The sequence below is a fragment of the Hypanus sabinus genome, chromosome 16, assembly GCF_030144855.1.
Source record: "Hypanus sabinus isolate sHypSab1 chromosome 16, sHypSab1.hap1, whole genome shotgun sequence".
Lineage (NCBI taxonomy): Eukaryota > Metazoa > Chordata > Chondrichthyes > Myliobatiformes > Dasyatidae > Hypanus > Hypanus sabinus.
In genome coordinates, this window is record NC_082721.1 from 73,573,655 (window position 1) to 73,644,702 (window position 71,048).

The window sequence follows — 71,048 nt, forward strand, 5'->3', positions numbered from 1 at the left end:
CTACCTGCCAGTTTTTTTTATCACATCAGCATTAAACCAGCGGATACATATCCTAGAGTCCACACAGCTAAGCACCGAACCTGGTCCAGGTGTTCTTATCGTATCCAAATCCCTGCGCCAAAATATAGCAGACAATTACCGTAGCGGCACTGAACCGTTAAAAGCTGTCCTTACCGCAAAGATTCGGAGGGTCTAGACTCTAGACCATAGAAGCCGTGCGGTGGCGTGCGTACGGTACCAGGATACCCTTATCGACCGCCTAATCCTGATGGTCCTAACTTCTTTGGTTGGCGTGGATGAGAGCCAGGTCCAGGATATCACTTTCTGGAACCCAGAACCGTTCCACGAGTCCAAACACTTCACAGTCAACGAGGAACTGCCGAACACGCCGAACAGTTGGAGAATCAGAAGTTTACTTACGGTGAAAAACAAATCTAGTTTGCGGCGGGGCTGATGGTGAAGGTGCTAAAGAACTGATGCTCGCAGGTTTCAACTTGGAGAAGTAGAGAGTGATCATAAGGATCTTGGGGAGGTGTGATCTGTCGGCTTCAGTTTCTTAAAAACCTTGAAAGATACAATGGAATTGGGCGCCAGTTTCATTGACTCCGCCCAGTGAGGCAAATTTTGCATAGACAACCAGAATTATTGCTCAAGCTGCAAATCCCGTCCCATTCTTCAGTTACCTTTCGGCTTTCTCTTACCGACTTCAGTTCGACTTTACCGGTAGCAGCCAACAAAATCTCCTTCGCCCTCGTCCATGTGTCCTGGCAGAATGTGACGACATCTTCGGCAGCTGAAACCTCATATTCGGTGCCCTGTTCAGGGAAGTGTAGTGGATAATACCGAAACTGATATTCAATATGAGAATGCGAGCCATCCCCTTCGCGGAATGCTGTAGTATGTTGTGGGCGACCACTGTCAGAACACTGGCCCGTTCTTTCTGAGGACTTCTTCTCCCAGACAGTTGTGGGGGTTTGGAATGCACTGCCTCGGAAGGCAGTGGAGGCCAATTCTCTGGATGCTTTCAAGAAGGAGCTAAATAGGTATCTTATGGATAGGGGAATCAAGGGATATGGGGACAAGGCAGGAACCAGGTATTAATAGTAGATGATCAGCCATGATCTCAAAATGGCGGTGCAGGCTCGAAGGGCCGAATGATCTACTTCTGCACCTATTGTCTATTGTCTATTGACAGGCCTTTCAGGGCTCGTTCCATATCCTGGCTCACTCGCTCTCTCTGATCATTGGATTTCGGGGGAAACCCAGAGGAATGGTTCGCAGTTGCCCCAGTCAGATTACATAACGCTTTCCAAAAACGCGAAGCGAATTGTAGACGACGATGCGACACAATGTCCACCGGTAATCCATGGATCCTGAATACCTAATAAAGGGCAAACTGAACCGACTCGGCCGCTGAATGTAGTTTCTCCAACGCTATGAATTTACAGGGTTTCGAGAAGTGATCCACCATCACCATGATGGCGGTGATTCCGTTGGCAGGCGGAAGACCTTCCAAGGATGGCGTTACAAAGTCCATAGAGACGAGGATCTTTATTTTTTCAGATCCTTGTATACGGAGGGCATTCTGAATGGCTTGAGTGTTGGAACTACTCACGAACATCCTACCGAGGACGACTACTGATGCGCCCTAGCTATCGGCGGTAATTCACCAGGCCTCTCAGTCTCCTCTATAAGTTCACGAGAGTCCAACTCGGAGTCCTTATGCGATTTCAGATACTTGGCCACATCAGAGTATAAATCTTCATCGTTTCACCGGGTGGCGGCAACGAGGCGATACGAATAGTCTTTGTCCTCCACGGATTAGGCTCCGAATATCTACGTTTTGGGTCCTTACTCAGACAGTAAGCTGTGGCTGTTTACCTTAGACTTGGCTACTAGGGCTCCAGAAACGTTAGACAACTCCTTGGCGGGCTTCCTAGCTTGTTTCTGAACTGGAGACCCCTTTTCACCCGTTCCAGCTCACCACCGGCTAGATAGAAACGACACTCACTCGGTCTTGTCCACCTTTGAAGGCAGGTCTGGGTTTCTAAAAGGCATCGGCTAACACCAAACAAAAAGCTACCTTTTCGTAGATCGTTGGTCTCGGCAGAGTCTGGGAACCGGTAGACCAAACGGAAAATATTCCTTCTTGTAAAGGTTTGACCATTTGATAATTCTCCCTTCCTCCCATTTCACGGAAGGCATAGGCTTGGACAGTTTAGGGTACACGAGGATCACCGTAAGTGAGCAGAATCTATGATATTTAAACAAATGTCATCCGCATGTTGCCCTATCCTAATTTGCAATACCGATGTCTGCTGCAGGGCCTGACCGGACCCAAGAGGTCGTCTTTCCAGGCCGGTTGTTGGTCAGTGCTTGTTCCCCTCTTTCAGAGGCATGTTGTGCCGACGAGCTGTACCCAAGTCCAGGAAATCACCAGCTGCCCCAGTGCACAAAGACATTCATCTTTCGCCGGTTGTTTTCACTGGAGATCTCCGTCTTCAACATGACACCGTAATCTGTCAAACTGGGAGTAACAGCAGCTACCGTCGCAGTCCTACAGACACTGGACGGTCTGATCAGTTTCCCAACGGCTGCAGTTTTGCGCATTCGACCCGCAGATGACTTGCTTCCTTGCAGTAGTAGAAGAAACATTGATTCCGACGCCGTGATCTCTCATCGGCGGAAAATCTTCTGAAGCCGAATTGTCTTGGCTCGACAGAATCTTGTGCAGGAGATGGACTGGTCATTGTCTGCGACGGGAAAGTTGAACTACGATACGATAATACCGGACATTGGCTAGCCTTCTTCGACTTCTTGGGATATTGCTACTTGTCCTCCGCCAGGTGGTTAACGAGGCAGATGAACTGATATATCCAAGTCTTCTACCGACTCTTCCACAGCAAGGGCATCCTTTCATTCGCTTTGGAGCCAGTGGCAGTACGAGTGGCCAAGGCCTCCCCGTTCCAACCACACGCTTAGGCCAAAGTCCGAAAATCAATTCCGTATTCGGTGTCCTGCCGACTACCTTGATGCTTCCTGATCAAAGGGTCCGAGGATCTGTTAGCTCCGGCGGTATGATGGAAAACACTCTTCATGGAGTTCATGAATTTTTCTGACACTGAGCAGATATCCGACCTCCGCTCCCAATGCATGGTCGCCCAAGCCAACGCTCTCCCGGTGAGAGGAGAGGTCATGTAGGCAACTTTTCCTCGCTCCGTAGGAAGCCGGGACAACTGGAGTTCAAGCACCAACGAGTAATGTGTGAAGCAGCAGCGGTCAGAACTCGGTCCATGGTCATATCGCTCCACGGTCGGAAGATGGAGTTACTCAGTAGTGCGACGACAGCCTGGACGAACGATTGTGGGATCCTCCTTGCGACAGCTGGCGCAAGGCAACCTGGAGGTATAGACGATGTTAGCCCGGCTGAGTTCCTCCAGGCCTTTGTGTGTGTTGCTTATAAATTAGTGACGCTGGGCTTAAATTGTTCTGGTACATTATTAGAGTACTTAATTGCAATACACACTGTGGTATATGTTAAATTAGGTATGAAGTCCGACCCCTCGATCTGTACCCCTTTACAATATGATATCAGTGCATTCTATCACCTGCAGAATGTCAATTTAGTATATCTTTTTGTAAAGAAAGAAGTTTCACTTTGCTTTTCAATCATTGTAACGTTGGTCCTCGTCCGTGAATAATTCTCATAAATCCTCCCTGAACTTCTCTAATGCTTTCATTCTTTTGCCATAAGGTGAGGACCAAGCTGTTCCAGCTGAAGCAAAATCAAATTTACACGGATTTTGGATTTAACTTCATTGCTTTTATATGCTGTGTCTTCACAATATTTTCAATCTGTCCTGCCATTTCAAATCACCCTCGTCCAGGAACAACCAAATCCCTTTGTTCTAATATATATTTGAAATGTATCCACTATTCAATACTGTCCCTACTTATCCTACCCACAAAATTGCATTGCGTCGCATTTCTCAGTATGAGACTTTATGAATATGATCTGCCATATAAGCTACAGATTTCACGAGCTTGTTTTAATCATACCACAGTCTGCGAACTTCATCAAGAAAACAGCCGTTTTTCGTCATCTGTATATTTAGAAAACCTGGCTTCGCACACAAGATCAATGGCAGAGATAGACAGCAGCCCGAAGAGCAATCCATCTTGAACACAGTTATGGGCCTATCTCTAGTTTAAAAAAATAACGATGACCCTGTAGTATCTGTTATTCGGCCATAATTCATTTTTGCAGGGTCCTTTTCATGCCTTATGTTTCAACATTTCTAGTAGGCCTGAAGTGCACAGCTTCATCTTAATCTCCGAAAATGACTGCTGGCCGCACTTCCCTCATTCACTCTCACTATTACATTACCAAATTACTTCCCTCATATCGGTTAAACGGAATTAAGTTCCCCAATTCCGCACTGAAGTTCCCTAATTAATTTATTTTGCGCGTTTCATCCTGCCACAGGTCATTGTGTCCAAAATTGTTTCTCACCATCGAGCAAAGCTGACTGAGCTGAAGTCGTTGGATGCAAAATTTCCCTGTTCCTTGAGGAAGTAAGAAATAGTTGCGCTTCAGACCGATGGCAGCACCAACCCTGCAAAATTCTGTTCTGACACAACAGCCACGTCATTTTTATTTCACATCTCATGAATGAAGAAATACTGATTCTCTGATGACGCAGAATGGACAAGGACTCTGAGAGGAGATCATCCACTTGTATTACTTGCTGTACGTGTTTACAAATACTTCAGCCAACTGATTCAGACACGTATGCATTGCCCTTTAGGGTGAGGATGGAGATGTGTTTATCGAGTGTTCCTTTCGCTATCTATCCAATTGTCCATTATAAATGATATATAGCAAGTTATGCATATGAACGCAGTGCGTTGAATTCGTATGTTATTTATAGGATACTTTGTGCTCCCTATTGCTTACTAATTTTTTATATGACTAATCTTCCCCCGGTTTACAAACGAATTTTTCATGCAACAGTTATTTGCTCTATACTCGTCATTAACCCAGGGGTCTCCCACTTATTTGATCAACAGTTCAGTAAGAGAATATGCTGCACACTGTGGTCACAGACTACGATGGCGCACATGTGTTCTGCTCTCGATGTCTACAGCATGAGTGCAGTGTCTAGGGTTAAAAATAGAATCGTCCATAACATATTCAACTAAACTGGGCAGGGGACGGGTGTTGCAGTTATGGACAGTTTATTAATTCCTAAGGCATGTTCAAGTAATAAAGAATAAACGGCATTCTCCATTTACACTAATTTATGTTAACAATTTCAATAACCTTTAGCCCTCGTCACACCTAGTCATTCCTTGAAACTGTTCTCGCCGTTTTTATGCTGAGACTTTAATGCGCTTAGTTTTGAGATTTCAGGAAGCACCGCGTTATTTCGTTAGAGATGATCAGGTGGTATGCTTTATTTTCGGTATTTAATTTCGCATTCAGCTTAGTCGTTAATTATTTCATTTCCGCCGTCAGAAATTTTTGATATTCATTCTTCCTTCCAACAAGTAATAAACCTTCCATTGACATTAATTCGGCTTTACTCAGCTGATTAAATGAAACATCAGAAACTACATAATAAACATTGGATGGTTATGAGTCGCAATTCTTTTCTCTTTACCACTGTGTTTTCCTGTATAACCATGATGGAAACATAGATATTTTGCAATGCAGCTTCAGAGTCTAACATGAATAGGTGGGACTATTTTTGACTTTGAGCCATGCATATATGAGAGATTTAGATATATTCAGGCATTGATCTCTGGATGTTGAGTTGGAAGCAATGATCGTTATGATGAAGGTATATTTCTTTTGCACTCTTTATGAACTTTTCGAAAATTTGTTAGCCAATAGTCAGAAATTTATTGGGTAATATGCCAGATAGTGTGCAAAATTTAAAAATCGTTCTTTTGATTGTGTGTTCCCTTCTTTTCTAAATTAACAGCAATTATATGTATATTCACGATACATTGGGACTGCTCTCTCGTTTTAGCAAGAGTCACTTTAAATAGCTCAGAAAGACAGATTTGTTGGTTTCATTTTAAGACTGACTAATCTGAAATTCTGCATTCAAAAATATTAAGATTGTAAATATTGTAGGAAGCAGGTGTAAGCCTCAATATCACAGACAGGAACTTTAACACAAGTAGGCACCTAATAGAGATCTGGTTAAGAAAGTGTTCCAATAGAATAAAGAAATGTTTAGTCGTGATTTATGAAGCTGATGCTTTATAGATTGCAGCATCCGTGTTTCCAATGCATCTTATCGGCTGCAACGGATAGCACCTCTCATCACCCTCCCATACCCATCTCTTCCCGAGCAACATGCTCCAGTTAGTAAAATTTTGATATACTTATGCTTCTTCATTTCCGATTGGCAGAAGATTGGCTGATACTGTATATGTGCAGCTCGTTGCTAAAAGTCTGGAATTACTTCCAGATCACTGCTCATATATTTGTCATTTGTACTCATATCTCCTTCTGTAGAACCGTCAAGGTTTGTCTGATAACAATGCACGGTGTCTTGCGTATTTCTCTACGTCCATGCATAAGTAGATGAACAACATATATTTACAATATGCACTTAGTGGCCACCTTATTAGGAACCCCTATATACAGGCTTGTTAGTGCGAGTATCTAATCAGCTTATTATATGGCGGCAACGCGATGCATAAAACCGTCCAGACATTGTCAACAGATATGATTGTTGTTCAGATCTAACATTGGACGGGGAGGTTTCAGTATTTCAGAAACGGCTGATCTCCTGGGATTTTCTCTCGCGTCTCTCGCGTTTGTAGAGAATGGTAAACATCCAGTAAGCAGGGGCTTTGTGGATGGGAACTTCTTCTTAAAGGGGAGGGCAGAGGAGAATGACTAGACTATTTCAAGCTGGCGGGATGGCGACAGTAACTCTAATACAGAGGAATTACAACAGCGGCGTATAGAGCAGTATTTCTGAACAACAACACGTGGAACCTTGAAGAGAATCAGGTACAGCAGCAAAAGGCCACGAAACCCTCAGTGGTAACTGTACTAAGAGCACCTAACAAAGTGGTCACTACGTGTATTAAAAACAGTCAGAGTCAATCCGCCTAACTTTGCTTAGAGTGCAATAGATTCTCACTGAAGGCTATAAATGGCGCTGGCGTTTTGGTGAAAGGGACCAGCACGAATGTGGGTCACTGAGTTTCCTACTTATCAGTAAGCTCCAAATGAATTACAGTGTCTCTGCATTTCTATTATTTGGTCGTGACCGCAGTCATATCAATAACAAACGCGATAATCTCGCATCGATTAATTAGGAAGATTATGTCTCATCTGGAAACGGCCTGAGAATGTTACCGCCGAGTGGAAGCAGAAGTCTAAACCGCTTTTTGAGGGCTCCCCACCTGATTCCGGTCTGTCATTCCCTGGCAAAAAAATTAATCGAGTCAATTATTTGAGATTTGGGTCCACTCCCGACGCTGCAGAGATCAGGCGGTGAAATTATGCATTTCAGCACATGGAATGGGAGGGATGTTACTAGACAAGGCCTGATCCCTAACGGCAAGGTCTGACAAGTCAAATGATTCGCCTTATTAATAGAAAATTATTTCTTCTATAAAACGTGCAAACTGTTTCATCGTCTTTGAGACCTGGAAGCGAGCCAGATTTCACTTCCTAGCCCACATTGTAAAGTCGTTAAATTTGCCAAACTGTCTGAGGTTTGATACTATTTCGGGGGTTACGAGAACATTGCTGTTCTTAAATACCAGGATCGAATACCTAAATAAAACAAAATGAATAACTAAAACTGTTCGTCTCCGACGAGGGACGCTGCAGGAGCGCTTGCAGCCCATGTCGCAGGAGAAGGACCGGTGAAGGGCCGCTCGCTGGTGGTGGATGGTCTTGTGCTCGAGCAGGTAGGACTCGGTGAAGCCGAGGCGAACAGTTCTGAAAGAATAATTTATTTCTGGTACAATACATTTGCGATCTGTGATTGGTACGTAATGGCGGCTCGCGCACATTGGTAACTTTTCTCTTTTCATTTTGAAAAACGAATGTATTTATAGGTGGCAAAGCCCTCGGCAACACCTAGTTGGGAGATTTTATGTGGAAAATAGTGTTTAAAGTGCACTTAGTCTTCAGTTCTGCCGGACTTCAGGATAGAAATCTTGAGCTGTTAAGAGCAAGCATTTACCACATGTACAGCTGTTGGGTCATTTGTGGCCCGTGGGCTGCTGAGTGTCTGATTTCTCAGGGGAAATTGTTTTCAAAGGCTGTATTATTTCCATTTGCACACCTGCACTCCTCTACTGAACATTCCGACCAACCATTCTCAACCATGACCACATTCTGTTACTGAATATCGGCAGCCTATTGAGGCATTAACGCAGTGTTAAAGTTCACCACTGCCGTCTTCATTAGCGTTACCATTAGTTTCAATCTTCGTCGAATATATAAATTAAAGTAATCATGGAAAGTGATTCGCATTTCACGTCAACAGTCCAGAGTTCCAATTTAGTGCACGATGTTAAATTTAACTGGAAGACACCCATATAGATTGCATCCATGCAACGTATCAGGCCAACTGAACACCGGGGCAATTTTCCAAATGTACAGCTTTAGCTAAACACTTGTGGTCGTTATGCCATTCAACAGATACCAGTTCTGCGTGATCTATCCATCAGACAGTTCAGAGATATCAATAACGTCATAGCAGCGTGTATTCTTAATAATTGTGTTGTCTTGTCTTGTGGAAATTACTGTGTGCATGAAGGTAGGATATAAAGAGAACCGAGGTAGGCAGAATCCTTGCCTTCCACAAAGTAAATTCTACTATTTTTTTCGGGAATGGGATAGGCTGTGACAATTTAGGTTAGATTAAATTGGGCTTTATCGTATTAAGCGTGCATTCCATGTGACATACCACAGAATCGGCAGCCATGAAACTTTCAGTCTGTCGGTGAGGCTGTGAATGCTCCAGATCTGATAAGTTCAGGAGAATGCTGAGCACTTCTGAGAGCGGATGTAAGCATATTGGGATAGATACATGAAATAACTTAAATGATTCGAATAAAAGAATATGAAAGACAGAACCAAGGCACTTGGGTGGACAGGGCTAGAACAGATGATGATGCGAGAAGATGGAAAGAAAGACGACAACGAGGAAAACAAATGGAGCCCAATAAGGACATCAGACCAAATGAGAATTGGGGGAAACTTCTGTAAAGTGTCAATCTTATCCTAATAGGTGATTATACAATCACTGATTACAAGATAAATGGATACTTTCTTGTTCCCAAAGGAAATTACAGTGTCACAGTAGCATTACAAGTACAGATATACAAAAATTGGAAAAAAATAAAAAAGAATGAAAATAAGTTAGCTTAAAAATAAGATATACAAAATTTACAAGTCAAAGGTTACCAAATCACTTCCCCGGATTTAGGTTGATTTATTATAGAGCCTGATGACCCAGGGTAAGAATGACCTGTTATAGCGTTCTTTGGAAGAGCTCAGTTCTCTTTGGCTGCTATCGAAAGTGCTCCTCTCTTCAGCTAAGGTGACATGCAGAGGGTGAGAAATATTGTCTAGAATTGCCAGGATTTTACAAAGGGTCCTTCATTTTACCACAATCTCCAGTGCTGGACTCCTGTAACAAAGCCAGCCTTTTTAATCAGTTTATTACGCCTGTTGATATCAGCCCTGTTAATGCCATTGCCATAGCACACCACTGGCATAGAAGATAATAACTGGATAAAGGTTGAAATTGTGCTCAGTTGTAATTATATAAAGCATTAGATCAGACACTGTAGCCTTCTTCTGTCAAAATGGAAGCACAAGTAATTTCATATGAATTATTACCTCTGTGTGTCTCGCCACGGAAGATGCCTGAGCTGAAACATTTGAATTTGAAACATTCCCTGCATTTGATTTGCATTTCTAGCTTCTGTATTTTTTAGTTCCGTACTGAGACATCAGTGCACCCAAACTCAACCTAATATCAAGCACGGGATCGTCTGATACAGTAAGTCACCTTCACATCATAAAACCCTTCACCAAGAGGACACTGTCTCTATTGGAGCCTGGTTCATAACATAGAGGACTCAGAAACTGGATTACTGCAACAGCACCCTCCGCAACCCCGTCTTGGCCACAATATTCATCAAGGTTATATTCTACCTCAGCAAAGCTCTATAGAGGTTAATGACATTGGAACCTTTCAATAAACAATGTTTAAAATGTATCCGTGTCAGTTGCACTCTGCCTTTAGTTGAGGGTTTGTTTTTGCAAGATGTATTGAAAGTTCGGTGAGAGGAAGTGTGTGGTATAAAATTAGACTTCCCTTATTGTGCCTCACAGGTTCAGGACAAAAAATTGTTCCACTTGAAAACATGGAGGCTGAAGACACTTACGAGAATATCGAAGATCTTAGTAGTCAACGTACAAGAGAAGCATTGAAACCAGGTAAATATCAGTGATGTTTCGCCACATCGAAATTGATTCCAATTAAGTTCTTGCGCTGGAAATCAGTAACACCTTCAGCTCCATTAATCACAGTAAAAGTGACATTTCCTATTGGCAGCGAGCATGAGCTGTCATAAAATTCTAATTCTAAAATTGATGCCAGAATTAAGCAAATAGAGTCAAAACTGCTTCATAATTGTGCTAGTAATACTGCATTCTTTATTCCTTGTACCTCGGGTTACCGGGAGGAATGGTAGATTGCCCAGGAAATGCAATACCTCCGTTACCCGCCGAGAAGAGATCTTCGATCTGCTGTAGGTATTCGTGTTATTTTTTTAACGAAAGATCTGTGAACCTTTCAAGAGCCATGGATCATGGCACCAGCAGAATTGTGTCCTAACTGTCGATTACATATGTCGACACTTGTTTCACTGCACCGTTAGAAATAACATCGGTCAGTGAATGCAGGAGAATGCTGACAGCAGAACCCTGCACGTCGTAAATTAAGACGCCAACCTGGAGAAAATGACTACCGGGTGTCACATAATTTGATGCATTCAACGTGGTTTCAAGAAATACTTGAGAGTACTGATTAGAGTGAAGGTTGACTGAGCTGAAAATATCTCAACTCTAGCTGCAGGGATGCCTAGTTTTACAATCAATGGGAGCGAAGAAGTCAATAGAGAGGTATATGGAATTAATAAAGAAAAGGAAAATTGACGGATGTTGTTCGACGTTTGACTTAATTGAGCAAATGAAAAATTGTGTTTGCTTGGTGTAATTTGCGTAATACTTTCAGGACTTTTTCTTAACAGAGTACATAAATATCGTGATATAATCCTGAGATTCATTATCACGCGAACATATCTAATAAGTCCATAATAGAATAATAAACATAATAGATTCAATGAATGATCGCACCAACCTGGGCTTTCAAACCGTGTGGAAAAGACAAAGAACTATTCAAATATAAAAAAGAAAGAAATAATACTAAATAAACAATAAATATCGCAAAAATGAAGTGAAGAGTCGTTGAATGTGAGTCCATAGGTTGTTGGAACATTTCATTGATGGCACAAGTAAAGTTGAGTGCAGTTATTCTCTTTGGTTCTGGAGCCTGATGGCTGATGGATAATAACTATCCCTGAACCTGGTGGTTTGAATCCTGAGGCGACTGTACGTTCTTGCTGATGGCAGTAGCGAGACGAGAGAATGCCCTGTTGGGTCATGACGATCATTAATGATAGAGCGCAATGTTTTGACGAACATAGCGGGCATTAAGGTCATCTAGAAATGCTGTCGCCTGCACAGTTCGGTTGAGATAGGACTTTCTTTTCGGACTTAAAGACTGAAGCGATATTTATTGGAAAATCAGTCCTTCATGTTTAAAGTTTGCAGTCTACTTCAAGAATGGGTTTCCTATTGTACTTTAGGCGATGATTTTAACTTGTATTTTTGCAGAGCGCCGTGATCAGCAATGGACGAATATGCGAAGAAAGCAATCTCCCCGAATCATCTACACTCTCGTGGCCATCTCGATCGTACTTTCCGTTCTGGCGCTTGGCACTGCAGTAATACGGAGTAAGATTTCTTTAATATGGGATGTTGTCAGTAAAAAAAATGTGAATTACACCGGACAACAATTTTTTTTTTCAAATTGCTGCTTCCTCACAACTTTTTTTTTGTTTATGAAAGACTGTTTGAAGATGAATACGAATATAATTGCAGATTACTTGTATGGCGTAGGAATTTGGAGAAACAACAAATTAACTTTTTGTTGAATATAATGTGTTTAATTGCATAATGGTGTTGATGCTTTGCAATAGTTCAACTAAGTTAAAAATATTTTGTTAATGATTTTCATTTGTACTAAGTGTCTGAGGCTACTCGCTTAAGTGTCCAACAATTCGCCAGCATTGATGGATTCCAGTTGCCCTGGTATCTTTTCTCCATGGCTGCAATGTCCTGGTGCAACCTTTCGCCATGCACGTCACTAACAGCACCAAGATTCGCAGCAAAGAAGTCTAAATGGAAATGCAGAAAATGAATCTTTAGTGATATGTTGTATTTCATGGTTTTATATGTTTGAAGCATGCTTTCAACCAGCTGCATGTAGTTTGGTGCTCTGTAGACGCCAAGAAAATTTTCAACAAATCCCTTGAATGCCTTCCATATGATTTTCTCCGGTCCGACTCGAAATTCCTCAGATTGCTTGTCATTGATGAACTGTTTTTAGTTGTGGACCCAAAAAAATGTTTTCCTTTATCTTGGCATCAGTTATTCTGGGAAGCATCTGTCTCAAATATTAAAATCCTTCATGGAACTTTTTGTGCCTGGTGATAGCAAATTCCATCCTTACAGTTCTGAACCCAATAATTATTACTAAAAGCTGCCCTGCCATGCAGCAGACGCGTCGCCTAAGCTTGCCCAAGCATGCCTGGACAAGATAGGAAACTTTCCAGCTTAGGTTGTAGGCAACATTTTGAATGTCTTGAACTATGAATTGAAATAATAAACAGGTAATTTCAAAAAATGGTGCGTGATAGGGAAATGTCACGGTGATTTTCATGATCAGTAGCTCAAAATTCATAAGATACACCTAAAGGTATTCAGGAAGCAAAATCTTTGTAGTCCAGTGTTATCGGAACTGATTTAGTGTGCACAATCTATTAGATACTAGAAATGTGGTTGGATAAATTCAAAGTTGGCTGAGTGACAGTGGCTTTTACATTAATTTGGGGTTTCTGTGTAGAAGGTGACAGAACATGCCGAAAAAATTAGAATTCAGCATTAACCACGGACAGTAAATTGTCAGCTCAATTACCATTTTTTTCCCATTTCTTTAGTGTGGCATATAACCTATGCGATGAAACCATAACTCACGTATTTAAATTAACAGTGTATTGATGTCATTTAGAATAATTGGCATTGTAGAAGTGACAAATCCGAAGAACTTTCAATACTCCTTCCCATTGTCTGTCTTGTCTTGTGACGTACTGTTGTGGGGTGTGAAAAGCCGGAGGGAAATCGAATTTGCAGTAATGGAAAAAAAAACAAAATAAGTGATGTTAGCGGATCTAGGATGACCTTTTACTGGGGCCTGGATACGTGCTGTACAGCATGACCGCTTTTCCTGACGCAAATTGTTGCGTCACCCTGCTCCAGTAAGACTCTGAACTTGGAGTTTAAAGCACTTTTATTACCTAAAAATACAAAGTAAATGCTGAAAAATTCTCGAAAGGTCACTGAGTCAGTCGTCTGCGTTCGGGGAAGCAGAACGTATATGATAATCCTTGTTGAAGACCCTTCATCGGCACCGGGAAATGAGGAAAACACATTTATTTAAGTTGCGAAAAATGTGAAATATCTGTGATAGGATAGGTCCAAGTTTCACCCGAATATTCCATGGACTCCGATGATTCATTGTGGCCGCAGGATATCAGTGAAACGCCCGAAAGAGTATAAGTCATTGTGAAATGCATATCTAATCGAGTATTTCAATAGTGACTCTGCAAATGATGGGAATGACAGATTCAAAATCAGAAATGTGTGATTGTAGACTTTCCGGATTATGGCGCAGAAAAGTTTTATGGGACATTGTAGAAATCAGTATCGAGTCGGGAGGCTGCAGTATCCACAGACAGGAGACGAGGGATTGTTCCTTTTATTTGCTCTGGGCAATGTTATAACAATCCAGGAGGCCAATGACAAATGGGTCTGGGAAGGAGTGCCTCTGCGGAATGAGTTATTCTGCCCTGCAAAGCACTCACTTAAAATACATCTGAATTCTCCAGTACAGTGAAGCTCAAATTATGAACTCCAAATTCAGTAACTGTAGTTCAAGTGCTAGGAAGTACATTTCAATCGCTCCTCCTCTTACTAGACCTGTTCAGTTTGCTGGATGTTGGGAAGGGAAAAGATAAAATTTTGCCGTTGCATATTCAATGGTTGCATCAGAACGCGTTGAAAGAAGGGTTGTGTTTTAAGGAGACATAACGGCAGGCCAGTCAAACATCGCAATTCGGAAAAGAGACTACAGAATATGTTCCTGATAGCGAATGGTTCTCGAAAGTGGCTGAAACTGTGCAGCACGATTGCTAAATGCTTCTGCGATAAAAGTTGAGAATTTTATACTTGTTCCCTCCGGAGCGTAAAAACAGATTTATTGCTCTCAAACGCTCTATCTACTCTGGTAGATGAGGGCTATATTTAATATCCTGAACGCTGCTTCAAATGTTCTGGAGAACGGAGTCTTAAATGTTGTAGTTCACCCCGCTTTCATGATTCCATCTTCCGACCCCAACGTATGACATCACGGCTTCCTTTTGTGGTATCGGCCACATAAAATTTGGACCTCAGTCACGCTATGCCGATAATGTTACGTTTACCCTACTGACATTGTTTATTCATGGGGTTTTGGCTGAAATTGTCCATGACTATACATCACTTGTTGCTGCTGGCGTCCGTCCTGCTTACTGCTTAATTTCATTGTTCTCCCCTCCCTGTCATGGTCCAGTCCGTGAAGTCTGCGTTCTGGTTCACAGTCTGGTCCATTGTTCCTTATTCTAGGGTTTCCGGTTTTCCCTTGTTCTGTTGGGTGCTCTAATTGAGGCACCTGATTCTCATTTTGGGCTGGCTACATAAATAGTTCCTGGGTTCAGCTTCATTTGCTAGACTGTTCCCTTCCCTTCACCTTCCTCCTGAAACCTTGCCTGTGTCCTCGCCTGTATTGCTGTCAAGTTCTACTCCTGGAGCAAGAACGGAGGCTTGCTGTGTCTAGATAAGGAACTGTCTATCGTTGTTTGGAACTGTTTCTGTCTCCACGCCTGCACTAGGTAGGCCCGGCCGTTTGCTGCTATCATGTGTTGGGAACCGTCTCTGTGTCTAGGCTTTCGCTAGGTAGGTCCAGCTGTTTGCCACCACCTTGTGTTCAGAACCGTCTCTTTGTGTACAGCCCCGGCCCCATGTCCTGATCCTAAGGAGGGGTCCCGGCTCTGTGTTCCATGTCCCTGTGTTCCTGTTCTCTGAAGACCAAGGTTCCATGTTCCTATTCTCTCAAGACCAAGGCTCCGTGTCCCTGTTCTCTTAAGACCAAGGCCCCATGTCCAGGTGTCCCAAGATCGAGTCACGGCTTCGGGTTCTTGTCCTGTCCATGTGCCTCGTCCTGTGCAGGAGTTCCATGTCTAGTTCTACAGCCAAGCCTCGAAGAACCCAAGCCCCGCCTAGTCCTGAAGCCAAGCCTCGAAGAACCCAAGCCATGTCCAGTCCTTTAGCCACGTCATGTCCTTGCCTAGTTCGGGAGTTTCGAGCCCGGATCAAGACCCAGGTTCTGGGTCCTTGTCCAGTCTCTGGCTCGGAGTCCAAGCCCAGGCTCCTAATTCCCAGTTCCTTTACCTGGTCCCGCTCTTATAGCCGAAGTCCTAGCCCAAGTCTGTGTCCTGTCCCGTCCCTAACTCTAGTCCAGTCCAGTTCCTAGTACTTCAGTGTCTATGTCTTGCATTTGGGTCCGTTGCTAGCGTACACCTTATGACACTCCCAACGATAAAATACAGCTACTATAAGATGTAAAACAACGCAATGACATATGATGTCACTCACCTCCAATATGTGAAGTCGTTCCCCTCTTTCAGTGACATTATCATCGTTGGTGACTTCCAGTCAATCTATGACCTTCCTACCCCTCACCAGCCTTGTGAAGTCTCAGTTCGCTGATGTCCATCCTAGTCAATTATGTACCCACCCATTCATGTGCTATGAGACATGTTTTCTTTTATGTCACAAGTTTCATCGTCGGGTTTACTTGTGACACTGTGATTCCGGCTCAGAGAATGGAGTGGTGTATCCAGAGAAAGAGGTGTGGGGCGGGTCCCCGAGTTTTGGGCTGGAAGCATTTAGCCTGCTTAAGGCCACGTATGTTTCGAAGACTCACACATCTATGATATGTAAGTTTGGGCACTATTCAGCAAGGCGATTCTGTAATTCGTGACGTAGGAACTTGGGTGTTTATGCAGTTTCTAGGCTGTTCGGATTAATGTTTTGTGTGGAGTACAGTTGGAAATCAAGGTGATCCGGTGTCTAGGACTGTGATGTGTAATTTTGCTGTAAATCTCCATTTCTACTTTCTAGAGGTGGGTTAGGAATGGTGACTCAACATTGCCAACATCGGCTGTAAGAGCGTGTGACATAGATGAGAATAGCTTGCAGTAACAGCAGCGAGCTATGTTTGCAACAGTGAAGTCATGAAGCAGTAGCTGGAAATTCAATTAATCGTGTCTATATTTGTAAACAAACATGAAAACAGAGACCAGATAACTTTCAATTTGAAGCATTATATCCCGGATTGTGAAAAAAAATAACTCATCCAAGCTCGTTGTAATTTTCTTCTCTTCAGGCGGAGAATTTAAAATCACAGTAGCACTCTGCAATATATCTCGAATAAAACCCCCTTACACATTCTACTCATTGCAAAGATAAAAATCACAATCTATCCTGTCTTTTCCCTAGGAACTTGACTCCTACTTTGTGAATCCTCTTTGCTTCCAATGCTTCCCAAACCTATTGTAATGTGGTTACAAATGTTGTGGTATTCCATTTACACTGATAATTTATGCTCTGACTTACGTGGCGGGATGTTCGACTTGCAGTCTAAGCAAACATGTAAAATTCAAGGCCCCATTCTATTTCAGTAACCAAGATGGCGAGTGAATTCAACTCTGCACTCAATGGTTTCCAGATTGAACTTTCCTGGTGGAAATATAACGGTGAGTGCGAACTCTAATCTGTTGGACTCTGTTTCTTTTGTTCAGCAAGATCTGTCTTTGATCTGGTCCTCTGACTATTCCCTAGATCATTGTCCTGAGGCCACCCGAACAGAACTTCAGGGCTTTGAATTACTTCCCAGCGGCATTGCAGCAATCCATCCCGTAGATATCTCTCCCCAGATCAGGGGCGTTATGCTGCAGTTTTGTGGTGTTATATGGTTCACATCGGTGGAATTCGAAGGCAAAAATATATAGTGAGATAAGTGAAATTTGGAGGTTGTTTCGGAGTTTGTTTCAATTTAACGTCGGGGACAAGAGACTGGAGATACAGGAGAGTAGAATAACATGGGAGGAAGGGAGAACTGGTAATTATGGCAGAGGAGCATGAAGTGCGAGACAATAGGAAGGTGTAAAAGAAGAAATGTGGGTGAGGAAAAGGGGACTAATTAGTTAATGGAACTCAACAACTGGAGTTCCTAAAGAAGTACGGTGGCATTTGTGGAGCTGGCATTTGTGAGAGATGAATTGCTCTCAGAGTTGGGAGATAGGGTGGGAGTTTGCTATCAGTGGTCGTGGAGCGAAGGAGGAGTGTGGGTTTTGGATGGTGAAGAGATGGTGCTGTTTACCTAAGTAAGATGTATATCCATGACTTAACCACGCCACGCTTAATGTCCCCATTTAGATACTTAGATACTTAGCAACAAATTTTTTTACTGGCCTCTGTGCGGTCCAGTGCCTCCAGTGTACATCTTACATCCCTATCCACACTTTAGCGTCTCCCCCACATTTGTTGAGCTACCCATTTTAGTTTAACTCGATACTTTTACTTCAAAAATATGTTTTCGTCCCCACAGCATATAGAGGAAACATGGCCGTTATAAGTATTTCTCTATTTTCATTGTACAAGCAAAACCGGGCATTGGCACCACGACCAATGCCATTCCTACCTCCTTCTTATACGACGCACAGATGTAATGTTTCAAGATGCACGTGCTTGAAAATTGGGCCGGCACTGAACCGGACCTTGGTGTATTCTACCAGTCAAAATCTGGACTCCGAAATTTCGAGTTGACTACGCCGTATTTCGGCGTCTTGTTCCCTTTTTATTTTATTCTTACTGTAGCCGGTTGACTGCACAAGGGTTTGGGTTTGGGGAAGTCCACATTCCAATGCGAAGTTATTGCATTTTGAGATTCTACATTGCTCTGCATACAGATTTCAGTCATTTCCCGATAATGCGCAAACATCTCACTGAATTCTCAAGTGTACACCCGTCAACGAGAGTGGGGTGCAAACTAATCGGACCAAAATAGTTTATTATATTCTGCACTCACATTTGGCCGAATATTAAAGACATGAAACTCTGACATTGTATGAGGGAGCATGAAAAGCATGGCTTAACAATGCAGGCAGATTAGACGGTTCCAGTAACTTATGCTAGTTATATTGTTCTCAGGATATTTCCTGGTTAACATACTAAGTCCCAACGCAAAAGCAAAATGTGGGAATATACATTCGTCATGGATATTTAAAGTATGTGGACGATACAGATTGATTAAATCGTGGGAATCTGAAAAATAGAATTTTAAATGAAAAAAATGTGAGTTTATGCACCACTGAGGGCAGAGGGTTAAATTCTGGTGAAAGATTGCGAGTAAGGGAAAAGACGATTTTTTTAAACTGTGAACATTTAACAGAGGACAGCAGTTAGTGGTTTATTGGTCTTTATTGCAGGTGGTTTGGTGGGTTGAAGTGAGGAAGATGTTCTAATTTTATAAGGCCATGGTAAGACCACGCCGAATGCACTGTGACCTTTGGCTCCTTTGTTTAAGAAAATGTACAGTGATACCGAAAGTAGTCAGACGAGATGCATTAGGGTAGCCCCTCTAATTATGAAGTTGTAGTTGATCCATCAAAGATTGCTAAATCGGATGTATCAGAATCATTTAGTTAGAATACTGAGGGCTGCTCCTGAGACGACATGTCATGTAGATGGCAAACTGATTCACCAGAGTGAGCATCACGAAAGAGGGAACATTCAGCTTAATGGTTTACACGTTGAAATCACCATCTCCTGGCATATGACAAACAGCAAGATTGTAAAAAAAAATAACACTTAAAGGATTCTAGATTAGAGAGGTGTAGAAACATTTCTGAGAGCAGGGTAAACCTCTCTTTATAATATCTTCTGTATACTGCCGAAATTAGATCATTGGATTCTTTTAGAGAGAAAATAGATGGATTAGCGTCAAGGGATTATACAGCACCGAAGCGGTCTGTAACTTCCGGTTCCGTCCTGTTACTTCTTCAAAATACAAGCTGGCTGAGTTCTAATGTCACGATCTCCCACGAACACTTGAAAAATCGGGGAATTGAATGCAATGGTGAATAGTCAAAGTAGAGGAGACGAGGCATTGAACAGAGTAGCCAGAATGTGTCCAGCTTGAGGACAAAAATACTTAGTGCTTTTCCTACGTACCCATACTTTTTATTCTCACGTTCACGAATCCAGCTTGTCACCCACTCCTGATCTTCTCCACCTGTATAAGTGTAGGCTATGGTAAATCTAGGCTTCTTAACTCCCAGTATTACTCCAGAGATCGCCAACTTTTCAATAATCAATTGGTATCTCAACGCTGAATTCTATATATCATGAAGGCCCTTTTCTCATGAAGGTATCCTGAGTCTCATTTAACTTCCTCAGATGTCACCGGCAGAGGGTAAATTTGAATTGGGATCCCGGGACCGTTATGTGAGACAAAAAACGCTGACAGCTAATAATAATTATTTATTTAAGAATAATAAAAAATTGACCAAACATTCATGTTATTCATGTTCCAGAAACTACAATGCTAAATATTCGGCAATCATACATTCACCAAACAGATTTAATTAAAAATGCGACCAGAGCAGACCTTCCCAATTGCCTTAGACAACGGAAGAGAGAAATAACCACCCACATACGCTGTATACCCAGGATATTTGAAACTAGACACCAGGCCACTAACCAATGGAAAACAGCTGCCGTTTCTAAACGGAAGCAACTTTCGACAACTGGAATATGTCAGGCGTCCCCCCCAGGACACACACGCCCCTCAAAATTTGCGAACGTGATGATCCACTCCGCAGTCTAGTATTACAATTGCGACATCTTAGGTTACAGATGAAACACAAGAGTACACCATGCAACACTGTCAATCCAATTGTCACCTCGGGTAGTGTTAGGAACTGCAAATGCCGCACGTGCAAGTCACTGTCCGGAAAGTGCTCACCTTCATAACGCCGTTTGGCATTGAGACAACCATCCGAAGATACTGTTTCTGCTCATATATAACATTCAAATTGCACCTTGTATCTGTACCCAACAGCAAACTATACTAACACTCTTTCAGGTAGGAAGATCACTTTAAAGAATCAGGACCTTCCAATTCAATAAATGGTAGGTAGGACAACGCCAGCTCCAAAAGCACTTACTCAGCCAGAGTTATTAAGGGTCAAATCCCTAAAGGCTGTTACAATACTCTGCGTTGAGACCGGCTGGACCAGTATGCAACTTCATACACCATCCAGAGGAATGTATCGCAAGATCTCCCACTCCAAGTCAACTTCCACTGTTTTGCCATTCTGTAATACAGAGAGAGGTACAGTGGTACTTGTCTCTGATTATTCACTGGATATTTGACAACACAAAATGTGGAACTGGATGAATTTCAGCTCAAATGCTTATTCCCTCTGCAATGTGGGTATCTCAATATCAGGAATAAAATGACCCAAATTTCAATCCCATCAACTCATATTTCATGTGGACAGTACGAAATAAGTTGCCTGGAAAAGCAACTGCATGTGGAAACAAGTAACACGGTAATGGAGTAAGACACAATAAGCATAGGACAGATTAAAAAAAGAGAACAAGAAACAAAGGAACTAAACAGACACAAGAAACAAGAAGCAAGTGGAATACAGCTGGAAATTTCATTCTTCCAACAATCTATACAGCTGTATTCCACTTGAAAAAATGACTTATAATTTAAGAGATAAATATGAAACATTTTTGAAAATTTGGCGCCCTTATTTACAAAAGACAGGATTAAATATATAGGTGCTCTGAAGATAAAATAATTGGTTATTTGCAGAAAGAATTAAATATATATACTAAAGTTATTATGAACTCCGTGGAGCATCTAGGGATCTTCAGATATCCAGGCATTCTTCCTTTCTTTCTTTTTTCTTCTTTTTCTTTTTCTTTTCTTCCATAGGGATGTTAGGGGGGAGGGATTAAGGGGAGGGGGAAGGGTAGATAATTCTTTTTCTTTCTGTAATCATTTGAAAACTCAATTAAAAAAATTAAAAAAGAAGAGAAATAAGAAGCAAGTTTACAGATGAAAACACAAATAAAGGCCAGGCAGTGAACTTCTTTAAAATGTTGTATGAATTTCAAAAACTCAACAAAGAGAGTTAATTTCTCACGCAAAAAAAAACAGACATCAGAGAGCAACTGAGTAGGAAAAGGCAACTGGGCTGGACACAACAAATACACTGAGTCTCTGAAAGACCATCTCCACACACATACAGGCACACACAAATGCAAACTAACGCGTGTGGCCACGCCTCAGATATTTCTTTGCATGCAAATTATTCACACTCTATTTACAGAGAAAAGGGATGCAGGTCGAATGACAGCCACCCTACAACAATGAGGGGCTAACCATCACCCGATTTCAACTGCTGGGATATATTGGTCATGGCCTTTTGTAGCGAAGCCTGAATGGAATGTGAGGAACTTAGTAGATGAAAAAAGGAGGGCTTACCTGCAGAGGTCTTCAAATATAAGACTTCATCTTCAACAGCCTCTGTCTATTATTCCGCAGACAATACTTTCTCCACAATGCATAGAGGGCAGGGATGGGACCTCCATTTCCCTCCTGCTCCAGGATTCCAGCATCACCAAAATCATTTTATTTACGGAATATACGGCATTCCCCTCCGCCACCCTCATCCAAGCCTCCCTGTCTACTTATTCAACTTCCGTCCTCTGTTACATACTCCAAATCTTGCAATACTTGAATCGCTGTACTTACAGGATGACTAATGTCTGGTGCTATTGAAGACAGCACTATCCCTGTTATTGGAAAAAACTATGTAATAACCACGTATCTTATCATTCCAGAAGTTAATTTAATCTCCTCCAGTGGGTTTCCACTATCGCGTCATAATTTGCTGCTAAAAGCCCACTGTCGTAGAAATTCAGTACCCTCCTCTACTGTGCTCCATTCCACTTGGATTTTAAATTTTAGTCAGTAAAATTGGGATGCAGTACTTAAGTTTACCAGCAGCCGTTATGTTACCCGAACCCATAGTGATGCTCAGGGGAAGGAAGCAGTGCTCTCAGGGTGTTATTGATCGAGTGATGGGACGATAAACCGCCACCCACCCCCGCTCTACCATTCCCTGCTGTATGGCATTATTTCAGGTCATTGGAATCACTCCCCAGACTTGTGACATTATGCTGCCATTTTGTGATGTTAAATGGCTCCACAAAGTTGGAATCCACAGGCAAGGCAAGTATGATCAGACTGGTGAAATTTTGAGCACGGATGAGGTTCTGGTTTTGATTTGACGTTGCCGACGAGAGAATGCAGGTATGGGGAAGTAGAATAAGATGGGTGAAGTGAGAAAAGGTGATTGTGGCAGAAAGGCATGAAGCTGTGAGAGACAATAGAAACATGGAGAGTTTGTTAGCCGTGGGGATATGAGGGGTGCTGACGAGACTGTGGCGATTCCATGAGTTAAAATTATGCTGCGACTGTAACTACGCCAAGTTCAATGGCATTATCTAGAAACGTAGTAAAAAAATACGTCACTGGCTTCTGTGCAGTCCATTCCATTGCCTCCAGTGTACCTCTTACATCTCTGCCGATCATTTTGCAGTTCCCCAAGTAGCTGGATATATTTGCTCAGCTAAGCATTTCATCAAACTCCACTAGTTTACTGTAGAAACACAGACAAAGTGATGGAGGAACTCAGCAAGCCGCGTATCATCTATGGAAAAGAGTGTGGGCGTCGTTTGGGTCCGACACTTTTTGTTTGTGATCTTACTTCAAAAGTATGTTTTCGGCCAAATATCAAATGCCTATATTGGCCGAGGGAAGAGAAACAACCTGGCTGAGCTAGGCAGATAGTTTACAGTGCTCCAGTAATGTCTACTAATTATATTGTTCTCGGGAGCTTTCTCTGTCAACTTACTATTTCTGAACACGAAGTCAAATTGTGGGAATACGCTTTCGGTTTTCGATATCTTTAATGTGCAGAGGATAGAGATAGATTAATTCAGCGACTCTGTGAAATAGAATTTAAAATGAAAATATGTGGCATTATGCAGTTCACGAAGGGTAATCTGATGGTAAGATAATATGACCATAAAACAGAGTAGAATTAGTCCAATCAGCCCATCGAGTCCTCCGCCATTCAATAGTGTCTGATCTCGAATCCTGCTTTCTGACCATAAGCTCTGAAGCCCTGACCAATCAGAAAATTATCAATTTTTCCTTTCAATACACCCATGATTTTGGCCTCTACAGCTATCTGTGGCGGAGCATTTCACAGATCCACAGCTCTCTGTTTTTAAAAAAAAAGTCCTGTTTACCTCTGTTCTCTAGGGTCACAAGTCAATTCAGAGACTGAACCCTCTAGTTCTGGGCTCCACATCCATAGGAAACATCCTCTCCACATTCACCTTATCTAGTCTATGCAAGGTAAAGGATACATATCTGGTAAAAGACTACAAATAAGGGAGAGGACAATGAGGTTGTTTTATTAGTTAGGAACATTTAACATCAGTTAGTGATGCAAGGATCTTTATTGCTGGTGGTTTTGAAGTTACAATTGAGGAAGATTGTTTTAATTTGATAAGGTTTTGGATAGACCATTCTAGTGCACTATGACCTTTTGGTTCCTTTGCTTAAGAAAACAAATAATAACACAAAACACAGTCAGAAAAGGGGCATTAGGTTGGTCCCTGTAATTTTGAAGCTGTTCTATCAAGAATAGCAAAATCAGGTATATAAGAATTAATTATTTAGAATATGGAACGCTGAAGCTGAGTGGAAATGACAGGTAGATGGCGAAATTGTTCCACCAGTGGGAGCATCACAAAGGAGGGACCGTTCAATTTAATTGTGCGCATGTTGAAATCATTATCTCATAACAGATTAGAAAAAGCAAGATTAAAAAAAAAGTAACACCTGTGGAAAACAAGATCAGGGTGGTTAATTAAAACTGGAGTAGTCCTGACTGTCATAAGGTGGCCGTTGCGAGCGGACCCAAATGCAAGACACAGACACTGAAGTACTAGGACTAGGATTAGGTGTGTCAAGAAAGCAAGGGAAGTGGGGAAGAAACGACACTGGACAAGACACAGGCCCTGGACAAGACTAAGATACTGGGCCTGGGCTAGGACTAGACTAGGAAGGCGGGACCTGGACGAGGAACTTGGAACCTGGACAAGGACTCTGAGCCAGAGACTGGACAGGGACCCAGAACCTGCGTCTTGACTCGGGCTAGAACTCCGGATCTAAATGAGTGCAAGTTGTGGCAAGGCAATGGGACTGAACATGGGGGCAGGACGCGCAACTCCTGGGCTGGACAAGGACATGAAGCTCAGACTTGATCTTGGGAGACAAGAATGTGGAACATAGAGCTTTGGTCTTGGGAGACAGGATCATGGAATACAGAGCCTTGGTCTTGGGAGAGCAAAGAGCTGGGACCCCTCCTTGGGAACAGGACATAAGGCTAGGGCTCAAACACAGAACACAGAGCCGTGACCCCTCCTTGGGAACAGGACGTAGGGCCGGGACTCATACACAAAAAGCTGAACATGACGAGACAGTGAAGGTGAGGACTCAAACAAACAGTTCCAAACAACGAAAGGCGGTTCTTTATTTGGACACAGCAAGGCTCCAGTCTTGCTCCGGCGGTACAACTTGATGGCAAGAACAGGCGAAAGGTAGCAGACGAGGCTCCAGCCAAAAGGATAAGGACTCCAAGCCAGAGACTGGACAGGGACCCAAAACCTAGGTCTTGACTTGGGCTTGGACTCCAGATCAAGATTCAGACAAGATGTGGCAAGGCAACAGGACTAGACATGAGGGCAGGACGTGGGACTCCTGGGCTGGATGGGGATGTGAAACTCAGACTCAGTCTTGGGAGACTGGAACACATAGCCTAGGTCTTGAGAGACAGGAATGCGGAACACAGAGCCAGCACACCTCATTGGGAACAGGACGTAGTGCTGGGACTCATACACAGAAAGCTGAACACGACAGAATGGTTCCCAACACAAGGTAGCGGCAAACTGCTGGACCTACCTAGCAAAGGTGAGGATGCAAAGAGACATTTCCAAATAACAAAAGGCAGTTCCTTATCTAGACACAGCAAAGCTCCAGTCTTCATCTGGTGGTAGAACTTGATGGCGAGGATGTAGATGAGACTCCAGGTAAAAGCTAACAGGTGAGGCTCCAGCCAAGGGCTACAGAAAGAAGGGAAAGGGAAAGGAACAGTCCAGCCTCAGGGTAACAGCAAAGACAGCCTGGCTTACCCAATGGAGGCAAAGACAGGAAGTGACAGACCCAACCCCAGGGTAATGGCAAAGCCGGCCTTACTTACCCCATGAAGGCAAGGATGGGATACTGATGAGATGAACCAGCACCTACACTCAAACCCAGGGCCACTTATATTCCCAGCCTCAAGACAAGGATCAGGTGCCGATGATTAAGCCCAACTGAAACAAGGGACAGTCAGACGACCCGGAATCCAGAGTCCATGGACCAGACCGTGAACTGGAACGTGGATTTCATGGACTGGACCATGACACCGAGGGTTGTAAATCTTTCTTCATAAGGTTATCTGCCTACTGTAGAAATTTGATTTTTGGATCTTTTACAGAGGAATACATGCTATATTCCGAGGATTATACAGTGCAGCAACGGTCCCTTTCACTCTTTCCTGTTGCTTCTTCAAAAGCAAAAACTCAGTCAGATCCATAAGACAAGATATTCAATGTACACTTTTCTTGAAAGATAGGGGAATTCAATGCAATGATAAACCAAGACAGAAAGGGAGCCAATGCTTTGAACAGAGTAGCCATAATGGGTCAGTCTGAAGGACACCTCATATTCTGTCAGGCTAGTCTTCAGCCCCTTGGCACGAACATTGAATTCTCCAACTTCCAGTAATTCCCTCCCCCTTCTTTCCCCATTCCAGTTTCACTCTGCCCTTTCCTTCAGCTGCCTATCACCACTCTCCATGATTCTGTCTTTTTTTACTACCCATACTACCCTTACATTCCTTCTTCACCTTTCATGCCTACACCCTCCCCACTTCCCCTCCCCCACCCCTTGGTCTTTCCTCTTACTGGTTTTTCACCTGGCACCTACCAGCCTTCTCCTTCCCAGCCTCACCCCACCTTCTTTATAGGGACCCTGCCCCCTCCCTCTTCAGTCCTGATGAAGGGTCTCGGCCCAAAACGTTGACTGCTCATTTCCACGGACGCTGCTCGACCTGCAGAGTTCCTCCAGTGTGTTGTATGTGTTGCAATAAACCATGCCTGATTTTTTTTCACCTGTCTGTGAAGGCTGTGGTAAATCCAGGCTTCCCAAGTCTCAATGTTACTGGAGCAATGCATAGCTGTTCCACACTGAGGAATGAAATGGCAGCAAATCACTCTATTCCGTATACCATTAAGTCCCTCTGCCCATGGAGGGATCCTGTGTCACATTTTATTCCTGGAGATTCCATCAGTAGAGTAACCAATTAGCTTTTCCTCGACTGTTACCTTAATCCATGGACGAACGGCGGCATCACGGTCGGTGCAATACTTTTAGAGACCTTGTATGGTATCAACAGGCCCCGTAATACTTCAATTGCCACTCATGGCAGGTTTTACAACTAAACAGAACATAGAGGAGTACAGACCAGGAGCAGGCCATTCAGCCCACAATATTTTGCTGAGGAGTGAAAGAGCATGTCAAAATCACCCAGTCATTAATTCCTCCAACATACTTAAGACAATGTCCCTCCATCTTGCCTACATCATGTGCTTAGATAAAAGTCTCCTAAAAACCTCAAATGTATCTATTGCTACCACCAGACCAGGCTGCATATTCCAGGCACCCACCACTCTCTGAGTAAAAGATTACTCCTCATACCCACCTTGAAAGCACCTATTCTGACTTTCAATGCATGCCCCACAGTATTAGGCTTTTCAACGCTGTCTGGGTTTTTAGAGGAGCAGCTCAGTGGCAGTGTTATGCTAGTGTATGTGTCACACACACACCAACAAATACCAACGTGGGCACAGATTTCAGTTTTCACATCCTGACCAATAATGTGATGGAGAACATCACTGTGGACTGAAAGTAAATTGGAGTGAGTGCAGGCATTAGTTAATCGAAGAAAGGATATACATGGCCTAATATAATGTCTCTCTTTCAGTTAGTGAAAACTTCGAAAAGAAACACAATTCAGTCATTGCACTTCAAGCTGAAATTTCACTGCTGAAGGAAAGTAAGTTCAATAGTTGTCATAAATATTTCTCATTTACAATTGTTCATCCTAGAAACCAAACAATTTATCACACAGGTATTGTGGAGGTGGGTTAGATTGCTAATCTAACCTCCTTTTTCATCTCTGCCCCACATACTCCTTTGTACTGATCCTCCTTTCTACCTCTGCTTTCATTTCTTCTCTCTGCCAGTACCCACCCTCTCTGAACCTTCACCTGCGTCCAGCCTCTCACCTTCCCTCTAGGGCCGTCCGCCTCCTCTCTCACCTTCGTAGACCCTCCACCAACCCCGTTATAGCGCTCTTACCAAACAGCATGAATAAGGTGCTCATCCATGGAACTGGGGTTATATACTAATGGCACCACATGGCAACTGAACTGCAGGAACCACGGGTTGGGTTAGGAACTGCAAGTGCGGCACGTGCCAGTCATCACCCAAAAAGTGCTCACCTTCAAAACGCCGTTTGGCATTGAGACAACCATCTGAGGATACTGTTTCTGCTCATATATAACATCCAAATTGCACCTTGTGTCTGTGCCCAACAGCAAACTATACTAACACTCTGTCAGGTAAGGTGACCATTTTTAAGAATCAGTACCTTCCAATTCAATAAATGGTAGGTTGGACAATGCCAGCTCTAAAAGCACTTACTCAACCAGAGCTATTAAGGGTCAAATCCCTAAAGGTTGTTACCATACTCTGCATTGAGATCAGCTGGACCAGTATGTAACTTCATTCACCAGCCGGAGGAATGTATCGCAAGATCTCCCACCCCAAGTCAACTTCCACTGCTTTGCCATTCTGCAATGTAGAGAGAGGTACAATGGTACTTGTCTCTGATTATTCACTGGATATTTAACAACACAAAATGTGGAACTGGATGAATTTCAGCTCAAATGCTTATTCTCTCTGCAATGTGGGTATCTCAATATCAGGAATAAAATGACCCAAATTTCAATCCCATCAACTCATATTTCATATGGACAGTACAAAATAAGTTGGAAAAGCAATTGCATGTGGAAACAAATAACACGGTAATGGAGTAAGACACAATAAGCATAGGACAGATTAAAAAAGAGAACAAGAAACAAAGAAACTAAACAAACATGAGAAATAAGAAGCAAACTGAGATGAAAACATAATTAAAGGCCAGGCTGTGAACTTCTTTAAAAGGTTGTATGGAACGTCAAAAACTCCACAAAGAGAGTTAATTTCTCAAACAAATATAGCAGACTTATCAGACAGCAACTGAGTAGGAAAATGCAAATGTGCTAGTCCCATTTAATTCACTATCTTAAAGATCATCTGCACACACAAATGCAAACTGAGGCATGTGGCCATGCCTCAAATATTTCTTTGTGGGCAAATCATTCACACTCTATTTACAGAGAACAGGGATACAAGTTGAATGACAGCATTCCTACAACAATGAGGCGCTAACCACTACCCAATTTCCACTGCTGGGATATATTGGTCATGGCCTTTTGTAGTGAAGCCTGAATGGAATGTGAGGAACTTAGTAGATGAAAAAAGGAGGGCTTACCTGCAGAGGTCTTCAAGTATAAGACTTCATCTTCAACAGCCTCTGTCTATTATTCCGCAGACAATACTTTCTCCACAATGCATAGAGGGCAGGGATAGGACCTCCATTTCCCTGCTCCTCCAGGATTCCGGCAATGCCAAAATCACTTATTTACGGAATATACGGCATTCCCCTCCACCACCCTCATCCAAGCCTCCCTGTCTACTTATTCAACTTCTGTACCTGGCTATGTTGTCCTCTTTTACATACTCTAAACATTGCAATATTTGAATTGCTGTACTTACAGGATGACTAACGTCTGGTGCTATTAAAGACAGCGCTGCCCGTTATTGGAAAAACCCATGAAGTAACCACATGTCTTATCATTCCAAAAGTTAATTTAATCAACTCCAGTGGGTTACCACTATTTCATCATAATTCATTGCTAAGAGCCCAATGTTGTAGAAATTCAGTGTCCTTCTCTACTGTGCTCTATTCCACTTGGATTTTTAATTTTAGTCAGTAAGAGTGGGATACTTAAGTTTAACTGCTGCCATTGTGTTACCCGAACCCATAGCGATGCTCAGGGGAAGGAAGCAGTGCTCTCAGGGTGTTATTGATCGAGTGATGGGACAATAAACCGCCACTCACTCCCACTCTACCATTTCCTGCTGTATGGCATCATTTCAGGTCATTGGTATCACTCCCCAGACTTGTGACATTATGCTGCCATTTTGTGATGTTAAATGGCTCCACAAAGTTGGAATCCACAGGCAAGGCAAATATGATGAGACTATTGAATTTTAGAGCACGGATGAGGTTCTGGTTTTGATTTGACATTGCCAATGACAGAATGCAGGTATAGGAAAGTAGAATAAGATGGGTGAAGTGAGAAACGGTGATTGTGGCAGAAAGGCATGAAGCTGTGTGAGACAATATAAAGGTGGGAAGTTTGTTATCTGTTGTGATATGGGGGTTGCTGAACAGATTGTGGCGATTTCATGAGTGAAAATTATGCCAAGACTGTGAATATGCCAAGTTCAATGTCATCATCTAGAAACTTAGTAAAAAAACTACTTCACTGGCCTCTGTGCAGTCCATTCCATTGCCTCCAGTGTACTTCTTACATCCCTGCCGATGATTTAGCAGTTCCCCACGTAGCTGGATATATTTGCTCAGCTAAGCATTTCATCGAACTCCACTAGTTCACTGCAGAAACACAGACAAAATGATGGAGGAACTCAGCAAGCCGCATATCATCTATGGAAAAGAGTGTCGGCGTTGTTTCAGTCCGACACTTTTTGTTCGTGATTTTACTTCAAAAGTATGTTTTCGTCTCCATAGTATAAAGAAGAAATATGGTCATTATAGGTAATTCCCTATATTCATTTTACCATTAGATTCATGCATTTTCACCTAAGGTGTCAACGCGAATCCTACCTCCTGCTTATACGATGCTCCCCTGAAATGTTTCAGTGGCATAAGTGCTTGAAGGTTGGGCCACCTCTGAACAGGAATCTAGACCATTTTTGAAGTGACTGTGCTGTGTTTCGACTCCTTGCTGTCTTTAAATTCTTTTCTGACAGTGGGCATTTCAGAGCACACAGGATTTCAGGTTAGGAGATGAGGGAAGTCCACAGTCCAGTACAAACTTACAGTATTATGTGATCCTGCATTGGTCTAAATCCAGATTTTATTCCTTTCCCGACTATGTACTGGCACTTAACTGAATTCTCAACTACACTGCTGTCAAATCGAGTGAAGTGTGAATTAATAGAATCGAAAATGGTTTATTACACTTTTGCTATATTTCTACTCTATTCGTGGTTGGTGCAACTGTAACAAAACAAAACCCAATTTCCCTCAGGATCAATAAAGTATGTCTGCCTTCTGCATGCCTCCACTCCCATTGGCCAAATATCAAACGTCTATGTTGGCCGAGGAAGATAAACAATCTGGCTGAGCTTGGCTGATAGTTTACAAGGTTCTAGAAATGTCTACTAATTATATTGTTCTTGGGAGATTTATTAGTCAACGTAGTATTTCTGAACACAATGTCAAAGTGTGGGAGTATACGTTCAGTTTTCGATATCTGTATTGTGCAGAGGATACAGATAGATTGTCAGTGAGTCTGTGAAATAGAATTTATAATGAAAATATGTGACATTATGCAGTTCACGAAGGGTAATCTGACGGTAAGATAATATGACCATATGACATAGAAGTAGAATTAGTCCATTCAGCCCATCGAGTCCTCTGCCATTCAATCATATCTGATCTCAGAATCCTTCCTTCTGACCATAAACTCTGATGCCCTGACCAATCAGAAAAATAACAATTTTTGCTTTAAGTATACCCCTGATCTTGGCCTCCACAGCTATCTGTGGCAGAACATTTCACAGATCCACAGCTCTCTGGCTTGAAGAAAATCCTCTTTACCACTGTTCTATGGGGTCACAACTCAATTCGGAGAATGAACTCTCTAATTCAGGACACAACCTCCATAGGAAACATCCTCTCCACATTCATCTTATCTAGTCTATGCAAGGTGAAGGATACATATCTGGGAAAATATTGCAAGTAAGAGAGAGGACAATAAGGTTATTTTATTAATTATGAATGTTTAACATCAGTTAGTGATGCAAGGGTCTTTATTGCTGGTGGTTTGGAAGTTAAAATTGAGGAAAATTGTTTTAATTTGATAAGGTGTTGGTTAGACCATTCTAGTGCACTATGACCTTTTGGTTCCTTTGCTTAAGAAAATAAATAATAACACCAAATGCAGCCGGAAAAGAGGCATTAGGTTGGTCCCTATAATTAAGAAGCTGTTCCATCAAGAGTAGCAAGAGCAGGTATATCAGAATTACTTATTTAGAATACCGAATACTGATGTTGAGTGGAGGGTACAGATAGATGGCGAAATGACTCCACCAGTGGGAGCATCATGAAGGAGGGAACGTTCAGTTTAATGGTGTGCACATTGAAATCACTACGTATCTCATGACAGATTAGACACAGCAGGAGTTTTTAAAAGTAACATCTATGGAAAACAAGATTAGAGTGGTTAATTAAAATTGGAGTAGCCCCGAGGGTGGTAAATTTTTCTTCATAAGATTATCCACCTATCGTAGAAATACGATTATTGGATCTTTTACAGAAGGTATACATGATTACATTCCAAAGACTATACAGCTCAGCAATGGTCCCTAATGCCCTTCCCTGTCTCTTCTTCAAAAGCAAAAGCTCAGTCAGATCCATAAGACAAGATACTCAACAGGCACTTTTCTTGAAAGATCAGGGAAGATTCAGTACAATGGTAAGGCATTTGACAAGGTTCCACATGGTAGGCTTATTCAGAAAGTCAGAAGGCATGGGATCCAAGGAAGTTTGGCCAGGTGGATTCAGAATTGGCTTGCCTGCAGAAGGCAGAGGGTCGTGGTGGAGGGAGTACATTCAGATTGGAATGTTGTGACTAGTGGTGTCCCACAAGAATCTGTTCTGGGACCTCTACTTTTTGTGATTTTTATTAACGACCTGGATGTGGGGGTAGAAGGGTGGGTTGGCAAGTTTGCAGATGACACAAAGGTTGGTGGTGTTGTAGATAGTGTAGAGGATTGCTGAAGATTGCAGAGAGACATTGATGGGATGCAGAAGTGGGCTGAGAGGTGGCAGATGGAGTTCAACCTGGAGAAGTGTTAGGTGGTGCACTTTGGAAGGTCAAACTCCAAGGCAGAGTACAAAGTAAATGGCAGGATACTTGGTAGTGTGGAGGAGCAGAGGGATCTGGAGGTACATGTCCACAGATCCCTGAATGTTGCCTCACAGGTGGATAGGGTAGTTAAGAAAGCTTATGGGGTGTTAGCGTTCATAAGTCGAGGGATAGCGTTGAATAGATGCGATGTAATGATGCAGCTGTATAGAACTCTAGTTAGGCCACACTTGGAGTACTGTGTCCAGTGCTGGTCACCTCACTATAGGAAGGATGTGGAAACATTGGAAAGGGTACAGAAGAGATTTACCAGGTTGCTGCCTGGTTTAGAGAGTATGGATTATGATCAGAGATTAAGGGAGCTAGGGCTTTACTCTTTGAAGAGAAGGAGGATGAGAGGAGACATGATAGAGATGTACAAGATATTAAGAGGAATAGATAGAGTGGATAGCCAGTGCCTCTTCGCCAGGGCATCACTGCTCAGTACAAGAGGACATGGCTTTAAGGTAAGGGGTGGGAAGTTCAAGGGCGATATTAGAGGAAAGTTTTTCACTCAGAGAGTGGTTGGTGTGTGGAATGCACTCCCTGAGTTAGTGGTGGAGGCAGATACGCTAGTGAAGTTTAGGAGACTACTAGACAGGCATATGGAGGAATATAAGGTAAGGGGTTATATGTGAGGCAGGGTTTGAGGATCAGCACAACATTGTGGGCTGAAGGGCCTGTAATGAGCTGTATTATTCTATGTTCTATGTTCTATCATAGAAGAGGAGACAAGGCTTTGAACAGAGTAGCCATAATGGTTCAGGCTGAAGGATACAATTAGGAACTCCTATTTTGATGTATCTATGATGTTTTGTTCTTACTTTCACTGATCCAGTTAGTAAGCCATGCCTGATTTGTTTCACCTGTCTGTGAAGGCTATGGTAAATCCAGCCTTCCCAAGTCTCAGTGTTATTTGAGAGATGCATAGCTGTTCCATGCTGAGGAATCAATTGGCAGCAAAACACTTTATTTGGTATACCATTATGTCTCTCTGCCCATGGACGGATCCTGTGTCTCACTTAATTTCTGGAGATTCTATCGGTAGAGTGATCAATTAGCTTTTCCTCGACTGTTACCTTAATCCATGGATGAACTGTGGTGTTACAGTTAGTGCAATATTTCCAGAGACCTTCTATGTTACCAACAGGCCCCGTAATACTTCAACTGCTACGCAAGGCAGATTTTACAACTGCACAGAGGAGTACAGCCCAGGAGCAGGTCATTCAGCCCACAATATTTTGCTGAAGGAGCTAAAGAGCATGTCAAATCACCCAAAAACTAATCCGCCCAACCTACTCAAGACAATATTCCTCCATCTTGCCTACATCACATTGCCTAAGACAGTTATCATGTGCTTAGATAAATGTCTCTTAAAAACCTCTAATGTATCTGTCACTACCACCAGACCAGGCTGCATATTCCAGGCACCCAACACTCTCTGAGTAAAAGATTACTCCTCATATCCACCTTGAAAGCACCTATTCTGAATTTCAATCATGCCCCACGGTATTAGATTTTTCAACGCTGACTGGGTTTTTGGAGGAGCAGTTCAGTGGCAGTGTTATATTAGTATATATATCTTCTGCACATTTTTGTTATATGATTAGTTTATGTATTGTAGGTGGATACTAGATACTTTCTGAAGTCTACCACACCACACACACACACACACACACACACCTTCCCCCCCACCCCCCCACCTCTGGTATCAAGACAAAGTCCAAATACCAATGTGGACACAGATTTCTGTTTTCACATCCTGACCAATAATGCATTGGCGAACACCACCGTGGACTCGAAGTCAATTGGAGTGAATGCGGGAATTAGTTAATCGAAGAACGGATATACATGGCCTAATGTAATGCCTGTCTTTCAGTTAGTGAAAACTTCGTAAAGAACCGCAACTCAGTCATCGCACTTCAAACTGAAATTTCACTGCTGAAGGAAAGTAAGTTCAATAGTTGTCATAAACATTTCTCATTTACAATTGTTCATGCTAGAAACCAATCGATTATCACACAGGTATTGTGGAGATGGATTAGATTGCTAATCTAACCTCTCTTTTCATCTCTGCCCCACATACTCCTTTGAACTGATCCTCCTTATGTACATCTGCTTTCATCTCTTCTCTCTGCCAGTACCCACCCTCTCTGAACCTTCACCTGCGTCCGACCTCTCGCCTTCCCTCTATGGCCATCCTCCTCCTCTCTCACCTTCGTTGCCGCTCTGCTGACCCTATCTCTCTCTCTACTCCCCTACCATTCTCTTTGCATCCCTAGTTTTCACAGTTCTATGTAAAGCATCCACTCACTCTCCTGACCCTCGTCCTTTGGTCTACTTCCCTCGTCTTTGCTGTTCGACCCCTTATTTCAGCTTATCAGTCTCATCCCACCACCAACCACATCTTCCCCTCCCCCCCCACTCTCGGCTTTCCGCAGGGATCGCTCCCTACGCAACTCCCTTGTCCATTCATCCCCCCCCATCCCTCCCCATGGACCTCCCTCTGGGCACTCATCCCTGCAAATGGAAGAAGTGCTACACCTGCCCCCGCACTTCTTCCCTCACCACCACCCCAGGCCCCAGACAGTCCTTTCAGGTGAGGCACCACTTCACCTGCAAGTCAACTGGGGTAATATACTGTACCCGGTTCTCCCGATGTGGCCATTTATACATTGGGGAGACCCACCGCAGACTGGGAGACCATTTCGCCGAACACCGGCGCTCAGTCCTCCAGCAGTGGCGGGATCTCCCTGTGGCCACACACTTCAATTCCACAGACCACTCCCTCTCCAACATGTCTGTCCAAGGCCTCCTCTACCATCAAGATGAGGCCACATGCAGGTCGATGGAGCAATACCTTATCTCCCGCCTAGGTAGCCTCCTTCCTGCAAGCATGAACATCCAACTTACTGATCTGCATTGATACCCCTGCCCCCCACCCTTACCCCCATCCCTATCTATTATTTTAGTCTGGTTCTCTTTCTCTCTCTTTTCCCCCCTCACTATAATCTCTCCCCCCAGCCCTACCTTTTTTTCTCTTTTATTTCCCATAATTCTCCACCTTCCCCCTAGCACTTTTCCCTCCAGCCTATCACTTCCCAGCTCTCTACTGTATCCCTCCTCCCACCTCTTATCTCCCCTCGACCATCCCATGTTACTTCACTCCTGATGAAGGGTTTTGGCCTGAAACATTGCTATTACATCCTCCCATAGATGCTGTCTGGCCTGCTGAGTTCTGCCAGCATTTTGTGTGTTTTTTATCACTATCTCTGTTTTCTTTTGAGCCCACCACCTCAGCTTCTTCCCAGGATCATTCCTCAACAGTCCATCTCCTCCCTCAAGTTACCTTTGTTCACTGCACACCATCATCTTGCATTACTGAAGCCTACTCTCACCTCTCGAATCTATCTCCATTTCTGCCCCCCCATTATCCCTTGAATCCCTTCATCACCTTTGCTGACATCTCACCTTCCGTTTTCCCATTACTAAGATTTTCGTCCATTGCACTCTAATGGCTTATTTCCCCTTTACATCATCCATGACACCAAAATCTCTACTCTTTGTCGGCAACCTATTCTCTATCTCCTTGTGTCTCCTCTCTTTCCAGAGCCCCTTGTCCAATGCACACACAAACCCCATCTATCTCTTTCCTCTCTTGGCCCCACACATTCTCAACTCCTCTGCCCTTCCTGTCCCTTGGCAACACCATCCTCACTACATCCCCCTTTTCCCGCTTTCCTGTGCCTGCCCTTCAGTATCCTAACTCGATCATCTCTCTGTCCCTCTGTCACGATTGTTTTTCAGCCTGCTCTCTCCTTCACAATGCCAAATAATCGCCCAAACCACAATCCTGACTTCATTAATCTATTTTATCTCTGCCTCCTTCACCTCTTGTTTTTCACTGCATCAACCTACTTCCTTTTTCCACTCATCTGCTTGCTGCTCTCAGTGCCTTGACATTCAGTTCTCGCCCTCACACTTGACGGAAGGACTGAGGACGAGAACTGAATGTCAAGGCACTGAGCCGTCCTCTTCACCATTTCCTCTCTTTCATCTAGAAGATTTGCACCTCTCTCAACATACACTCATTGCCCCATCCTCTGTCCTTTTAACAGCACCGTCTTCTCTGGTTTACTTTGCCGTGCACTGCACCATGTTTCGCAGCTTAACCTCTGCACCCATTCACTCTGCAGGCCCTTTCGCTACTCCATGTTTCCAACTATGCCCACTTATTCTGTCCAGCTCTGGTCCTCTGACTGGTATCCTCTGTTACCACTCTTAACCCTGTTCATTAAGGTGTTGCTAGCCACCACCACTTCAGCCCCTCCATCATCTGCTCCCTCTTTGCACTTCTCCTGCTTCGACTACTCTTCCTTGCTATTTCTCGCTCCACAGATCACTTTACCTTGCCATACTTTGATCATGTTTATACTTGTTAATTCTACCCCAAATCCCCTTTATTTTTAGGCGTTCTTACTCCCTCTGCCTTGCCTTTGTCTCCAGCTAATGCCACAAATCAGTCTGTTCCCGACCTCTTCTTGACGCCTTCTATCTTTCTTGCCTTCTGTCCTATTCCTCGCCTTAGCACCATCCTACTGCCTTGCTGACATCTCTTCTCCCTGCCTCGCTCTCATTCCGTCTAGTTGTCTCCCGTAGTTCCCTCACCCACTTCCTGTGTCGCCAGCTTCATTCCAGACATTTCTTCAACCCTTCGGCCTTTGCTCACCAGTCATCTGCTGCCGTTGTTTGTCCCTCTCTCAGTTTCCTCACTCGTCCTCTCTCAGCCATTCCCTCAGTGACCACACTTTCGTCCTTTCATCACTTCCTCTTCCATGGCCTGCAGTCGATGCAGTCCATCTGCACACCCTTGACCCTCTATCTCACCACCCACTCCTTCTAACCTCCTCACCCTCGTTTCAATGGCACTCCATCCTTATCCTCCCTACCTGCCTACCTCCCGTCCTGACCTCCATTTCTTCAGCTGCCCTCTACCTACATCCTGTCCTCATGCATTTTCAACCTAGCTCTCTACATGCTTCAATGTTTCTCCTTCTCCTGTGGACCCTGCTACCATATAACTTTAGCCGATCAGAATCAGACCTTCAAAGTAGTTTTCTGAAATTTTCTTCAATGTTTTCTCAGATTTGCCTTCTTGTTCCAAACAATGGATTCAGTTCAAGCAAAATTGCTATCTGTTTTCCCCAAACAAAGAAACCTGGGAGAAAGCCAATGCATCCTGTGCATCAAGGAAAGCCCATTTAATGGTCGTTAACAATGCTGCAGAAGAGGTAGGAATTTAGGATGTGATGAAACTCGCTGGATCTGTGGATTTGGCATTTTTGCAATGATTTTGTCGTGTCATGGGGTCATATCCTTTCTGCTCCTGCTATGAAATGAAAGCGTTGTCACCCAGGGCGATGGTCATTCTAGTGGAAACTGTCTGAGAACAGACTCAAACTATCTGCATATTAATAGACAGTCAGATTTTCCTGGTTATCCTATGAAATAATGTTGTATGGATTGTCTTGGTGCTGAATGGTAGATCTGGCAACACTGCACGACAAGAACAGAGGGATTTCTGGGGCCTTATTTGGACTTCTGCTGGGCAGGTTTTCCTGCTGTACAGTACAGTCTAGTATCTAATAGTTGGATACTCCAAGAGGACAGGTATAGAATCATGGGTTTATGGAATCAATAAGCAGGAAATCAGCTCTTTTGCACCATCTGGTCTATCCCAACCAAGGCGTATCATCTATGCTATTTCCAGTTCCAGCATTTGACATTTAATGTATTAATACTACAGTATTCACCTGCTCAGGAGAAATATCCCATGTAATTTTGAAAGCATTTTAACTAGGCTTAATAACTCTTTCCTTCCATCCTAATGTGGAAAGTGAGTATCTTCAACACTAAACATCCAAATCATCCAAATCATTTCATAAGTCCTCAGGCAATGAAGCAGTCCCTTTATACATAAAGCATGACAGAGAGATCAGTTAGTCATTGTTCATAGCTTATGTGGTATTTGCAACACGCAATGACCATTTCCCATTGAAAGGACCCACCCAACTTTGTACACAATATCCTTACTATCACGGAGAGTATTCTTAATCACATTTATCCAGAAACAATACTGAGCCAGCCACATGAACGATGTAACTCCACTAATCCGGCCAGAGACTGGGTATTTTGAACAACTGTTTCTATAAACATATCTACCACTGACACAAAGAACAAGAGTGATGCCATACTCTCTATTGAAAATATTTCTACAATTCTTCATAAAAACACACAAGTCAACAAAGACAATAAATCTCATTTTACCAAGATTTAAGCAGGTACTCTAAAACAATCTCTTCTTTTGCATTTGATGAACACACTCTCACTTCTGTAATCCAAGCAGTCGGTATGGTCAATACAAGTGGTCTGCAGGGCACACAACCAACACAAAGAAGCTCCACTAATTACGGACATCCTTGACATGCCATCGACCATAGGACCATAAGATACAGAAGCAGATTTAGGCCATTTGGCTCATCGCGCCTGCTCCACTATTCCATCATGGCTGATCCATTTCCCTATCAGCTGCAATTTCTTGCATTCTCCAGTAACCCTTTATGCCTTGATTTATCAAGAATCTATCATCCTCTGACTTTAATATATCTGATGACTTGGTCATCATAGCTGTCCATGACAATGAAATCCACAGATCCACTACTCTCTGGCTAAATAAAGAGCTCTGTAAAAATACTGGGGAACGTTACACTGGTTGAAGGGCAGTTTGATCAAGTGACTGGTAAAGTTGTCTTGTTAGTCCAGACTAGTGCTGATGTAACTGAAATTGCTCTGCCCAATATGTTAGGAGAACCTGAAGGAGAGGGACCATGGGCAGTCCCTATTTTTAGAGAAGGAAGAAATGCAGCAGAGGATGATGACTTTAAAGACGAGTTGTTCTGAAAGTGAGAGAAAAGAGTTGGTAGATGTGAAATGTACAAAGGGCCCTTCAACGGTTGATGGAAATGTTGAGCTGGTTTTGGCAATTATATCAATGGTAGATGAATGCCAATGTGTACCTGTGGAGAACCAAAGCTATCATAGGCTGAGGATGTTCTCTGGAACCAAGCTCACCCCAGATAATGAGGATATATATGTGCCTTGGGCGGAGAAGACATCTCAGTTCCTAGTTGAATGGCAGTATTCAGACAATATGAAAAGGCAGCGACTGGTGGAGAGTTTAAAAGGTCTGTCTGCTGAGGTGGTGAGGTTCCTAAAGGTAGAAGACCTGTTGGCCACATGTGGGGACTACATATAAGTGTTAGAAAATGTTTTTGACTCGACCGAGATCCCAGCAGAGCTTACCCTGAGGTTCAGCCAAACATTCCAGGTGAAAGGGTAGACATTTTCTGTCCGGAAAAACAGCTGTATGGTTTGTGCTGTAAAAGGGTCCGTTCATCAGGCTGAGGTAAATTGATTAATGATAGAGCTAGTTGTGAAGAGTGGGCTGTCATGCCAAGTGATTGCTTTAAGCATTCGAATGATTCATGAGACTCGTCCCAATCCCTCATTTCTTGAGATGATCAGAGGAGCTGGAGGCCTCCACCAGCAGGACAAATTCCTCAGTATTAGCCTTTGTTGTTGACGTGACCCGTGATACCACAAAAGCAGGTATTTTGCAGAATGCAGTGGAAATCCTGCAAGCTGAAGCATCTCAGGTCATAGTGGTTACTGCTGCCACGCGGTTTGACAATTCCGATACAAAACTGGACCCACCGGCAGGGTCTCCTAGGCAGAGGGCTGCTGCTGACAGCCATATCTTGACAAAGGTAGAGACTGGTATTTTCTGCTACAGCTGGGATGAGTATGGATATTTCAAGCGGGGGTGTGCAGGACACAAAAATCTTCAGAAAGTACCCCAAGGGTTGCTTAAACAGAAAAATAAGTTGAGATACTTCAGAGAGGCTCAGTAATGAAGTGATCTAGCATCTTGGAGAGAACATATTCAAAACAAAGTATCAAGAAAAACACTAAAGTACAGATCCTATTCCAAAGTTGTAAGTATTCGTATGGTTGAGGGTATTTATGCTTGAGCCTTACTGGTCAGAGGTTCTCCGATTACTCTACTCTGCAAATCTTTTTTACAACTAGTATTTGATACATCTGCCATTGATGCCATTCAGTGCCTAGAAATGTGGGGGCTTTAGCTCCGACAATGGTTACTGGTCTTTCATGCTGGACTTGGTGGGGGGGTGGTGGTGGGAGGAGAGACACAGAGAGAGATATTGAGATATTGAGATTTCTACTGATGAGTTTGATGTGGGTTGTTCGAAAAGAAACAGAGGACAGCCATTTCAGAGAAGGCCTGGATTGTTTGCCTCAGCAAAGATGGATGATGTCTGGCTGCAAACTGAAGCAAATTATCACTGAGTCATTGAGTCCCTATGCATCATCCATAGTGGTGGCGAGGAAGAAGAATGGGAAAGTACGAATGTGTGTTGACTATCTGACATAATCTCATATAATAGAGCTGCGATGGATCTGTCCAAGATAGAGATGGTGACAACATGGTCATGGCCCAGGAATGTCATTGCCCTACGTTCACACCTTGGATCCTGGAGTACTACCATAGATATATGAAGAACTCCAGAACAGACCATCCTTTGAATCAGCTTCTGTCTAGATACTGGCCCTTGGGGAAGGGACGTATTGGTCTGAGATCGGTTCTATTGGCCCAGAATGAACGCTGAGGTTGAAGAGCACTGCAAGTCGTCTATTCAATGTATTCGGCAGAAGACGCATACGGCGATAATTGCTCCATCATCTCACTTACAGGGTGTAGGGACACTTGATTTAGTGTGTATATATTTCCTCTCCATAGAGTCTGATTCCAGCAATGCAACAAATTCATCACTGATCAACTCACCCTATATACTCAAGCCTTTCTAGCCAAGGACCAGAAAGCATCCGCAGTTGCCAAAGCGTTACGGAAGATGCATTTTGTTTATTATGGCATTCCAAGAAGAAAACGGTGTGATTGCAGAAGGGAATTTGAGAATCGGCTCATATATGAGATATTGAGCAAGTCTGGAGTCGATAGTCAAGGACCACGTTATATCACCCTCAGGGTGATTTCCAGCTTGAAATGTTGAACCTCGCATTGTTATAACATGCTTGGAACACAGGATGTCAGCAAAAAGAACAAGTGGCATCAGCATATTGGACATTTGGTAGACTTCTACATTTGTACAAAGAATTAAACTGCCATATACTCGCTATCAAATTTGATGTTCAGTCATTAAGTGAGATTGCTGTAGATCTGTGTTTTGGAGCCGGTGGTACAGACTTGCCATGGAAGTCATATCAATTATGTGTCTAACATAAACTACAGAATGGCAAACGGCTTTTGACCTAGCAGCAGTTTCTGCTACTTAGCAAAATCAAACACTGTAGACAAGACAAAGAGTGATCAATAGAGTAGGTTCTCTCAACTGTTGCCTGGAGACAGAGGTTTTATAAGAAATTTGAGGCTACCAGGTAAGCTTATGCTCGCTAAATGCTGGTTGTCTAAGCCTTACGTAGTGGAGACCTAAATGTCAAATGTGCCAGTTTTCCAGGTGAAGCCAAAGAGTGAGAAAGGCGCTGTCGAAATTCTTCATTGGAATCACTTTTAACCCCTGGGCAATGAGGTGTGTGTTGACCCAGAACCTGACAGAGTATTTTCACCTAGTAGAAGAACTCTGCACAAAAGGAGAACAGTTAGGCAATCAGGGGAAAGATCTGAAAAGGGCCCAACTACTGAATGCTGTACCGACTCAGATAAAGAAATTGTGGTGAGCTATGCGTTTCCTGAATCTCCCAGGCCTGACTCAGATGTAGCGGGGATGACTACCACTAGACAGGCAGACGTGGTGAAAGACTGTGAGAGGAAACTGGGAGGGGGTGGAGTAGCCTCACCAGGAAGACAGTAGCAGTGATAAGGAGTGTCTGAGGCCTAAGAAGCTGAAGATGAGATAGGAAGATCTCTGAGAGTCAGGAAAGAGACTGCCAGAGAGGCTGGGATATGATGCACAGCAGAACAGAGTGTTGCATCTATGCTAATAGTGAGATATGTAACTGCTATTTGCAAATGGATTGGTGGGGGGGGGGGGTCATTAAATCATTAAATTCATTTCGATACTGTATTATTAATAATGGTTTAATAAGTTCCAAACTCCTGAGGACATGGCTATTTTTGGTGGGTGGAGAATGTAATGTTCTGGTTCAGTTTGTTACTGCTATACGGTGTGCTATTTCATTAGTTTACTCTAAAGCAGTGTGTCCCACTGTTTGAATGTTTTGCTTTCTAGTGAACATAAAGGGCAATGTCGGCCAACTTAGGAATGTTGTGCAAACCAATCAGGATGGTAACCTTGGGATAAGGTTCTAGAGAGAGCTGGGCAGAGAGAATTTTGTGACGGATTGTGGTGTTGTTCGTGGTCTTTTGGTGGGAGATAAGGAGAGACATCGGAAGAGTGTCCAGTAGGACTCGATCCAATGGCAAGACACGATTACAAGGAATGCTTTGCGAGATGAAGATGGGACGTTGTACCAGTGATTAGTATTGAGAAGTCAGTGCTGTGAGTAACAGTTATACCCAGCTTCTAGAAGCAATGAGCTCCAACGGTCATCTGCACATTTACACTGGTATAACTGTAATGCCCCCTTTTATTGTTTTCCATTTCTTTTCCTTCTCTTAAAATCTGTTTTTTTATGCTAAAATTGACATCCCTGACACAGGAACATATGAGGCAACATATGATATCAATGTCTCCATCATGGCCACACAGGAATAATGTTGCCTTTCTATACCTCCAGCTATAGATGATCCTCCTGCAGTGCTCTCCACCTCTCAACTCTTCTGAAGTACAGCACTTGAATTAGTGCCAGAGACCCGGTTGCTGCGGTTCCCCTGATAGGTCATCCCCATCAACAATATCCAAAATGGCTTACTTACATTGTAGGGAAACAGCCCGAGGGGTACTCAGTACTGGCCACTCATTTCCCTTTCTTTTCTTCTTAGCGTCACCTGCCTCCTGCAACCTAGGAGTGACTACTTCTCAGTACCCCTATCGACCACCTCCTTGGTTTCCCGTTATGAGCTGAAGGTCATCCAACTTCAGCTCCAGTTCCATAAAACATTACCTGAGGAGCTGCAGCTCGGTGCACATGGTGCAGACGTGGAATTTTCACAGAATTCCCACCTTTCACACAAAGAAAACAACACAGCTCCCAGAGCCATTTTCACAGAATCATGGTCTAATGGACAAAGAATGAAGAATACAGGAAAAGAAAATATATTATGAGGTATTACCTTCATCCCAGCCCAATTAGCCAAATCCAAAACAACCACTTTGTAACACTGGCCGACTCACACAATGGCTGCTGCAAGAATAGGCTCAGCTTATCTGGCCTGGTTCATTCACAATTGCTAATGAACCCTGTTCATTGATTGGGTGTAGTTAAAAAAACGCAAAAGCTCCTTACAGATTCTGCAGTGGAAATGCAGTCAACATGAAGTAGAAATGGAAACATCGAAAGACTTATCCAGTCAGACTTTATTTTTGGAACGAGAATTCAGTTGCGTTTAATGTCTGGAGCCCTGCCTCAGATTAGCAGGAAGAATTAAGCATTTTTTATAGGTGGACTGACCTGTCAGAGAATCAATCAAATTGAAATGTAAAGCAGATTAAATAATTATCATGGTTAGTCAGGTAACACTTCCTCCGTAGTTGAAAGTTCAGTATTGTCGCTGGCCTTGACCTTTCAGTTTCTTGAAGATTGGAAAATGGCGAAGACCAAACCAACCAAAATAATGTAACATGCTGATGTCTCCTGTTCCTCTCAAACATTTACAGAAAGGGTGAAGGGTTCCAGCTAAATAGCTGGACCTTAGTCCGAATTTCACCATGTAAAAACTTTGATAGAAATACTATTGACAACCATTGATGTCTTTGTTTCTCTGGCAGGAGTTTTTAAGAAAAGCCATCCATTATAATTTTCACTGGATTGGGCTCACTTACACACATGGGAGTATGCAGCGCTGGGTGGATGGAACAGATTATTCTTTATCTAATACAAGAATGTAAGTTCCTTTCAAATTTCATGTTTTGCTCCATATCTCTGGCATTGAATGGCAACCAGATATCTCTGTTGCTTTGTGAGCTCCAGTATTAGAAACACTGAAGAAACGAGATCAATTGGAAGTTCACATTGCAGTTTGTTTTTGCTTAAAGAGCTATAGGCAACTGTGGGATTAAACCCCAGGATCCTGCTAGTGTCCCAGCATTAATAATATAAATTCCGCCTGAATGTGACCTCTTAAACTACAAACCCCATTTCCAGAAAAGTTGGGATATTTCCCAAAATGCAATAAAACAAAAATCTGTGATATGTTAATTCACGTGAACCTTTATTTAACTGACAAAAGGACAAAGAAAAGATTTTCAATAGTTTTACTGACCAGCTTAATTGTATTTTGTAAATATACACAAATTTAGAATTTGATGGCTGCAACACACTCAACAAAAGTTGGGACAGAGTTAAAATAAGATTGAAAAGTGCATAGAATATTCAAGTAACACCGGTTTGGAAGACTCCACATTAAGCAGGCTAATTGGTAGTAGGTGAGGTATCATGACTGGGTATAAAAGTAGTGTCCATCAAAGGCTCAGTCTTTGCAAGCAAGGAATGGTCATGGCTCACCCCTTTGTGCCAAAATTCGTGAGAGAATTGTTAGGCAGTTCAAAAGGAACATTTCTCAATGCAAGATTGCAGAGAATTTAGGTCTTTCAACATCTACAGTACATAATATTGTATTAAGATTCAGAGAATTCAGAGACATCTCAGGGTGTAAAGGGCAAGGTCAGAAACCACTGTTGAATGCGTGTGATCTTTGAGCCCTCAGGCGGCACTGCCTAAGAAACCGTCATGCTGTGACAATTATAGCCACCTGGGCTCGGGAGTACTTCGGAAAACCATTGTCACTTAACACAGTCTGTCGCTACATCCAGAAATGCAACTTGAAACTGTATTACGCATGTTGGAAGCCATACATCAACTCTATGCAGAAATGCCAGCGAGTTCTCTGGGCCCGAGCTCATCTCAGATGGACCAAAAGACTGTGGAACCGTGTGCTGTGGTCAGATGAGTCCACATTTCAGCTAGTTTTCAGAAAAAAAATGGGCGTCGAGTTCTCCGTGCCAAAGATGAAAACGACCATCCTGATTGTTATCAGCGAAAGGTGCAAAAGCCAGCATCTGTGATGGTATAGGAGTGTATCAGTGCTCATGGCATGGGTGAGTTGCATGTATGTGACGGTACCATTGACTCTGAGGTGTATATTAGGATTTTAGATAGACATATGTTGCCATCAAGGCAACATCTCTTCCCAGGACATCCATGCTTATTTCAGCAGGACAATGCCAGACCACATTCTGCATGGGCTACAACAGTGTGACTTTGTAGACACAGAGTGGGTGTGCTTGACTGGCTTGCTGCCAGTCCAGATCTATCTCCTATTGAAAATATATGGCACATCATGAAGAACGGAGACCACGGACTGCTGAACAGCTGAAGTCTTATATCAAGCAAGAATGGACAAAATTTCCAATTGCAAATCTACTACAATTAGTATCCTCAGTTCCAAAACAATTAAAAAGTGTTATTAAAAGGAAAGGTGATGTAACACAATGGTAAGCATGCCTCTGTCCCAACTTTTGTTGAATGTGTTGCAGTCATCAAATTCTAAATTTGTGTATATTTAACAAAATACAATTAAGTTGGTCAGTAAAACTATTGAAAATCTTTTCTTTGTACTTTTGTCAGTTAAATAAAGGTTCACATGAATTAACATATCACAGATTTTTGTTTTTATTGCATTTTGGAAAATATCCAGACTTTTCTGGAAATCGGGTTTGTACAATACCTTGTGCAGGCATGTATTAATCCCCACGTGCAAATTCTCCCATCATATAAAACCATAAAACCAGAAGATATACAGTGCCTATAGAATAAATCACCACCACCCCACCCCTCTTGAAAGATTTTTATGTTGGAATGTTTTACCACATTGAATCACAGTGGATTTATTTTGGCTTTTCTAACATTGATCCACAGAATAAGACTCTTTTGTGTCAGAGTGGAAATAGATCCCTACAAAGTGATCTAAATTAATTCCAAATATAAAACACAAAATAATTGATTACATGCATACTCACCCACTTTAATATGACACAATAAATCAATGCTGGTGCAGCCAACTGGTTTTATAAGTCACGTACTTAGTTAAATGAAATCACTAGTGTAATTTTAAAGAGCTTGGAAGTAGGTACAGAAGAGCTATCAGGGGGAAGTTTTTTTTTAACGGAGAGAGTGGTGAGTACTTGGAATGGGTTGCTGGCATTGGTAGTGGAGGGTCTTTTAAGAGACTCCTGGACAGGTATATGGAGCTCACAATTATAGAGGGCTATGGGTAACCCTAGGTAATTTCTCAGGTAAGGACATGCTCAGAACAGCTTTGTGGGTTCAAGGGCCTGTATTGTGCTGTAGGTTTTCTATGTTCTATGTTCTATGGGAGAGACAGTGCCTAACAACTTTTTCCCAGGTGCTTCAGCAATCACAGCTTTACGTGAGAGTGGCAAAGAGAAATCCACTGTTGAAGAAAACTCTCATGACATCTCGGCTGGAGTTTGCCAGAAGGCATGTGGGAGACTGAAGTCAGCTGGAAGAAGGCTTCATGGTCTGATGAAAGCCAACACCGCATATCATCAAAAACACACCATACCTCCCGTGAAGCATGGTGGTGGCTATATCATGCTGTGGCAAAGGTTCACTGCAGAAAGCCCTGAAAGACTGCAAAACGAATGCAGCAAAATACAGGGAAATCCTGGAGGGAAAACCTGATGTACTCTGCAAGAAGTCTTGCAACTAAACAATGATCCTTAGCATTAAGCAAAAGCCACATAGGAATAGCTTAAAAACAACAAAGTTAATGCCCTGGAGTGGCTAAGTCAGAATAAAACTTCAATCCAATTGAGAAAGTGTAGCTGGACTTGAAATACTTTGTTCATTCACTATCCCCATGCAATCTGATAGAGCTTATGCAGTTATGCAAAGAAGAATGGGGAAAATTTGTAGTGTCGAATTGTACAAAGCTGATAGAGACCTATTCACACAGATGCAAGGCTGTATATACTACCATAGGTGCATCTACTAAATTCTGACTTGAAGGGGTGAGTAATTATGCAATCAATTATTTTGTGTTTAATAATCATGATACATTTAGCCCAATTTAAAGAAATCTGTTGTCAGTTTGGCACATGAAGAAATTTTCCCAGTGTCAAAAAAGGTAAATTAAATCCAGCATGATTTAATTTTGTAAAACAAACAAAAAACATGAAAATTTTTGTGGGGAGGGGATGCTGAATACTTTTTTATAGGCACTATACATAGGAATAGAATTAGGCCAATTGGCCTATCGAATCCACTCAGTTATTCCATCATGGCTGAACCATTTTACCCCTCAGCCCTAGTCTCCTGCTTTCTCCCCGTATTCCTTCATACACTGACCGATTAAGGATCTGTCATTCTCTGCCTTAAGTATACATAAGGATTTGGCCTCCATTATCACCGGCAGCAATGAATTTCACTGCTTCACTGCTCTTTCACATAAGAAATTCCTCCTAATTTGATGTAATTCCTCCTAAGGCTGTGTTTTCTGGTGCTAGAATCAATCAACATAGTAAACATTTTCTCCCCATATACTCTATTGAGTTCTTTCAACATTTGATTGGTTTCAATTATGTTACAACTCATTCTTCTGATTGTCAGAGAATACAGTACCAGGTCCATCAACATTTTTTTCATATGAGAAGCTGTTTAATCCTGGAATCATTCTTCTGAACCTCTTTTATACACTCTCCAGTGTCAGAACATCTTTCAAAGATAAGGGGCCCCAAACTGCTCACAATACTCCATGCAAGGGCTCACTGATGCTTTGTAAACCCATAACATTACATCCTTGGTTTTATATTCCAAGCCTCTTGAAATGAATGCCATCATCCCATTTTCCTTCCTCAAAACCGAATGAACCTGGAAGTCAATAATTAAGAAATCCTGCACAAAGACTCCCAATTCCTTTTGCACTTCACATTTTACAATTGGCTCCCCATGTAGGAAATAGTATATTGATTTATTCCATTTATGAATTGCTTTACCATACAATTCTGGATACAGTATTCCATCTCCCACTCATTTCCCCAGTCTCCTTATCTTTATAGGTCCCTCTGTAGCCTTCTTCATTTTTCCAATCCTGCTTGTTGTTTCTTCAAAGAATTCCTACAGATTTGTCAGACAAGATTTTTCTTGAGAAAATCATGCCAAATAAGTCTCAGCTAATCATGTTGCTCCAAGTACCCCAAAACCGAATCCAACAACTTCGAAATCACTGAGATCAGATCAAGTGGAGAAAAGATTCCTTTGTTCTGCTTCTCTCCCTTCTTGAAGAGTGTAGTGATATTTGCAATTTTCCAGTCTTCGGGAACATTTCCAGAATATAGCAATTCTAAAAAGGTCATTACTAATGCATCCACAATCTCATCAGCCACCTCATTCACAATCCTGAAAAGTACACCATCTGGTCCAGGTGACTTACCTATTTTCGGACCATTCAGTTTACCAAGAAACTTCTCCCTATAAATGGCAACTTCACACACTTTTTATCACTGACATTCTCAAACTTCCACAATACTGCTAGTGTCTTCCACGGTGAGGACTGATGCAAAATACTTCTTTAGTTCGTCCACCTATTCCTTGTCACCCATTACCACCACTTCAGCATTGTTTTCCAGCAGTCTGATATTAATAATTGCCTCTCTTTTACACATTATGTATCTGGAGAAACCCTTGGTATCCTCTTCAATATTATTGATAGCTTACTTTCACATTCCATCTTTTCCTTCTGAATGACTTTTTGAGTCGCCTTTTGTTGGTTTTTAAAAGCTTACTAATGCTCCAACGTTGCACTATGGTATGCTCTTTTACATGCCCTCCCCCCCTTGGCCTTTATGTGGGCTTTGACTTTGGATGTTAGGCATGGTTGTGTCGTCTTGCTTTTCCAATTATTCTTCCTCTTTGGAATACATATAACCAGTATATTCCAAATTGCTTCCACAAATTCCAGCCATTGCTGCTCTGCCGTCATCCCTACAGATATTCTTTTCCAATAAATGTTGTCCAACCCCTCTCTCATGCCTCTTTAGTTCCCCTTACTCCACTGTATTGCTGAAACAACCAAGTACAGTTTTTAGCTTCCCCAGTAGAGATCCCAATGATCCATACATAGGGTAGTTTTTTGAATGATGCTCACAGCATCAAATGTGATTGAGTGCATCCAACCTGAGTTTCAGCTCCTGGGTAAATTCGTTTAAATCAAGCAAATTGAAGTTTCCCTGATCGCTCACTTTGCAAGATTGAGGACATATATTTCTTGCCTGCTCTTAGCTGTAACCCCGCTCTGATTCCTCTGCTAAATCCTCCGATCCACAGTCTCGGCACTTAGGCTCAAGCACAAGTGTCAAACATAATCGCTGTTAAAAATGATCGCTCCATAACTGTTTAGCAATCAACTGTGTATGAAAACCCTCACATTGCGTACTAGTGTAAAAGAGTACTTTTCTTGATTTATGAAAATGCGTCTATTCAATTATCTCCACATTTCTTTCTTCCCACAGGCTCGGGATTGGTAATTGTAATTGGTTTTATTCAGACTGCTGCACAGCCATCACTTCACAAGGACAGAAGATATGCTCATGCTTTTTACAGTATCACAGCATATGTGAAAAACCAGCAGAGTGAAAATTTCTTCTCCTTATAGTGGTGACAAAGTAGGAACCGAATCAACCTGTGAATCTACCGTGTTTGCATAGCCGGTGATCAGCTCTGAGAAGAGATTGATATGATGTGGCCAGAACTCTCATTTGCCCCCAACCCCTCGTGAAATTGCAGCTGTTCCAACATCTACTATTGATATTCAAATTTAACCATATAAACTAGCCCAGCAATTCAAAGATCCTCACGTGGCTCTTCCTGACTGAGCACATGTCCTTTTTTCTAGTCATGGTGCGTGTTCTGCAGCAGTTCTTTGTTCATCAACTCAGTTTTGGCCTTCAGGAAACAACTTCCGTGTGAAAGCTAATCCTGCAGTGTCATTTGAAAACAAGGTTTGCAATTTGTATTACTCTAAGGAATAGAATTGTTTCTGTACAGTCCACCCTCCCATTGTCTGCTATAATGTAAAATGAGCGGCTTGCAGAAGGACTCCCCTTTCACCTAATCAGATCAGAGAGATCAAACTGCCACTATCCAATCAGTACTCTCCTTATCATCCCTCCCCAACTTTTCCAACTTTACTCTGAACACAGAAACACGATTCTGCCTGTACATACTTTCAAAGCAATTGCTGTTCTTTAACAGAAGTCCAATCTCTTTAATAAGACCATCTCTGGCTGAAACTGGTTTAACTGAGGTTTTCCTACAATAAATGCTTTGGTAGCAATAGGCTCAGAGCTTTTCAAGCAGGTTAACCTCTTAATACGTACTCGCATGGTGGAATATCATTCCCTTCATCGTCTTATCCTCAACCCAACCCTACCTTTCCCACTTCTTCCTCTATGCCCCCTTCCCCACCATTCCAGGTAACAACTAGGAACTTAAACCAGATTAATGATGCTGTCTGCCAATAATTTTAATAAAGTAAAACGTTTATACTTTGTACCTAGTATCCTGATGACTAATTAAAGAGTTTTGTTTCTCTGGCTTTTGTGCTCTCTGTGTTTTCTTGGTTAACATAGAACATAGAAAACCTGCAGCACAATACAGGCTCTTCGGTCCACAAAGCTGTACTGAACATGTATTTAGAACATAGAATAGTATTGCACATTACAGGCCCTTCAGCGCACAATGTTGTGCCGACCCTTAAACCCTGCCTCCCATATAACCCCCCCCCATCTTAAATTCCTCCATATACCTGTCTAATAATACACTTGAATCCTGGGGGGACCAATATCCTAGCGGGGAGGTTTGCTAGGGCTACAGGGCAGACTTTAAACTAGTAAGATGGGGGGGGGGGCGGGAATCAATTTGAGGAAACCATGAGAGAGGAGGTTAGTTCACCAGTAGAGCAAGTAAATAGACAGTGTGTGAGGGAGGAAAGGCAGGTGATGGAGAAGGGATGCGCTCAGCCTGAAGATGTAGGGGAGAAGAAAGAAAAGGATAATAAATTTGAATGCATTGTTAGGGATGAAAAGAGAGGAGGGGGTGGAGAGTATCTTAAATGTATCTATTTTAATGCTAGGAGCATTGTCAGAAAGGTGAATGAGCTTAAAGCGTGGATTGATACCTGGAATTATGGTGTTGTAGCTATTAGTGAAACATGGTTGCAGGAAGGGTGTGATTGGCAACTAAATATTCCTGGATTTAGTTGCTTCAGGTGTGATAGAATAGGAGGGGCCAGTGGAGGAGGTGTTGCATTGCTAGTCCGAGAAAATCTTATGGCGGTGCTTTGGAAGGATAGATTAGAGAGCTCCTCTAGGGAGGCTATTTGGGTGGAATTGAGGAATGGGAAAGATGTAGTAACACTGATAGGAGTGTATTATAGGCCACCTAATGGGGAGCGTGAGTTGGAAGAGCAAATGTGTAAGGAGATAGCAGATATTTGGAGTAAACACAAGGTGGTGATTGTGGGAGATTTTAATTTTCCACACGTAGACTGGGAGGCTCATTCTGTAAAAGGGCTGGACGGTTTAGAGTTTGTGAAATGTGTGCAGGATAGTTTTTTGCAACAATACATAGAAGTACCGACTAGAGATGGGGCAGTGTTGGATCTCCTGTTAGGGAATGTGATAGGTCAGCTGACAGATGTATGTGTTGGGGAGCACTTCGGGTCCAGTGATCACAATAACATTAGCTTCAATATAATTATGGAGAAGGACAGGACAGGACTTAGAGTTGAGATTTTTGATTGGAGAAAGGCTAACTTTGAGGAGATGCGAAGGGATTTAGAGAGAGTGGATTGGGTCAAGTTGTTTTATGGGAAGGATGTAATAGAGAAATGGAGGTCATTTAAGGGTGAAATTATGAGGGTACAGAATCTTTATGTTCCTGTTAGGTTGAAAGGAAAGGTTAAAGGTTTGAAAGCACCATGGTTTTCAAGGGATATTAGAAATTTGGTTCGGAAGAAGAGGGATGTCTACAATAGATACAGGCAGCATGGAGTAAAGGAATTGCTCGAGGAATATAAAGAATGTAAAAGAAATCTTAAGAAAGAGATTAGAAAAGCTAAAAGAAGATATGAGGATGGTTTGGCAAATAAGGTGAAAGTAAATCCAAAAGGTTTCTACAATTATATTAAAAGCAAGAGGATAGTGAGGGATAAAATTGGCCGCTTGGAGAATCAGAGCTATGTGTGGAGCCGAGGGAGATGGGAGAGATTTTGAATGATTTCTTCTCTTCAGTATTCACTAAGGAGAAGGATATTGAATTATGTAAGGTGTGGGAAACAAGTAAGGAAGTTATGGAACCTATGACAATTAAAGAGGTGGAAGTACTGGCGCTTTTAAGAAATTTAAAAGTTGATAAATCTCCGGGTCCTGACAGGATATTCACCAGTACCTTGAGGGAAGTTTGTGTAGAAATAGCAGGAGCTCTGACGGAGATCTTTAAGATGTCATTAGAAACGGGGATTGTGCCGGAGGATTGGCGTATTGCTCATGTGGTTCCATTGTTTAAAAAGGGTTCTAGAAGTAAGCCTAGCAATTATAGACCTGTCAGTTTGACATTAGTGGTGGGTAAACTAATGGAAAGTATTCTTAGAGATAGTATTAATAATTATCTGGATAGACGGGATCGGATTAGGAGAAGCCAGCATGGATTTGTGCGTGGAAGGTCATGTTTGACAAACCTTATTGAATTTTTTGAAGAAGTTACGAGGAATGTTGATGCAGTGGATATAGTCTGTATGGACTTCAGCAAAGCCTTTGACAAAGTTCCACATGGAAGGTTAGTTAAGAAGGTTCAGTCGTTAGGTATTAATGCTGGAGTAATAAAATGGATTCAACAGTGGCTAGATGGGAGATGCCAGAGAGTAGTGGTGGATAATTGTTTATCGGGATGGAGGCAGGTGACTAGCGGGGTGCCTCAGGGATCTGTTTTGGGCCCAATGTTGTTTGTAATATACATAAATGATCTGGATGATGGGGTGGTAAATTGGATTAGTAAGTATGCCAATGATGCTAAGATAGGAGGTGTTGTCGATAATGAGATTGGTTTTCAAAGCTTGCAGGGAGATTTATGCCGGTTAGAAGAATGGGCTGATCGTTAACAGATGGAGTTTAATGCTGAGAAGTGTGAGGTTCTACATTTTGGCAGGAATAATCCAAATAGAACATACAGTGTAAATGGTAGGGCATTGAGGAATGCAGAGGAACAGAGAGATCTAGGAATAACAGTGCATAGTTCCCTGAAGGTGGAGTCTCATGTAGATAGGGTGGTGAAGAAGGCTTTTGGACCGCTGGCCTTTATAAATCAAAGCATTGAGTACAGAAGTTGGGATGTAATGTTAAAATTGTACAAGGCATTGGTAAGGCCAAATTTAGAATATTGTGTGCAGTTCTGGTCACCGAATTATAGGAAAGATATCAATAAATTAGAGAGAGTGCAGAGATGATTTACTAGGATGTTACCTGGGTTTCAGCACTTAAGTTACAGAGAAAGGTTGAACAAGTTAGGTTGCTATTCATTGGAGTGTAGAAGGTTGAGGGGGGATTTGATCGAGGTATTTAAAATTTTGAGAGGGATAGATAGAGTTGACGTGAATAGGCTGTTTCCATTGAGAGTAGGAGAGATTCAAACAAGAGGACCGAGAGGACATGATTTGAGAGTTAGGGGGCAGAAGTTTAAGGGAAACACGAGGGGGTATTTCTTTACTCAGAGAGTGATAGCTGTGTGGAATGAGCTTCCTGTAGAAGTAGTAGAGGCCAGTTCAGTTGTGTCATTTAAGGTAAAATTGGATAGGTATATGGACAGGAAAGGAGTGGAGGGTTATGGGCTGAGTGCGGGTAGGTCGGACTAGGTGAGATTAAGAGTTCGGCATGGACTAGGAGGGCCGAGATGGCCTGTTTCCGTGTTGTGATTGTTATATGGTTATATGGTTATAATAGTCTCTTAAATTTCACTAGTGTATCTGCCTCCGCCACTGACTCAGGCAGTGCATTCCACGCACCAACTACTCTCTGACAAAAACCTTCCTCTAACATCCCCCTTGAACTTCCCTCCCCTTACCTTAAAATCATGTCCTCTTGTACTGAGCAGTAGTGCCCTGGGGAAGAGGCACTGGCTGTCCACTCTGTCTATTCCTCTTAATATCTTGCACACTACTATCACGTCTCCTCTCATCCTCCTTCTCTCCAAAGAGTAAAGCCCTAGCTCCCTTAATCTCTGATCATAATCCATACTCTCTAAACCAGGCAGCAACCTGGTAAATCTCCTCTTTTCCCTTTCCAATGTTTCCACATCCTTCCTATAGTGAGGTGACCAGCAGTGGACACAGTACTCCAAGTGTGGCCTAACTAGGGTTTTATAGAGCCGCATTATTACATTGCGTCTCTTAAACTCTATCCCTTGACTGATGAAAGCTAACACCCCATAAGCTTTCTTAACTACCCTATCTACCTGTGAGGCAACTTTCAGGGATCTGTGGACATGTACCTCCAGATCTCTCTGCTCCTCCACATTACCAAGTATCCTGCCATTTACTTTGTACTCTGCCTTGGAGTTTGTCCTTCCAAAGTGTATCACTTCACACTTCTCTGGGTTGAAAATCTGCCAATTCTCAGCCTACTTAGAAATTACCTGATGTTAACCATAGTCCTGTATTTATCTAAGCTCCGTGTACCTATCCAAATGTCTCTTAAAAGACTTTATTGTTTCCACCTCCACCACTGTCGCCGGCAGCCCACTTCACGTACTCACCACTCTCTGCAGAAAAAAACTTCCCCTGACATGTCCTATGTACCTACTTGCAAGCACGTTAAAACTGTGCCTCCTCATGTTAGCAATGGTTAACAGTGGGAGTGGTAAGAATGATGGACTGAGCTGCGTGTTGCTCCTCTGAGATGGGTGTAGCCATTGTTCATTCTGGGCATAATCATTTTTCATTGCAGATCTGGAACTCTGCAGGAACTTGGCCTCCGCCCATGTTCCTAACAAGAGACCGTCATTGAACATTTACAATTCCAATGTTATGTTATAAAAACCATCTTTGTCATTGTTTCCCACACATCTCATTTTTAAAATCACCGTATATATGAATGCAATTTTGATGCGCCAGTAGGCATGGAACCGAAATCCTGAAGGGTCCCTACTCCTTCCTGGTCAATTGGCAGACAGCCGTGTGTAGAGATATCATGATCACTCTGTCATGAAAGATGTTCTGAAGAGCTGGAGCAAGGTTCACCAGGGCCAACTGGAGCTTAGCTGAATGAGCACATGATATATTTGGCAAAGGAGATCCTGTGAATGAGTAAAGGGAAAAGGTTGAGAACATGGTGTCTTGAAATACAGTCTTAGCACAGGGTGCAATATTAACCACTAACTTCCTAGATGATGAGAAAGAACTTACGGAGCGGGATGTTAAAATATCAAGATCCATCAATTAGGATTGCTATGGGTATTTAGCTGTATAATTCCTTGAGGCTTTGTCACCGCTGCAATAACAGCTATGCAGTCCCCGCTCCATCTGTCATGCAGCAATCAAGGGAAATCATACATTTTCAATCACCTATAGGGTATTGTGATTGTAAGGGTGCCAAAGGAAATGTGCAAGACAATCACTCATGGTTACATTGCACGGTGCCTTTGCACGCTAATTCCAATATCTCCGATGCAGCGTAATCAAACCCAATCCAGCTCCTCCTAGACACCGGCTCCTTTAGCACTCTGTCCAGCTAACCCAATCATCCAGCAGTTAACTGATGGTGTAGACCTGCAGTATCTGAATTTCATGGAGTCCAACATTGTCTTGTGATCACAAAAAAATGTTTAACAAAGAAAACAAGACCCTTTTGGTTGCTCCAGAAAGGCTGTTTGTCCAAATCTCAGATTCAGTATCAGAATCAGGTTTGATGTCGCTGGTATAGAACCATAGAACACTACAGCACAGTACAGGCCCTTCAGCCCACCATGTTGTGCCGACCCATATAATCCTTTAAAAAAAAGTACTAAACCCACACTACCCCATAACCCTCCATTTTTCTTTCATCCATGTGCCTGTACAAGAGGCTCTTAAATACCCCTTCCCATTCATCCCATTCCCATACTGATATGTCTATCCATGGCCTCCTCTACTGTCAAAATGAATCCAAACTCAGGTTGGAGGAACAACACCTTTTATACCGGCTGGGTAGCCTCCAACCTGATGGCATGAACATTGACTTTTCTAACTTCCATTCATGCCCCTCCTCCCCTTCTTACCCCATCCCTGACATATTTAGTTGTTTGCCTGTTCTCCATCTCCCTCTGGTGCTTCTCCCCCTTCTTTCTCCCGAGGCCTCCCATCCCATGATCCTTTCCCTTCTCCAGCTCTGTATCACTTTCGCTAAACACCTTTCCAGCTCTTAGCTTCATCCCACCTCCTCCGGTCTTCTCCTGTCATTTTGTATTTACCCTCCCCCCACTACTTTCAAATCTCTTATTATCTTTCCTCTCAGTTAGTCCTGATGAAGGGTCTTGGCCCGAAACGTCGACAGTGCTTCTCCTTATAGATGCTGCCTGGCCTTCTGTGTTTCACCAGCATTTTGTGTGTGTTGTCTTAAATACCCCTAATGTTTTAGCCTCCACCACTATCCCTGGCAAGTCATTCCAGGCACTCACAACTCTCTGTGTAAAAAAACACAGAGAGTGTAAAATTCTTTGTAAAATTCCTTCCCTTAATTTTGTACATATGCCCTGTGGTGTTTGCTATTGGTGCCTTGGGAAACAGGTACTGACTATCCACCCTTTCTATGTCTCTCATAATCTTGTAGATCTCTATCAAGTCCCCTCTCATTCTTCTATGCTCCAAAGAGAAAAGTCCCAGTTCTGCTAACCTTGCTTCATATGACTTGTTCTCCAATCCAGGCAACATCCTGGTAAATCTCCTCTGCACCCTCTCCATAGCTTCCACATCCTTCCTATGATGAGGTTACCAGAATTAAACACAATACTCTAAGTGCGGGCTCACCAGAGATTTGTAGAGTTGCAACATGACGTCTCTATTCTTGAACTCAATCCCTCTGTTAATGAAGCCTAGCATCCCATAGGCCTTCTTAACTACCCTATCAACCTGCGCAACAACCTTGGCGGATGTATGGATTTGAGCCCCAAGGTCCCTTTGTTCATCCACACTCTTAAGTAACTGACCACTAATCCTGTACTCAGTCTTCTGGTTTGTCCTTCCAAAATGCATCGCCTCATACTTGTCTAGATTGAACTCCATTTGCCATTTTTCTGCCCAACTCTGCAGCCTGTCTATATCCTCTTGTAACCTTCGACCAGCTACAGCTCCATCCACAGCTCCTCCAATCTTCATGTCATCCGCAGATTTGCTCACCCATCCTTCTGCCTATTCATCCAGGTCATTTATAAAAATCACAAATAGCAGGGGTCCCAGGACAGATCCCTGTGGTACTCCACTAGTCACTGACCTCCAGGCAGAAAACTTTCCTTCCACAACTACCCTCTGCTTTCTTCCTTTAAGCCATTTTTTTTTATCCAAACAGCCAAGGTTCCACTTATCCCATGCCTCATGGCTTTCTGGATGAGTCTCTCATGAGGGACCTTGTCAAATGCATTGCTAAAGTTCACATAGACCACATCCACTGCCCTACCCTCATCAATTTCTTTTGTTACCTCTTCAAAAAACTCAGTCAGGCTCGTGAGGCTCGATCTTCACTTCACAAAGCCATGTTGACTATCCATGAGTAGACTGTACTTCTCCAAATGCTCATAGATCCTATCGTTAAGAATCCTTTCCAGTAGTTTGCATACCACTGACATAAGACTCACCGGTCTATAGTTCCCAGGTTTCTCCCTATTACCTTTTTTAAACAAGGGAACTACATTTGCCATTCTTCAGTCCTCTGGCACTTCCCCTGTAGCCAAAGAGGATTCAAAGATAATGGCTAATGGTCCTGCGATCTCCTCTCTCAATTCCCACAACAACCTGGGGTGTATCATATCTGGCCCTGGGGATTTATCAATCTTAATGTTTTTAAGAAGATCCAGCACTTCTTCTTCCTTAATCTCCACATTGCTCAGCACACAGGCCCGCTCTACTTCAACCTCATCCTGATCAAGATCCTTTTCACTTGTGAATACTGAAGCAAAGTATTCATTTAGGACCTCCCCAACCTCCTCTGCCTCTAGGCACATGTTGCCCTCTTTATCCTTTAGCGGTCCCACCTTTGTTCTCATCATCCTCCTATTCTTTACATATGCATAGAACGCCTTGGGGTTCTCCTTAATCCTACATGCCAAGGCCTTCTCATGCCCCCTTCAAGCTCTCCCTTTCTTTAGCTCCTTCCTGGCTACCTTATATTTCTCATAAACCCTTCCGAATTCCTGCTTCTTATATCTAACATATGCTTCCTTTTTCCTCTTGACGAGTTGCCTCACATGTTTCGTCAGCCACGGTTCCTTTTTCCTACAATATTTTCCTTGCCTCAGTGGGTCAAACCTATCCTGAACCCGGCTCAAGTGGTCCCTAAACTTCTCCCACATTACTTCCGTGCTTTCCCCTTTGAACATCTGTTTCCAATTTACTCTCGCTAGTTCCTGCCTCATCCCTTCAAAGTTATCCCTTCCCCAGTTAAGCACTTTACCATTTCATCTGATTTTATCCCTTTCCATAGCAATGCTGAAGCTAAGGGGGTTGTGGTCACTCTCACCAAAATGCTCCCCCACCAAGAGGTCTGTCACCTGACCAGGTTCGTTACCCAGAACTAGATCCAGTATATCCTCTCCTCTCGTCGGCCTGTCCACATACTGTGTCAGGAATCCCTCTTGAAAACACCTGACAAATTCAGCCCCATCTATCCCCCTTGCACTCAGGAGGTGCCAGTCAATATGAGGGAAGTTGAAATCACCCATAACTACTACCTTGTATTTCCTGCTCCATTCTAAAATCTGCCTGCGTATCTGCTCCTCAGTGTCCTGAGGACTATTTGGGGGCCTATAGACTACTCCCAGCACAGTGATTGATCCCTTCCTATTTCTGACTTCCACCTAGACTGACTCTGTGGACACTCCTTCTGCAGTGTCTTCCCTTTCTACAGCCGTGATACTATCCCTGACCAGCAATGCCACTCCCCCCCACAGTGCTGTATAATGTATACTGTACTGTATTTCGTGAAATTTTGTTAACTTTCCAGCAGCAGTAGACGGAACTGCGTGACTAATATAGAAAGGAACTGCTCTCCACAATATATCAGCACAGGTTTTCAATTGTTTTCGGTAACAAACTCCTGATGCCTTTTTTTTTATAGCTGCATCAATATGTTGTGACTGGGTTAGATAATCAGAAGCCAACTAAATCTTTCCTTATAACTCAAGTCCTCTAGTCCTATCAAATTCCTTGTAAGTTTTCTTTGAACTGTTTCAACATTATTTACATAATTCCTTTTAGTAGTTGACTAAAACAGCACGGAATACTCCATTGATTTTACATTCTTCTACCCCTCTGAGGTTGTGTCTCCATACCTCTGCTCTGTTTTATTGACCCTAGTTTAGTCCCTTCCTAACTACCTCTGTGACTCTTTACAAGCTCTTGATCTTTTCAATGACTTTGTTTTCTGACCCAGATCATTTAATTTTCACTATAGATGTCCAGTCCCTGTATACCTCCATCCCCCATCAGGAGGGCCTTAAAGATCGCTTCTTCTTATCGGATAACAGACACAACCAGTTCCCTTTCAACACCATTTTCCTATGTCCTATTACCTTGCCCTCAAATTTATTTGGTCTACTTCCGACACCTCCTTCACTTTTCTCAATCTCACTGTCTCTATCTCTGGAGACTCTCTATTTACTGATATCATTTATAAACCTAGTGACATTCATATCTATCTGAAAGGTACCTCTTCCCATCCTGTCACATTTAAAAATGCCATTCCCCTCTTTCAGTTCCTCCGCTCTGCCGCATCTTCTCTCAGGATGAGGCATTGTATTCCAGAACATCTAAGATTTCCTTCTTCAAGGAAAGGGACTTCCATTAACCCACCATCAATGTTGTTCTCACCCACATTTCTTCCATTTCACACTCTGCTGCCCTCACGCCATCCACCGGCCAACCATCCAGGGATAGGGATCCTCTTATCCTCTCCTACCACCCTACTAGCCTCTGCTTCCAGCACATAATTCTCAGCAAATTCCACCATGTCTAATGGGATCCCATCACCAAGCACATCTTTCCATCCCAACCACTTCCCCCCACTCCCCACTTTCTGCTTTTTGCAGGGATTGCTCCCTATGCAACTTACTTGACAACTCTTCCTCCTCACTGATCTCTGTCTTGGTAATTCTCCTTGCAATCAGAACAACTGTTGCACCTGTCCTATATACCTCTTCCATCACTACCATTCAAGGCCCAAAATACATCTTCCAGATTAGGTGATACTTCACCTGTGAGTCTGTCAGGGTCATCTACTCTATTAATTTCTGCCAATGTGGTCTTCCGTATATCAAGGGGACTTGACGTAAAGTGGGAGATTGTTTTGCTGAGCACCTTTCTCCATCCGCCATAAAAAGTGTGATCTCCCAGTGGTCAACCATTGCAATTCTACTTTCCATTTCCATCCCAACATGTCAGTCCATTGCCTCCTCTACTGCCATGATGAAGCCACATTCAGTTTGGAGAAGCAACACCTTATATTCCGTCTGGGTAGACTGCAAGCTATGGCATGAACATTGATTTTCAAACTTCTGGTAATTATGCCTCTTCTGTTTTACCACTCAGGGGACATTTATATGGCAATCCGCATAGCTATGTACCATGGGTATGAGGAAGGGAAAGAATGATAACATTAAAGAACCACTGCGTACAAAGTATGTAGAAAATGTAATTAAGGAAATTAAAGAAAAGCTTACGAATTTCTTACAAAACAAGGTACTGTTCGAGCTCTAGAAAATTACAAGGCTGCTAGGAATGAACTTAAGAATGGATTTAGGAGAACCAGAAGGGGCTATGAGAAGGCCTGGGTGAACAGGATTAAGGAAAACCCCAAGCATTCTACAAGCATTTAAAGAGCAAGTGGATGTGTGATGCTGGGAATGCGTGCATGGAGCCAGAGGATGTAGCAGAAGTACAGAATGAATATCTTTCTTCAGTATTCGCCAGGGTAAAAGACTTGGTAATTGTGGGGATAACTTCCAGCACACTGTATCACTTGAGCATATAGACATTAAGAAAGATAATGTGCTGGAGCTTTTGAAGAGCGTTAAGTTGGATAAGTCACAGGGACTGGATAAGATATACCCCAGACTACTGTGGAATGTGAGGAAGGAGATTGCTGAACCTCTTGCGATGATCTTTGAAGCAAATAAAAAGGAGGGGAGAAGTAGCGGAGGATTGGAGGGTTGCAAATGTTGTTCACTTGTTCAAGAAAGGGAGTAGAAATAACCAGGAAATTATAGACTTGTGAGTCCGACCTCAGTGGTGGACAAGATGTTGGAGAAGATCCTGCGAGGTAGGATTTATAACCATTTGGAGAGGCGTAATCAGATAAGGGATAGTTAGCATGTCTTTGTCGAGGGCAGGTCATGCCTTATGACCCTGAATTCTTTGAGCAATTAACAAAACGCATTGATGAAGTTAGGGCAGTGGATGTAGTATATATGAGTTTCAGTAAGTCATTTGATAAGGTTCTGTGCTAGCACCTTTCAGCAAATAAGGAGGCGTAGGATCAAGGAGACTTGCTCTGTGAATCTAGAATTGGCTTGCCTACAAAAAGCAGAGGGTGGTTGCAGATGGTTTATATTCTGTATGGAAGTCAGTGACCAGTGGTGTTCCTTAGGGATCTGACCCATCCTCTTTGTGATTTTATAGATGACCTGGATGAAGAAGAAGTGTGGGTTAGTACGTTTGCTAATGACACAAATATTGGGGGTGTTGTGGATAGTCTGGAGGGTTGTCAGAGGTTACAGCGACATTGATGAGGTGCAGAACTGGGCTGAGAAATGGCACATGGACTTCAATCCGGAGAAGTGCGAAGTGGTACATTTTGCTAGGTCAAATTTGAAGACAGAATATAAACAGAATATATATATAAATATAAAAATATAGATGGTAAGAATCTTGGCAGTGCAGAGGATCAGAGAGATCTTGGGGTCGGTTTCCATAGGACACTCAAGGCTGCTGCACAGGTTGACAGTGTTGTTCAGAAGGTGTATGTTGGCTTTCATCATCTGTGGGATTGAGTTCAAGAGCCATGAAGTAAGGTTACAGCTATATAAGGCCTTGGTCAGACCCCCTTGTAGTTCTGTGTTCAATTCTGGTCACCTCACTACAGGAAAGGTGTAGATACTAGAGAGAAGGTGCAGAGGAGATTTGAAAGGATGATGCCTGGATTGGAGGCTGTATCATATGAGAATAGGTTGAGTGTACTTGGCTTTTTCTCCTTGAAGTAATGGAGGATGAGAGGTTACCTGAAAGAGGTGTATAAGATGATGAGAGGCATTAATCGTGTGGATAGTCAGAGTCTTTTTTTTGGGGCTGAAATGGCTGACACGAGAGGATATAGTTTTAAGGTGCTTGTAAAGAGGTACCGAGGGGATATCAGGGGTAGGTTCTTCATACAGAGAGTGGTGAGTGTGTGGAATGCACTTACCATGGCGGTGGTAGAAGCAGATACAATAATGTCTTTTAAGGGCCTCTTAGATAGGCATATTGAGCTTAGAAGAACAGAGAGCTATGTGCCAGGGAAATTCTAGGCAGTCTCAAGAGCTGCTTCCATGGTCGGCACAACTTTGTCTACTGATGGGGCTATAATGTGCTGTAAATTTCTATGTTCTATATTCTTAAATCAGTCACTAGAAATTTAAGGCTATCCCTTTCTCTTCAGGACTAGAAAACAACTGTTGTTTCCTTATAAGTAGACATAAAGACATCTGGTTGCAGAACAAACATTCCAACTTCAGTGTAGTTGTATATACTCACTTCGCTTTTACATTTATTTGTACCTAATTGCTGGATTAGCTCCATCCGACAAAAGGCACTGAGACAGTTCCCGAAAGGTTAAATAAATTTCTGCTTGTGATAAAGGCCATCATTTAACATCTCACATCTGACAGAAGGAGAATAGGAACTCGTACTGTCACCCTTCGCATGCTCTCCTGCTGAATCTGCCATTTGCTTCTGTCCATGGTGAATGTTTGCTCTCACGTGGAGATCGTGGAGAAAAGAAGCCTGATAAGCATCACCCGTATCGCGCTCTTTAATCAATCAGTTACTGATCTGAAAACCATTAACATCTTCAGATCAGTAAACAGAGTAACCACATTTGTTTTTGTTGAGAGAATATGTTGCAGAAAATTTGTATCCTTTCAAAACTGATGATAATCAGATATACGGTGAAATAAGGCAAAATCATCCTGTGTCCACCCCTCTAACTACTTGTCACATTGGCATACAATAACACTGGATCAATCTTAGTAGTCAACTGGAGGGGGAAAGTATTTCAAGGATTTTCTGAAGGCAGATGGCATTTCACCCATTTCACTGCATACTAGTTGTCTGAATTTCAGGGGCAAAGTATAACCTCTGACATTATTAAGCTAAACATTGCAGTATGGCGACCTGCAAATACGATGATGACAACACATTGTCCCTTGTAACACTTCTTTGGATAAATTATACCAGGAATAAACAAGGTAACCAAATTGGCAGAAGCATGGCAAATCAATGTAATACAAGATACAAGTCAGTATGAGGTGATGCATGATGGGGGTATGTTTATGGTTAGGAGACTTCGAATTATAATATTGTCATGGAAATGGTAACATAAAGTGGATCTTTGATTGTACTAATCTGAAGTGGGCAAAACAATTTGCCAAAATAAGGCAGACTCAGTTCTGGAATTTATCAATGGAGGCAATAAACATAAAAGTTTGGATATCATTCTGACACATTTACTTTGTTTCTTTCCGGACTCAAACTGGCTGTGTGTCTACTTCTAGTCCTGATCCAAACTTCATCGTGTTTGGCTAAGTATGAAAAAAGGAGCAGAGTAGCAAAAGGCACTAGTCATTACCCATTAAATAGAGTAGCTCATTAAAGGACTCCTGTAAATGTGAAATCAACAGGCAGTAATGGAATAGATTCTTGGAGTTGGACTCTTATATCACACAAATGAAGCAGTTTTTCCAGAAGTGATTCATGGAAGTCAGTTATCACAGCTCCAAGTTATCATCCAGTATCAGGACAACACTGTAAGGGTTTGTGATGCCAGTGTGCTCTGCCACCAAACGTTTACAACTGCTACGTCACAACATTCATTCTCTCATCTGCTCATGTGTGGGGTTATTTGCCCATGATCGAAGTATATTCTATTATTCTGACAAATAACGCCATCTATTCACAAAGATAGAAAAACATTTTGGCATGCTTGTTAAAGGCAAGAAAAAACTGATTATAAAGCTGGCAGGCAAAGATATTCTCCAACAATAGATAGGATAACTCCCATGGACACTCAAATGCACTAACGTCACCATGTTCTTCCCTGCCCCCTCATCCACGCCTCAAGGTGGCGGAGGAGAGGGATTGGTCATCATTGCTGATCACCTCAATCAGAGCAATCACTCTGATATCAAATAACAGACCAATAACAGGTCCGAGGCTGAATGTCATGGCATCCCCAAGGCTTGCTGCAATTTTGGGTCCGAAAATCAGCAATATTTTTCTGAATGTCCATTCTCAAAAGAGTGGAGATACAGATTCAATGAAGTATTCAGTTGACTGAACAGACTACACAAGACAGAGAATGGATTCCATAGTGATGGAATCGAGAATTTGATGAATTGATGGGGTAGAAGCAGAGCAGTACGATATTGTAAGTCATTTGATAAGGTTCCGTGCTAGCAAAATGATTGCCGTATGTAATGAAATACAGCTCAAAATCATTGGTATGATTAAACATCAAATGGGTTGAGCAAATGGTAGGAAGGTAGTCAAGCCACATATGGTACAAATGCACACAACTTGTTAAATGGTAGGAAAAAATCCATGGAGTGGAGTTTTCATTATGAAGGAATTATTATAATTATAATTATTATTAATATTATAATAATTATAATTATTAAAGGAAAGAGACATACAATGTCATAGAATAAATAAGAATGGTCTATAAACATGAGGGAATGGAATACACACTGAATCGCAATTAACAGAACAAAGGAATTGAAAAATCAGAATATATACTCACTAATGTGGATAAGGAGATACGCCATTTAGCAAATAGAATTACGTACACATAATTCTATCCTGCGTATAAATGAAAATGGATCTACAGCCAGTGTAACAAATGTAAATGCTCAGTAAGATGAGCTACTAAATTTGTGAAATTAGATGTACGGACCGTGGAGAAGAATCAAACAATGGATGTAACTGAGTATTCATTCAATCACCTGTGGTACTTTGGAATGCAATTACGCACATGAGTGTACCGAGGACACAATGAAAGCGATGGGTCAGTCACTCGATATCAAAGAACTATATAAAAGATTACAAGGGGTACGTATTAGATTCACTAAAAAAAATAAATCAATTAATGAAGTATATACTTGGAGTGAATATATGAAATGCCGATTTAATTAACATGGGTTTGCATATTTGCAATAATAGGGTGCATAATTAATGGTAAGTATGGCATCCATTAGTCTCGCAAGACCATGGAACTGCGCCTGAAAAGTCTTCTTCACAGCTCAGGCCTGGGCAAGGTTGTATGGAAGACCGGCTGTTGACCGTGCAGTAAGTCTTCCCTCTCCACGAAACCAATGTTGTCCAAGGGAAGAGCAAGGGCCAATACAGCTTGGCACCGGTGTCATCACAGGAGTTGCCAGAGCAAGATTGAAGACAACGTCGGACTGCCTTAGGGTCTCCAGCTCTGGATTTGTCCTCTAGGTCTACTCCCAAAGTCTTTCTCATGAATGGGTATGGCCGCAAAGCAACGGAGGTTTGAAATCAGAGTTTTCCCTCTCTTAGATGGACTGCCTTCCCAGGCTGACCAGCTCTATCTACCCGAAAATGGTAAGTACTTGCAGTCAAAAAGGCGTTTACACCAGTTGAAGTCCAGAAGATTAGACATGATAAATACTCTTTCAATCTAACTGAGTATCTCACAAAACTCATTGTATCAGGTCTCACAATTCAGGATCTAGAGAATGTAGTCTACTTTCTCCAGTGACTCGGTGAATTCAGTACAGAACACACCTATTGAAATAGTATTACATTGAATGTAAGAGCACCACCTGTGGAAATCAATGCTTAGCGGCTGGAGTAAGATGATCCATTCAATAGCATGCAAATAATCAACGGAATGGACTTACACATGAGTACAGTCAACCAAACGATTGGGAAGAAGTCAATTTGGCCAAACGCTCATTGGAATCGAGGTCCTTGTTGATAATGAAGAACACATCCTCATGCACGGCATGATAGAAATGAAGTGGGTGATCCATGGAATAGGAAAACACAGTTGATTACATTGGTAATATGTTCCATACGAAAGAGTAAAACTTGAATTTGTGCAAACGCTTAATGGTATCTAATTACACTCAGCAGAATGTTATTATGCACTTCATGGAATGGATCACACAATTATTAGGATGATTTAAATGATTACCAGATCAATTGAATGGAATTACATACTGAATAAAGTGTCGCGCAGGATTAATAGAATATGATGATATGTACAACGAATCAAAATTCCGCATTCGGTGCAACGTAAGAGTATTACAAATACAAAATTTTTTGACTGAACTAATCTGTAATCCGTGATCCATTGAGGTACTGTAGTATAGAATGGAATACAGTGCCTAATTAATCGATAGGACAAGTTAATATTTTCAATGCATTGCAGTGTACATTATCTGGGCTATTCACTTGAGCAAGTTTGCATAAATAATAGAAACGGACAATACATTCAATGGAAAGCAAAAGTAAATTCAGTTTGTGGTAACGTATACAATCAATGTTTATAATTATCAACTGAATTACACCTTCACAACCACGGATTCCACAGCGCAGTAGATACGGCAATTGTGCTTGTGAATTTGCACGTGTCAGCTAATTATTATTTAATCGTGATAGTACTTAACTTCATACTTGTCGTCATAGCACTTGTTGAGACCTGGACACAACGCTTCGGAACCTGTTTGCATTTGGTCTTCCCTGTGAAATTGGACTTTCAATTCAAACAACTGAAGACTAGTGCTATTAGTTTAATGTTTATAAGTTCTTTTCAGCTGCAGTATAGACTTCGTTTTCCATTTGAGAGTTTTAGTTAACAGTCCTCTTTGGTCTAGCGCTTATTGTTTTATTTTCCCTTTAACACTGTTTGCATTAAAGTCTGTGAACTATCGGCCAGCTTCAGTGTCTCACACTCCGCACTTGGGCCATATCCAAACCAAGTAACATACACAGCTGATGGGTAATGCAGATATTAGGTGAAATCAGAATACAACACCGATGAAGCTGCACAACAGACTGAAGAGGACGGCACAGATGTGATGGAATGGAATAGGTCAGTTAAGAACTGGATATGCCCAATCTAAAGCATGAGGGAACCTAGGATTAGAACAGAGAGAGTAAACCAATGGAATGGTTGGGGACTTTAATGTCAACCAGTTGCTATCAATAGATTCACCCTCAGGAAGACTGATCTGTTCAACGATGATGGTGGAATTGCAGCTGTCAGGGTGTTTTGCTTTTGGCATTTCATTGACTTTCTGTTCAACCCCTAGAAAGAATAGATTGAGCTAAAAGGTGCGATGCATTTTGTTCAGTATTAAAGTCTTACTTTGTTTCATACTCCATTAAAGCATAACGCTTTGCCACAACTGACGGCTATGCCGTGTCTGAAATTTGGTCTGGTACTGCCCATTGGCATTTCTGAGGGTTTTACGAAAGTCATAAATACACTTCTGTGCAACTCTGAGTCACCTGATTAGAAAAACGCAGACTGCCATGATGCATCCAAGGTTTCCTGCCGGGGACACTCGGATGGAGTTCCTCTCAAAGGAATGTTCTTCAGTGTTGCTGATGGTAATATGATGGCATAACATGCTCATTTATATGGCTGCTGGGAATTAAATATGGACTGATCAACAAACTTGAGTCAGTTATATAGAAGATCAATGTTATCAGACCACTTGTATGAATTTCAGTATCAGATCCTTGATTTTGGTTTAAACGCCAGGCGAAGCTGCACAAATGCATTGCCTAATTTTCCATAAATGCATTCTGGGATGGAGTGATCGAGTCTTTGACTGCTGTATAGCAGAGCTTGATGGTGTTTCAGTCCCCTGTAGAACTAATAATATTTTGGCTGCTGGCTCTTGAAGGTAATCTGTTTGAAGTAAACGGTTAGGATGAACAAGGTGTCAGGGTGAAATATTTCAAGCTTATTGATCGCAGCATGCATGCTTTGCATCCACCTGACTTCGGATGGAAGGCCAGAAGAGAATTCCTAAGAAAGGCAGAAAGAGCCCTGATGAAGGGTCTCTAAGGGAAACTTCGACTATTTATTCTATTCCACAGTTAAAGTTCTATACTGGGTTCTTCCAACCTTTTTTGCGTATCGCTGGCAATTCTCGGTTAAGTATTCCAAGTGTTATGTACGCGCAACCCTGGGAAGGTACCGGTTATGTACACGCGACCCTGTAAAAGTATCAGCAGCAACAGAACACATCCGGAATCTGGGTTTGTTGTTAAAACTTATTATTTTATTAGTAACTACTAAATATAGTAACTTAACCAGGTGATCAAAAGTTAGCAGTGTTATGCATATATAAGTGTATAGATAAAGTTCCCGAACTCATTCAAGCTCAGATGGTAAGAGGTACAATCTTATGATGGTATTATGTAAGAAAGTTCAGTTCAGTCCAAACCAAGGAATTTGAGGTGAGAGAGGGATCTTTGTAATCCAAATAAATAGGTGTCGTCGATCTTCCAGTTGTGCTCCGAATCCTTCAGTTTGGTCAAATGTGACTACATTAAAGGGGTCCCATCTTGCAGTGGTTAACTACCAACTCAGGCGATGGTTAGACACACTGATAGTTCCCACAGGGTCACCCTTACACACACTGTGACAGCCACATCCAGTTCCATGACTTATGAAATAACTCCACCAGTGATTTGCCACAGGGGGCCTTCTTCCTGTGAAATACCACACCCAGACAAGGGTAACACACACGTGGTATTCACAAAACTCTCCCCTCACCAGAGAACCCACTCCTGTGGATTAACCATGTGACAATCACACTTTCGTATTCAAATTGAATCAAACTCACCCTTACGGGCTACTTGGACAGAGTCCAAACAGTAATCTCTTTGTCACGAGGTTTCTTCTGTTTCAAACCTTTCTCTCCCTTCTCTGCAAACTTCTAGTTGCAGCAACTTGTCAGAATCATTTATGAAGACTCTGGATTGATCTCAACTCACCCGTTTGGGGCTACTGAAAGTTTAAACCAACGACCCCACTCACTAGTGTCTTTCATTGATCGAAACCATCTCGACTCTGAACATATGCATCTCTCTGTATATCTGTGAGAGAGTCATCTGACCTTGCTTAATCAAAACAAGCCATGCACTTGTATAAACAATCAATTGTCCATCAAATAACTC

The 71,048-nt window shown here is 42.4% G+C and overlaps 1 protein-coding gene across 1 annotated transcript; it reads left to right on the plus strand.

Annotated features, from left to right (window-relative positions):
* Window positions 1-7,815: 7,815 nt before the first annotated feature.
* Window positions 7,816-51,898, plus strand: LOC132405864 (early activation antigen CD69-like). Its single transcript, XM_059990855.1, has 9 exons — window positions 7,816-7,944; window positions 10,388-10,492; window positions 11,954-12,073; window positions 17,179-17,253; window positions 27,742-27,813; window positions 34,962-35,033; window positions 38,228-38,373; window positions 45,088-45,203; window positions 50,851-51,898. The coding sequence occupies exons 2-9, from the start codon at window positions 10,420-10,422 to the stop codon at window positions 50,972-50,974; spliced, it is 798 nt and encodes a 265-aa protein (XP_059846838.1). The 5' UTR covers window positions 7,816-7,944; window positions 10,388-10,419; the 3' UTR covers window positions 50,975-51,898.
* Window positions 51,899-71,048: the final 19,150 nt, after the last annotated feature.

Coding starts and splice junctions, on each gene's coding strand:
- LOC132405864 (XM_059990855.1), top strand. CDS start 10,420: ATGGAGGCTGAAGACACTTACGAGAATATCGAAGATCTTAGTAGTCAA. Junction 17,254..27,741: donor TTCCTGGTGGAAATATAACG/GTGAGTGCGAAC, acceptor TCTCTCTTTCAG/TTAGTGAAAACTTCGAAAAG. Junction 27,814..34,961: donor AATTTCACTGCTGAAGGAAA/GTAAGTTCAATA, acceptor CCTGTCTTTCAG/TTAGTGAAAACTTCGTAAAG.